The 72,089-nt window shown below is 45.1% G+C and overlaps 1 protein-coding gene across 1 annotated transcript; it reads left to right on the forward strand.

The window, feature by feature from the left end:
- Nucleotides 1–17,537: 17,537 nt before the first annotated feature.
- Nucleotides 17,538–40,046, forward strand: CDC42EP3 (CDC42 effector protein 3). Its single transcript, XM_042933229.1, has 2 exons — nucleotides 17,538–17,811; nucleotides 38,034–40,046. Exon 2 carries the CDS (start codon nucleotides 38,267–38,269, stop codon nucleotides 39,029–39,031), a length of 765 nt encoding a protein of 254 aa, XP_042789163.1. The 5' UTR covers nucleotides 17,538–17,811; nucleotides 38,034–38,266; the 3' UTR covers nucleotides 39,032–40,046.
- Nucleotides 40,047–72,089: the final 32,043 nt, after the last annotated feature.

Here is a 72,089-nt window from a genome sequence, read left to right on the forward strand (position 1 = left end):
CTTTCCCAGGCTTTTCCCTTTGTAAACCAACCAACCAACCAACCAACCAACCAACCAACCAAGGAGCCCATGACAGCATCTTTGAGAATAACAGGACCATCAACTTAATCGCTACTCCATAGATTTTCTTTACCTTGGACCAAACCCTATTCTAGTCAAGATTTCCTCTCATGCTGGTGTTGGAAATAGGGCAAAGACTAACACAGAGGCGTGTAGTCCACCAAAGCCATCTGCTTTCTATCTACAGGACTGCTTTTTCCTATTTTACTGGTATGGAGTTAACATTTAGCTTCTCTGCAAGGCTCTTTGCCATCAGTCCTCAGACGTCATGTCGTTCCTGGGTTGTACCCAGTCCCCCGTCAGTGACAACTCATGGCTAATCTGGCAGCCCACTAATGATGCCTAGTTAGAGTTAAGTTACATGAGCTTTGTCAGTATAGCTTCTTCTTTAAAACATTTCTCTAAAATTGAGCTTTGTGTTAACCAAAGCCATTCAAAACCATCTTCAGCCCGAGCACCTTCTGTTTCTCACATAAATCCCTAACCTTCTAAATCCACATTCTGAGTCCTTTTATTTGTTCCCATTTCTGGGTCAGATTTTACTTCTCATCCTCACATAACTCTGATTTCTTCCAGCTCCTCTGCTCACATCTTTTTTTTTTTTTCCAGAATTTCTCTTTTCCTGCCCTTTCTCTCTTCCACATCTGCACATTTTTTTCAAGCTGCCTGACCGCTCTAGAATACCTTCTCACTTCTCACCAGCTCTCTCAGCTATTAAAATTCAGGAAATTTCCCGACCATGCCAGAGCCAATAGTGACAGAATCACTCCTGCTGTCAGTAGATAGCTCTACAGGGCTCAAAATAAACATGACTTGATTAATCCGGGCTTTGTTGATCATGTTGCAATGGCATAATATATGCATTACTTCAGCTACCTTATGAACTAGAAATGTACCCCAGCTGCATTACTAATGAAACAGCCTTTGTGGGATAACCCAAGAATCTAACCACCATTTATAATATTATCTGTTTGGGGAAATGAGGCCTCCATTCTAAATAACCACAAATGAATTTTTGGAATGTGACTGGTCCGCACCTGACATCTGTAAACATTGTGGCAATTTCCCTTCCACATGCAAGCTTCATCTGATCCAGAGAGCAGCACCTTTTCTGTTTTAAAGACCTAGATAGGCCAAGAAACAAATGCATTGGTGCAACCAGAGGACGCCCACTTGCTGAGAATAACAATAAAACATTTATTTCGGTATATTTTCACCTTCTTATCACATCTAATTTCCACAACAACTCATAAGATTTTAAGAGCAAATGGCATAGACTTGAGCAAAGAGGAAACTATTTAGAGATGGGGATTACGTTAAGGTCTGACCCTACTATGTATTAGACATCTCGTTGGCCAAGTCACTTAATCTGTGTGAGCCTCAGTTTCCCTAACAACAAAGCAATAGTAGGAACAACAATATCCCGCCTAACAAGTTTCCTGGTTCCTCAGAAGGCATGGGGACTCGGGCAACCACTGAAATTCCAACAAGCAGGTAGGACACGGCAGCCAAGGGAATTAAGCGATGTCCAGACGTGATGTAGGCAGACATAAATAGCAGGATGTCCTCACTGGTGATCAAAGCCTGGTGAGCAAAATTGAGTGTGTGGTATTCACCATCCCAGTATTTCATGGAGGTCTTTACCAAAGCCAGGTTAAATCCCTGGGGAAGAGCACTCAGGATTCAAAATTATAGGAGGAGAGACTAGAAACCCAGAATGAGAATCCAAAGGAAACCCAGTTCTATGAAATGCAGGGGACAGAGGACACTTGGAAACAGGTGGCAGAGGATCGTGACACCCTCAAGTGGCTTAACCATGATTCAAGACAAATAAGGAATTCTTGTGATCATGTCTGAGACCCCCAGGCCCAGCAACAAAAACCTTGGCACATGGCATGGGAGCTCACACATTATCAGGGCAAGGTAGAGGTTATAGGAATGTACATTGAGTTGGCAGAGGAAAAAACATTTTCCAGTAGAATTAAGGTTGACCGATCAGGTAGCTCAGTCAATTGAGGTTCTGTGTGCTCAGCTGGGCACTCAGTCCCCGAGCAGGTGGATCCACCTTAGTGGATTCTTGTGGCCACAGGCCTCTTCTCTGCTCCTGTCAGTTCTACCCTATAAACGCCGAGTTCCAGGACACCATGGTAGTGAGGTAGATTGGCACCACAGCAGATGCTCCACAGGTTTCAGGTGAGCGCATGGACAGAGGCTTGAAGACTGAATACAAGTTAAAGTCATGCACGACAAGTGGGGATTCAGACGCAGTAGCTTTTTGTGCAAAGAATAGCCTGTACTTCTTCTCTCATGCAAAGGAGTTTTAAGGACGGTGTCTCGTCCCTCGTAATTAAGCCTACAGAATCCTTAGTCCTCTGCTTTCAGAACTTTGGAAGAGAGAAGGCAGCCCTCTGACGGCATTTTAAGAGCTGTGTAGAAAAAGACAAGCAAGCATCAAAGACCTCACCAAAAGACGAGAAGTAAATTGTCAACAAATCTCAGAGTTTCTATTCGAGGCCAGTCAGAAGTAAGAAAGAAACAAACAAAAAATTTGTTAGGCAGAGAGAGTTAATCACTGAGTTAATACTTTAATGTCCATTTGAAAGTGACTGATTTATCAGGCCTGATAGATCTCCTCTGCAATGCATTCAAGGAGGAGTGCAATATAGGATAGAATCCAAGGTGTCATGGTCTCAGCTTAGTGGCGATTATGTGAGGAATGTGGATGTCTGGTGAGGTCTGCCCTTGAGCCCTGTAGGATCAGAACCTGTGTGTGAGCCTCCAGGAGCCCCGTCTTGGGGAGAGGCGTGTGGACCTGTGCTTCCCCGGCACTCATCCCCAGCAAAGAGACCTTCGCATTTCCTAATTAGGTTATATTCAGTGTTCATAGGCTGGTGATGGATGAGATACTGAAGTGTAATCACAACTGATATTATTCATGTCCCAGGAATGTGCAGCCGAGGCTGCTCTGGTAGCTCCAGCAGAAAACAATGCTACAGTCGACAAGTAGCCTTTTTTATAGTCCAGAGTCTGGTTTGGATGTGTTCCTCTGTTGGGTCATGATTGCAGAACAGGTATCGACAGAAGGCACACAAACATGTTGTAAGTTCCATTCCCAGGTTGTTTGAGCCTCATTAAGTCACATAAAGACTGGCATAGCCTGCCTTTAGAATGTCCAGAAATGGGGCCACTGGGGCAGCCTCTGCATCTGCCTTGAGACACTTGGTTGCCTAGAGGTCCAAGTAAGCACAGAAAGGGTAATTAACTTCATCAGTAGGTGTTGTGCCGGGCATTGTGCTAAAGTAAAAGAGGAAGATAAGCTGCCTGCTCTGAAATGGTTAGCAGTCAGGTGGAAAAGCCAGACATAACATGCCAGTAACTCCAGGAGCCCCACTCCCCCGTCCACAGTTTCACTTTCCGGTCTTAGTTACTCTCGGTTAACCCCACATCAGATATTGGGATGCGTGTGGCTCAAGGTAGAAACAAGCTGACTTATCAGTGAAAGATGCTGATGGCACTCAAATCAAAGCCACATGCTTACAAATATTCAGCAGGCTTATACCAATCCACTCAAATGCACTCTTATAACTAACACTGCTTTGCTAATTACAACTGATCCATTCATTAATTCACAAATACACATTGAGCCTTACTATGTGCCAGGTACTGTTCTTGCACATTCAATGCAACTCAGTAATATCAGAGAGGGATAAATCCTGAATGGCTCCCGGAAGCAGAGGAAGATTAATTATCACTAAAGGGAGGAGGGATACCAAAGACGAGTTTTGAAGAATGAGTAAGTGTATATGGGGAGAGGAGGAATCGTTCAAGAGATAAGAAACGAGACAGAGCCACAGGCAAGGAGCTATAATAACAGAGTCCAGCCAATAGGACCAGAAAGCATTTGACAGAGGCAGGGAGCCTTGAAGCTATGGTGTCGATAGTCAGATGGAGGGTAGAGGGAAGGGTGTTCCCGAAAGAAACAGCAGCACTGCCCAGAGAGATGAAGGTCCATAGTGATTTTGAATACGAGTAACTCAGTGTGTTTAGAACCTGGGGATGGTTTAGAAGATGGGGTTGGAGAAGAAGGCAAGGACCAGGGCACGACGGAAGGGTTTTTTTAGCCATCTAAGTACTCTGTATTTTATCTTTATGGCTACTAGAAGCCACCTGAAGTGGTTCAATCTATTTGACTTGGTGACTAATTGGATGTGGAGAGAAGGTACAGATGAAAGATCCAGGTTAAACATGAATAAACCAGAAATATAACTTGAAACAGAAATAAAGAGCCTTACGTGATCCCACAGGTTTAACTAGGCAGGGGGAAAAAATGGAATAATTCTCCTCTCTATTCAGTAATACTGTTTTCCAGTGATCAGTGTCTACCTTGTTTCATTATTTATGCAAATGTTATCTCCTCTCTTGGATTATCTGTTCCTTCGGGGAAGACCAGAGAGATTCATGTCTAACTCACCTTGGTGTTATTCACACTTTCTGGCATGGGCCTTACACATACTAACCATTCTCTAAATGTGTGTCGAATGAACAGAAGACTCAGAATTTGTGTCTGGGAAGGGCGGGGGAGAGGCGGTACCAGGGTTAGTACTTAAAGAAGAGAAAGTCCTTCAACTACCTGCTGTGCAGAGAGGTTAATTTCTCTCATTCTGCACTTCTTTCAGACAGTTATGGCCACTGGAGACCTTCAAAGACTTCAGTGTCCCAGCTGCCCATCTTAGAAATGATGCGCACTAGAGTCTCTCGAGTCTATATAATTTCTAGAAGATTCCAAAGACTGCCAAACATACACTTGCCAGTGCAAGGCAAAAGTGAGCAGGAGTTTCGTGTCAAAATGTTAAGATATATGTAGGGGCACCTGGGTGGCTCAGTCAGTTAAACATCCGACCCTTGATTTCGGCTCAGGTCATGATCTCACAGGTTGTGAGATGGATCCCTGCCATCAGGCTCCATGCTGATTGTGGAGCTTGCTTGCGATTCTGTCTCTCCCTCTCTCCCTCCCTCTCTCTCTCTCTCTCTCTCTCTCTCTCAATATAAATAAACATTTAAAAAAAATTTTTTTAAAGATAGCCATTCACCTATTTATTGATACCTAAGTGTTCATGTTCACCAGGATTCTCTAAAGACATTCATTTCTAAGCCGTGTTTCAAAGCCAGCAGTATCTCGTATACTAAAGGTATATAGAGTATATAATATAGAGTATAGCTAAATGTGAAGTTTACTTTTGTCATGGAACTTTTATATTTTCATTTCAGTAATGCAAATCAATCGTGCGATGATCAACTCTTATCAACAGTAAGGAAAATATAGAGTTCTATAAATCCCTGTTTTTCGGTGATCACTATCCACCTGGTTTCATTATTTATGCAAATGTTATCTCCTCTATTGGATTATCTGTACCTTGAGGAAAGAGCAATTTTTTTCTGATTTCTTCCAATTTTCTGAAAGACTTTTGGCTCTTTATAATGAGTTAAAATTTATTTATTTTATTATTTCAAAAGTTAAATTTCCAAACTCGAAATTAAAGAACAATGAGCTAGAAATGGAAACCAGCTTTAAGCAAAATGATTAAGCCCAGATCCTCCTCCTAGATCTTTTTAAAAAATAAACCTTTTAATTTTTTTTAAAGTTTTTAATGTTTATTTTTGAGACAGAGAGAGACAGAGCATGACTGGGGGAGGGTCAGAGAGAGGGAGACACAGAATCCGAAGCAGGCTCCAGGCTCAGAGCTGTCAGCACAGAGCCCGACATGGGGCTCGAACTCATGGAGTGTGAGATCATGACCTGAGCCAAAGTCGGACGCTTAACCGACTGAGCCACCCAGGTTAAAAATAGCTGTAGACTTACAGAGAAATTGCAAATACAGAGAATTCCCATATACCATTTCCCTGTTAATGTCATATAAATATGGTACATTTGGGACAGTTAATGAACCAATATTGATATGTTATATTTAACTTAAGTCTGAATAATACACTTTATTCAGGTTTCTTTACTTTTTACCAATTTTTGTTTGTTTGTTTGTTTGTTCTAGGATGCCATCCCACAGAACATTGCATTTAGTTGTTGTGTCTCCTTAAGCTCTTCTTACAATTGCTAAGTCTTTCCTTGCTTTTGACTTTGACATTTTTGAGGAATACTTACTGGTCAGGTATTTTGTAGAATATCCTTCAGTTAGGAATCGTCTGATGTTTTTCTCATAATTTGACTCTGGCTATGATTTTTGGGGAGGAAGACCACAGAGGAAAAGCACCCTCCTCATCCTGTAATGTCAAGGTTGCATACCATCAACATGATATACGACTGTTGATGTTAACTTTGATCTCCCGGCTGACGCAGTGTTTTGTCAGATTTCTACGTTGTAAAGCCATTTCCCCCACCCCCAAACACACACCCTGGCGTACTGTATTCTTTGAAAGGAAGTCACTATATACAGTCCACAATTAAGGAGTGGGGAATTACATTCTACCTCATTGACCGAAAAATATTTACAGAAATTATTTGGAATTCTTCTGCAGGGGAAATCTGTCTATTACCCCCCATTTATTTATCTATTCAATAATTCATTCATTTATTTTTTTAATAATTTTTTTAATGTTTACTTATTTTTGAGAGAGAGACAGAGACAGAGACAGAGAGACAGAGCGCCAACAGGGGAGGGGCAGAGAAAGAGGGAGACACAGAATCCGAAGCAGGCTCCAGGTTCCAAGCTGTCAGCACAGAGCCCAACGCGGAGCTCAAACCCACGAGCCATGAGATCATGACCTGAGCCGAAGTTGATGCTTAACCAACTGAGCCACCCAGGTGCCCCTTCAATCATTTATTTCTATCAGTATGGATTCCTGGATATTTATTTGACTCTTTGGGCTAAAACCCAATACTACTTTATTTTATTGCCCAAATTGGCTTTGGCCGTTGAGATGAGAGCTCTTTCAGTTGGCTCCTGTGTCCCTTAAAACACTTAAGTCATTGTGGGTTCCACAGTATACTGCCTTACTTTCTAGAACTACTAGATGCCCCAGGCTTATCTTGTATGTTTCCTGCTTCTGTCCTAGAATCAGGCACGTCTCCAAGAAGCCCTGGTTCTTTCATTGGAGAATGGTGTTGGAGATCATGATCTGGGTGTGCTGGAAGCTACTGGGGCATTGTTGCTTCTAGACCCTCTTAGCTGACAGAATATGTGCGTGTGTGTGTTTAACACATGTATATACACATAACCTATAAGTATTTCTATAGGTAACTCTCTGTGCCCATATTAAGCTAAATAATGGTCACACTGATATCTCCAACTGTAACTCAGTACCACATGGATCATTCTAGCCTTCTTCCCTTGCTCATCTACATCCTTTCCTACAATGAGAAACTTGGTTCCTACCATCAGCTATCCATCACCTAACTGCTCAATTCCAGTGTACTGTATTTACATCATTGCTAGCCCATAACTTCATAGGAAATAATTTTATAAACTAGAGTGTTTATGTACAATCCCTTTTGTCTTTTTTTACAAACCCCATTTATTTCCAAATTTACTTAGGTCAGCACTTTCCCCACACCCTCTTCAGTGATTGTTCATGCATTTATAACACAGTTACATTCTTTTGTCATATTTTACATTCCATCCTGGGATCCTATAACCTCCTAAATGATTTTTAAATTTGCATAATTAAGGTTCACCCTGTGTGCTGAAAAGTCTTGACATGAATAAAAAGGCATGCTTAATACACTCCATCTTGCGGTGTCTTTATTGTTGGTTCTATTTTCACCCGCATTGCCTGAGACTCTCCTCCCCCTCGACCTCCCTGGTTCCTGAGGACTGAGCAGTGTAAGCCTCTCCGGATGCTTGGGGCAACGTTTCCCTCTTCAAATCCTGGTAGATGAGGCTGCTTCTGGCATTGACGATCCCTGCACACCTGTTTTGTACTTCATGCTTTGCAAGGCATGTCAAGTGCACCTGTTGTGTGGTTCCATGTGACCCTGGAGGTGGGGGATTCCTCTTTCCCTTTCACTGTCATTTAACACTTCTCAAATCTTTCCATTTGCTCGAGAATCTAAACATTTACAGATCTCCCTTATCCATATGTTATCTTCTATGTCCCTCTTTCTTTTCCCAGATTTATGTGCTATTGTTTATCCTAGGCCACTCCCGGTGCTTTATTCACTCGACACATGGTTGTTGCACACAGACTTGGCGACAGGAATTGTGCCAGATCCCACGGATACAGGACAATCTTCCTACCCGTGGGGTAGGAAGAACAGATCCGAACGTATTTTTTTGAGGTTTGAGAATGTGCCAGTCACATTCACGAGAGCTGTTTCACTTAATCTTCATACCCACTCTCAAGATGTATTCTAGGATAACCTCCCCGCCCACCCACCCTTCTTACATAAAGAACTAAGGCTTAGAGAGCATAAGCCTTGGCCCCAAGGTCACACAGCTAGCTAATGGACAGCTGGGGTCAGCACCCAGGTGTCTGACTCCAGAGCATACACTTTTTACCTCGATGCCATGGCCCTCCCAGAGACATAATTTAGAGCCCATTCTAATTTGTGCAGGGATGAGCCTCTGTCTTCAAACAGAAGCAAAATTATTTAGAAACAACAAAACAAACGAACAAAAAACTTTTCTAAACTAGGAGTCTCTGCCAGTAACTGGACAACCTTGAGAAAATCACTCACTTTCTCTCAGCTTCCATTTCCTCTGCTGTAAAATGGGAGGGCAGGACTAGCGACTGTATAAGGTCCCATTACGCTCCGCTGTTCTTTTAATCGACTAGATGCGTCTACAGCACCATTTTGGAGAGCCGTTTGCTTTGGGGTTGAAACAAACCAGAGAAGGAAAGCCAGGTAAGACAAAATGCTCACCCGGTGATAAGAAACATCTCAAAATCTTCTTGGCTGGTGTTTCTGTCCCAGTGTGTCTTTCAGTGTTGCTGACTCTGTATTGAAACCATGGTGTGCTGGCCCCGGGAGTAAACAGAAGGAAGCCATTGCATTTGTCCTCACCCATAGAATGAGTGTACAACACCAGGATGAACCCTAATCTGACCTATGAGCTTTCAGTGATAGTGATGTGTCAATGTAGGCTCATTGATTGTAACAAACATAGCACTCTGATGCAGGATGTTGATAGTGGGGGAGGCTGTATCTGCGTGGAGGCAGAGCTATATGGAAACTCTCTGTGCTTTCTGCTCAATTTCACTGTGCCACTAAGACTGCTCTAGAAAATAAAGGAAATAACTCAACAAATATATATATTTGTATTTAAAAAATTTTTTTTAATGTTTATTTATTTTTGAGAGAGAGAGAGAGACAGAGCATGAGCAAGGGTGGGACAGAGACAGAGGGAGACACAGAATCTGAAGCGGGCTCCACGCTCTGAGCTGTCCACGCAAAGCCCGAGGCGGTGCTCGAACCCACAAGCTGTGAGATCATGACCTGAGCTGAAGTCAGACACTTGACCGACTGAGCCACCCAGGCGCCCCTCAACAAATATATTTTTTAATTAAATTGAATTTTCTGTACAACCCTCACACATTTGTAAATCTGTGTCTTCCAAGTCTGCCCTCCTTGGAAGAAAGCACAACACTCTCTAAGGATGGCAGTGCTCATCCATTGTTGCAGTGACCTGGGCATGAGCTTCTGGGGCCCATTGCTACAGGAATAAGTGTTAGAATCCACTGTAAGTGCTGCTGCTGGGAGAGGACAAATGTCCAGAGGAGCTGAGGCTCTAGGCCTCAGTCCCTTGTAGTTGGTTAGAAGGAAGGATGATAAGGAATGAGGAAGAGAGGGTCAGAGGAGGCCAGAGATAAACCTCAGATCCTTCACCATCATGGAACTCACAAACCAAGTTTGGATCCTCAACTGACATCCTCTGTGGAGGCCATTTACTGGGTCATAAAGATCTGGGCCCGGTACAGGTGCATTCGGACCACATGAAAAGCCCAATGATCACCCTATACGCCTGTTTCAGATGCTCTCTCCTCCATCAGGCCATCCTAATCGCCCTAACCAGAAGCAATCTCTTCACTGACTGATCATCTCGCCATGGTTTCACCTGTGTTTCTGGGAGCCCAGAAGAGTCAGGAGGAAGTTTCAAGAAACTCCTTGGGGCCCCCAGATGGCTTGGTCGGTTAAGTGTCCTACTTGGGCTCAGGTCATGATCTCACAGCTTATGAGTTTGAGCCCTGCATCGGGCTCTGTGCTGACAGCTCAGAGCCTGGAGCCTGGTTCAGATTCTGTGTCTCCCTCTCTCTCTGCCCCTCTCCCACTCATGCTCTGTCTCTCTCAAAAATAAATAAACATTAAAAAAAATTAAAAAAGAAATAAAAAAAAGAAAGAAAGAAAAGGAACTCCTTGATGAGCGTGTGGAAGGCCCAGAGGGGAAGGGCTTCAGAACAGCTGCATTTTCGTCTATCACAGACATCGGGGCCCTGCTTACAATGTCATTTTAAAAGTCCACAGATGTATAGTGAAATACCAATATTATATCAAATATCAAAACCACAAGTGTATAGTGGTTTATACAAGTGATTGATATTACACAAGTGATATAGAAATATCAATATTACTGGGCCATCCATCCCAGATAACCCAGATGATCTCAACTGAGATGCATGTTGTCCTTGTCGGAGAACACATCAGGGTACGTGTCCTCACTTAGCATTTGGAGAATATCATGGGGTTGATGACATTTATCATATACTGCCTATATTAGAGTTACTTGTGCACTTGTCTTATCACCTCTATAAATTTTAAGCTGCTTAAGTGTAGGAAGCATATTCTCCTTTGCATCCTTTAGACTACCTGTCCCAGTGCCTTACCCTCTGGCGGTCGACAAATATAAGTTGAATGAGAATAAGAATGTCAGATCACATTCACTGGCAAGCCGATTTATGGGATGAATGTGCTAAATTCTTATCTTTGCTTTCTAGACAGACACACGGACAGAAGCAACTTGAAGATAGGACTTGACAAACCAAAAAGGAAGTCTTAGACCCCTGTAGGAGAACAGAGATTTTAATATTGTGCCACAAAGGAGACACCTACCTTAGAGGAAGCTCAGCACTTGGTATTCGTTTGTGTGAATCTCAGTGTTTCTGGGCTAAGGGACAAAGCATGGCCTGGGGTCACCGAGTATTGACTCTTACATGGGTGCCTAATTTGCATCACATGTCCTTCCACTCAGACAAGTCACCTGACCACAGTCAGGGGCACCGAGATGACCCCGGAGGATTGAGATGAAGGCCTTTGGAATACAGTTTCCACATTCAGTCAAGCAGGTTTGAAAGATGAGAGAAATATAGGTCAGCCCGAGAGGAACGCCAGCATTACTGGCCTGATTCCTTGGCACAGAGCGGGTGCCTAATAAGTATGTGTTGAATGTGTGAAATGGCCCCCCTCCCCTCCTGCTCCAACCTGTTCAGTCAGTAGACAGCTCAAAGCACTCTCAGGGCCACACACGTGCCTATCTCTTATCCTTCTTAAGGAAAATACCACAACCATTGTTTCTGGAGACTTGATGACACAAGCTAAGGAGGGCATCCCCTGAGGAGAGGGGAGAGGTGTCCTGGGAGTCTGGTACGCCAGCAGGGTGAGCTGCAGCACAAGACCTCGGTCCTGAGCCCAAGTGACCTTGGGGTCCTAAGAATAGGAGGCTATTGGCAGATCTGGTTTTCAAACAGCCCTGTGGAACATTCTCTGTGAAGCAAATGTAAGGACAGTTCCAGCGGTCCCCCCACTGCGCATTTCCTGGGCTTCTTTGTGAGAGTCCAAATTCAATGACCTGTAGCCAACCCCTCGAAAGATGGTCTGTCCTTTGTGCACAGGGACTTCTAACCCCGGGCAACACAAGACAGGCAGAGGCTGAAGACGACATGTTCCTGTCAGGTAGGAGCGTGTTTTGTGCGTGTGTGGGGAAGAGTGCATGTCATTCCATGTGTGTGTGGGGATCGCGTCGGGGAGCAGGAGAAATGGGGGGGTGCGATTGTGAACCTCTCTCCTCCCCTGTCTCTTTTCATCTTGTCTCTCACTAACCCAGAACATCAACTGAAATGATCAATTTCATTTCCTGCTCATCTTACAATCACTGAAATAAATAGCCCTGTAGTGTTCACTTTGGCAGGTAGAAATCGGACGAACAAAGAAACTTTGACAATACAGTAGTCTGGACTTGCCGGCAGATATACAAACGAAGAAGCTGCAGAGAAAGAATTAGTAGGGATTGAAATCTTTATGAATCCAGTTATCACTATCTGCATGACCTTGCATGAATCACAGACGTTCCTCTAACTCACTCATGAAGGTAGTGTTTTATTCAACAAATAGTCATTGAGTGCCATGTATCTGTATTAAGCACTGAGGAATCATTCATTCATTCATTCATTCACTCAACAAATACCTAGTAAGTGCCTACTAGGAGCCAAGCACTAATCAGGTTGTTGGGATGCAGCAGTGAATAAAATAGGCAAACTTTCTCCTCTCTCGGAGGGGACGTTAGAGTGATTGATGCAGGGTGGAGGAGATAATCAACAAATAAATACACAATATGTTGAGTGATAAGCGCCAGGAAGAATAAAGGCAGTAAAGACATAAAAGGGCCACGAGTGATGTTTTATATAGAGGGTCCCAGAAGGACTCTGGGGAGCTACATTTGAGCAGAGGCCTGAAAAAAGCTAAGGTGGGAGACGTACAGGTAGGTATCTGGAGAAAGACAACATTACAAAGAGCACAACAGGAATGACTCATTACACACAAAAGACTTTTAAATTGCCCTAAATCCCTTCTGGAAGGAGAGGCAAAGTGTAAATCAATCATCAGGGCTTTACCTACCCAACATGGACCAACAACCTAAGAGGAGAAAGAAATGAAACGAATGCAAAGGGTTCTGCAAAGCAAAGAAGGCTATCTAAATATAAGGTAAGGCCATTTACTAGTCCCTGGTTTCCAGGCAACAATCAAATATGCATCTATACTTGAAGGCCTTATCCACAAATAAAACTGGTGCTGCCTGAGTTCAAAAACTAATTCAAATGCTAAGAGAGTCCCAGGATTTGGCAGTGTCTGTGACTGACTGTCTAACCTGCCCAGAACTACATGCTAGGCCTGCAGTCTACATGAACTTGCAGTCTCACAGTACACCAGTTCCTGCTGCCTTCGATTAGGTGACATAGATGTGACCTGCAGGTCTTCATTTACAAGGAAATCACTGGCTCCAAAATTCCTTAGCTTTCGCCAATTGTTCGACCAAATTCATTAGCATGGGTTAGCTCTATTTCCAGGACTGCTGAAATTCTAATTGAGAAGCAAGGAGGGGAATCCGCCAGCTACAAGGGCATTCGCGTTCAGAATGTTCTAACCTTCCAGCTTCTCTTACATTTTGCCTTACATCTAACGTAGGGGGATAATCGGGAACATACATGCACAAATTCAATCTGAATGTGGCATTTTGGAGGAAAACCCCAGTTGGGGACACGAGAGTGTGTTTCGGCTTCGCTAGAAGAGAAGTAGTTATGCATTATACATGGGCTATAAAGACATTTTTTTGTAAGCCTCACTTTTAAATGTTTGAATTTTAGAACTTAAAATGTTCCATGTGTTTAGTAGTTCTTGTTCAGCTACACTAAAGAAAAGTGGTCAAAAATTCAGTCTCAGCATATGTGTGGTGTTATTTCAGGAATGTTTAATATATTATTATTTCTGGAGCTATGGAGTTTGTGAACACGGCTTTTACGTTCATTACTGGCTGTAGCCAAGGGGTCATTTATTGAGTACCTACTGTGCACTAGCTCCCGTTTTACGTAGGAAAGATACAAGAGCAAATAAAGCCCACGCATCAGAGGAAACAGGCCACAGATGAATCTATAAATAAATATGATGTAATGTCAGGTAATGAAGAAATCCTTCTTGCTTTAAGCCCAGGATGGAGATGTGGGTGGGGCTACTGTTTTCGAGAAAACGCCTCTCCCCTGAAGTCCCATTTGAATAAAGACCTTAATGGATCATTTGGTTATCTAGGGAAGAAGTGTCCAAGCAGATGGAGTGCCCCAGGCACTGCTGGAGTTCCTGGAAAAGCCTGAAGGCCATGTGCAGTGAGAAGGATAGCTAGTAATCGGAAATGAGGTCTTACAGGAAACCATATGTCATAGGGTTCCTGGTGTCCCCAAAGTGAAAGGGCCATCGAGCCCAGTTTCATTTTCTGGAGGTTCAAACAATGAGAATGCATTGCAACGGAGAGCCTGCTACCAAACTACAATCTCATTAAGTTTCACTTTACTCCAGATAAAAATGGGATATTTGGTGTTTTATCTCCTGGGCCCATTCACCTAGGCATTTCTCCTCCCTGAAATGTCCTTCTTGACTCCTCTCCCTATGTAATTTCTCCCATGTTCCAAAGCGTAATTTAAGCTCTGCCTTCCATTAAGGATGTCCCCCTAACTGGGGATGCTCTGGCTGACCCAGAGTGGCTCTTCTGGCTCTGCGACTGGAGGCTTTTCCAGGACTTCCTCACCACCTGCAGACTGGCGTTCGGGGAACTCTGGAGTGGCAAGTTGAAGCGCTGGTGTGGACAGTTCTGTGTGTCTTTCAGGCAAGGGTATTCCTAAGTACCATGAGATTGTGGAATGAACCCCTGACTTAAAAAGGTTGAGAACCACTGCCCTTGACCAGTGCTTCTCCAACATCGTATGTGCACACGAAGCATCTACATTGCATTGAAATGAAGATGACAGTTCAGTAGCCCTGGAGTGAGGCTTGGTGCTGTTGGTCCCACGGCCACGCTTGGCGGCACGATGCTAGAATAGTCCCCGCCAGCGCTGGCGTGCACACACTGGCATGTTGCTCTGCCCCTTAAGTACACTGCAGGTTTCTGGACAGCAAGGGTGCTGCTGACACTTCTTGGCTCCTTTCCTACAGTTGGGGCTCATAGAAGAATATGCACTGTCAGGCCTGCCAGATGCTTGCTCTACAGACATTAGTGTGTTCATTGAACCCGAAAGAATATCTTCTCTATGTCCACTTCCTTCGTGTCACTTAGGCTTCCAAGGTTACCACTAGGTTTTCAAGGCTCAACTTTTCCGTAATACGGAGCAGAATCCCAGAACCCCTAAAATCCTCCTCGGACAAACCTTTTCTTCCCCCATAAATGAAATAAAGATCCAACAAACCCCAAAGCCTTCAGAGTTAGTACATGAAATGTTCTCACTTGTAAGGATAATTCACTGTATATATATATATATACATATATACACATATACATGTACATATACATGTACACACACACACACACACACACACACACACAAGGGCATTCTCCCTGAGGACCTTCAGTATCAAGAAGATGGCCAGTACAGATAAATAATGTGGAGCATCAAAGAGACCATCAAATCAGCACCACTGGCTCTTGAAGGGGCAGGTTCTGGATAAACTGTTTAGAGCCCAGAAGGGAAGTCTCACAAAGGGCAGAAAGGTAACATTTCTAGAAGGTGAGGAATGGTGTAGGAAAACAAAAATGGGGTTTTGGGATAAAATAGCTACCCCAAACAACCTGCCACCCTCCATTTGCACAAGCTGTAAAAGAAGTTATTTACTTAGTCATGTGGACAAAGTGTTTTTAACAGCAGCTAACTACAGAGCAAATGAAAAAAAAATTTTTTTTACACGTAAGACATGTGTGAAGAATGTCTTCGTGTGTGCAAAAGAAATTTTTCATGTGGTATTTAATAAATATATACACATACTATTTGTACTTATAAAAATACCACATGCAATGAAAGCTATGCATAAATATTTGTAAAAATCCCTTTATCTAAGTAGGCCAGTAACATTTAACATTTTTCAATAAATCCATACATAAAATATATACATTAGTGCCAAATGGAACATATATTTTGAAATATGAACCCCGAGTAAAAAGTCTTAGGAATCTGGAGTAAAATCCAGGTATCTGCCAAAGGAAACTTTGGAGGAGTTGTCAATTGAAGAAAAGAAACAACGCAGGGTCCCTTATCTCCCTGGACTGTTTTGCTGGTCAGATTTCTAACATCACTTCAGCTGAGCTTTGTATTTGACTTCCAGCCTCACGGCCATTTGACCTGTCAACTATTATTTTCTTTGAGGGTTTTACCACTCCACCCAAGACCTTTGCTTTCCAGAGCAGTTGCGTCCGTTTCCTTTTCACTTCACCTTAACGTCAGCCCTGGTTTACCACGCCGGCTTAAAGTGCATCCTCTAAGGTTTCAGACCCGGGGGCTTCGCCGTGAGGACCTGAAGCTGACAGCGCTCTGGAAAGTCAAGGTCCTCTGCAGGGTATCTGCTTTGTGCCAGGATTTCCGTCCAACCTGAGCGTCCCAGGGCCCCGGCCAGGCCCGGATCGCCCGATACGCCCCCCCTGCCCCGGGCTCCAGCCGCCTCCCCGGGCCGACCGTGCGGGCTGGGACCTCACAGCCGGAAAACGCCGCCCTTTCCTGTCGCCTACTCATTAACCCAGGCGGAGGACTCAAGAAGGAAGAGACGGAGACGGATTAAGAAAATTAATTAACCCGGTCCAAGCTGGGCCTCCGGACGGAGGGGCGGGGCGTGCCGCGGCGGTCGCCGGAATGACCGGCGGGCGCAGGTGCCTCCAAGGGCGGAATTTTAGGCTCCCGGGCCGGCAGCTGCGCCACTTGCGCCTCGTCGCGCGTCGGGGGCAGCCGCCACCCGCCTGTTCCAGCCTCAGGCAAGTCTCTTTAGGGACCCCGCAGGAGAGGAAACACCTCCCCCTGGACTGGAAAAACCTGCAGCGTCGGCTGTTCGCGTGCCCACTTGCTCAGCCCGCAGCCCCGGGCGTCTCCAGTGCGCCAAATCCACTCTCCGGGTTTTGGCAGCAGCTCCAAAGGGAGCGAGCTGGAAACTGACAAAACAAGACCTTTCCCCCGAGCCAGGGCTACGAGTGGCTGGGGGACCCGCGGCCGGGGAGGGTCGGCGCGGTCAGGTGGCCCCGCTTTCCCGAGAGTCACCCGCCCGCTGCACCCTAGCTTCGCCGGGCTAGATCGGCTTGTTGGGACGAGGAGAGGTGGGCGCAAGAGGTTTAGTGCAGGTGTCCAGGGTGCGGGCGGAGTCCCTTTGTCCTCGGGCACCCAGGCGCTAGCAGCCGGGGGGGGGGGGGGGGGGGTCCCTCTTTGAGGGAGGTCGCGCTAGCTTCCCAAGACCTCTCTTTGTGCCGAGGGAGCCCTACGCAGCTCCTCGTAGGGACGCCGCATCCCTAAGGGTGGCGCCCGGGTGGTAACAATGGGCGCCCATTGTACTCCCGGGGCCCGCAGGCGCTGCCGCTGCTGACCCCCTCCCGCTCCTCCGGGCCCCGGCGCAGGTACAGCGGCGGCGTCGGTCTTTCGGGGCCGCGCGCACCCTCCGCCCCGCCCCGGCCCGCCCCCTGCGCCGCCGGCCCCGCCCCGTGCGGCCCCGCCCTTCACAGGTTCAAGCTCAGCGTCCGGCAGCCGCGGGCTTAGTCCGGCTCGCATCTTCCTACACCGCTGCGGCCGGAGTCTGCCGGGAGCGCAGCGGCGGGGCGGGAGCGGGGGCCGAGCCTGGAGACCCGCGGCCTTGGGCGCCTTTACGCCCACTCGGAGTGGATAGTGCTGTGAGGTGCCTCGCGGGCCGCCTCGGCTGGATCTGCGGGTAACGGGCTGGGACTGCGTGTGCCCTCGGGAGGCGTCTGTGCGGGGCGTCCCGCCCAGCGTCAGCGGCTGGGATCGTCTGGGTTGCCGGTGAGTTGCTGCCTGCCCAGGGCTCCTTCCTCTCTGCCTGTGAGTCTGTGGGACCCGCGGTCGTGGCCGCTTCCGGCGTGCGCGGGGTGCTAGGCTTGGAAACGCACAGGGAGCGGGGATACGGAGAGCATCGCCTTACCAGCTGGGGTCCAAGGGACCAAAGGGGACGTAAAGCAGACGGGGAGGGGTTCGGGTGGCAAGATCGAGACGCAGAGCTCTACCATTTGTGCCCACCACTTTTCAGGGTGGGGCTGCACGGCTGCACTGCACCCTCCGAGCTATTTTGACAGCCATTCTGGGCGCGTATTCCATTTTTCCATCTCAGAACAAGCTGCACATGGCTACCGCCCCCCTCCCATCGTGGAATGGCACCAGGGCCGCACATGGGTGCCCCGTGCAGATCTTCGATGGCACTATCCGCCGGGTACCCTCTCACTTGACAGGGGGCATTGTGGTTGGAGCTCCAACCTGCAGATCTGGCAGTTTAATTATTATTATTGTTATTATTATTATTATCATCATTATTTGACGGTGGTTCTGAATGGCTGAAGCGTTTTCAAGATTTTTTTTCCACCTTGGAACTGTCTTGACACAGACAAGTATCAGACACGTGAGGACGAATGGATCTGGCCAGTAATTTTTTTGTTATGAATTATTGTACTCCATCCCCCTCTCGACTTCGAGAGGCATGTGTTTCATCTTATAAATAGAAAGTAGCATATTTTTTGGCAGGACCTCCTTTATACTGTACAGTCTAGGAGAGGTCAGTTTAAAAATAAATATGCACTTGAATGTTGAATTGCCGAGAGCCAAGCTGTGGCTGGGACAAGCTGCGTGGACAGCAGCATCAAAGCCCGGAGCGCAGCTGTGTTGAAAAGAGTAAAAGCCCCAGAGCGCAGCCCAGGCTGACAGTCAAGTAATTACATTTTGTTTAAAAAAAAAAAAAAAAAAAAAAGTGAGTGAATTAAAATGAGGGCGGGAATAGGAATGTCAGGAGAGTACTGCAACATGAATCTTTGCAGCCCTGATGTATTTGGGGGAGTCGCTGCTTATGTGTGCTGAGGGTGTAGGGGGTTCTGGAGAGGGAGGTGCTTGGAAGGGGGAGGGAATTGATGAATGTGTTAGGGAGACAAAGATTTCCTCCCCACCCCCAACTTTTAGGCCTCACAATATTCCAGAGTTTCTTAGGGGTGCTGCTTTTTAAACAGAACAAGAAATTTGGAGTGCAGCAGATGTCCGTGTTTGAATAGCAAAGCCAGTCTTGCAGACTTCCCCTTAAGATCACAAGGAGACAAAAGGCTTACCATGAAGTCTGATGATGGGGTATCCCTAAGGCTATCTAAAAGGCTCCTATAACATTCTAACTTAGAAAAGATCGTTTTTGTATCTAAAAACCAAGAAATGCAACGTCTCTTCTTTTCTGGACAGTTCTAGAGGTCTTCTCTCTGATACCACCTGTAATTTGCACGAGCCCTTCTGGGCAGTTAAATAAGCTAGACAGTATGTGTGTGCCACAAACCCTTTTCAGAATAGATTTAAACACTCAAGAGATACGTCAGGGCAGGTTTGAAATGCCTCGCATGGTCACACCTGGCATAAATAACCGACTATTTGGATAGTCAAGGGATGGTTGAAAGTTCTTCATTAAGTCTCCCAAAGAATGTAGATTTCCCAATCATACTCACTGAATACAACGCTGAATACCAGCCTCTGGGCCCGAAGATAAGAACTTTACAGAAATTTGGAAGTGTTTCTGGATCCATGGCAGTTTCTGTTTTCCAGTGGTATCATCTGCAAGAGATTTACATTATGAATTCCATGATTGGAACGTGATGCTGTGACAGCAGCTACAGACATGAAATAAGATGAGCCCCCCCCTTCCTTCCAAATCTGAGCAGTGAAATTCTGTTCTCAGTCTGAATGTAACATGTAAAGACCGCTAAAGTAAGGAGCGTTGCACTTTTTTTTAATTGTAAATTTAAATGTGCAAGAGGAATAAATACAAAGGCATGGGCTCACATGAGCTGGTTTGTCTCTCTCCAGCTTTTCCTTTAATGTGGTGTTTTGTTTTTTATGTCCAACATGTTCACAAACGCTGCCCTTTTTCTCTTCTAACGTTCATGGTATTCAACAGCAATGGGGATAAGGTAGTTTTAACCTATATCACCCACAGATTCTTACCAGCCTATACGTTTTTCACAAGCTCTGTGCCCAGTAGCCATTGCATGCATCCAGTGGGTGAAGTGCAATACCTAACCTGAAGAAACCCTCCAGAAAGACTGTTTTGATGTTTTCTTTTTAATTATTAAAATTCTTATTTGCAGTCTAATTTCGTTTAGGCCTGGCCTAATTTGTTTCTAACCAGACTCTTGTAGACCCGACTATTCATTGAATAAGAACCTCAATCTATTTTTAAATACAGTATGTTTGCCAGAGAACAAGGATAGTCATTTGAAACTAGTAGATTGAGCCAGCTACAAAATCTCCTTTACCAAGTGCTGGAGCCCAAGAATTCTGCTAAAACATCATGCTGTTCAGGACTTTGGATGATAAAGCCACTTCCTACATGGAGCCTGTCCGAAATGCCAAGCAGTCTTCTCAGCCCTTCACCCTGGTTAACTCATTTATTTCTAGTAATCATTCTATGAAGGAGGAACTGTTAATATCCCCATTTTATGGGTGTGGAAGCTGGGGACAGACCTGTTCTATACGTGCCCAAAATTACACCAAAAGGAACATACCTAAATATGCATATACAGTTTAACAACCCAGTATGTGCATGTAGGAGTGGCTAATCTTGCTTACATGTCAGCACCTCTTAAGGGCAAGGAGATGGGGGGGAAACCCTGAGGTTAAGAAACCTCTCTGAGTCAGGCTGCCTGAGCTCATAGCCTAGCTCTGGCTCTTAATACTTGTGTAATTGGGCAAATTACTTAGCCTGTGTGCTTCAGCTTACCAATTATACAATGGGGATAATAATATTACTCAGAGGATGAAATGAATTTAAAAAAGAAAAAAAACAGTAATTCACTCAGAACAGTGCCTGATCCAGAGTAAGTACAATAAAAGGTTGATGCTTCCTTGTTGCTTTTATTTTTTTCCCAGGTGCTTAATAAATACTCTCTTATTTAATATTCATAACTACTCTTTAACATAGAGAGTATTGTTTCAAGATGAGAACACGGCCTCAGAAAGGTTTAGTAACTTGGCCAAGGCCACACAGCTAAGTAGCTGAATCAGGTCTGGATTCAAGTCTATTTGACCTTGTACTAAATACCACACCCCCACCACCTGGGAGGAGTGGCAGTAAGGCTATTAAATCTGACTCTTCTGAGGGGTTTTGGCCTCCAGCAGAGAATTCATTTCATAGTACTCTATATTCAAAGGAAAATGGTAGTAATTGCCAGCCTTGGGGGATACCGGGTGAATTATTTCATTTTTGAAGATAGTTTAATCTCACAGGTATGGCCATAGTCTTCTCCTGCAGGGGATCCAGAATCAAACCGCTAGAGTTAACGTGAGCATTTAATTTACACCATAAATGAAGAGATTTGCTATTGCTATGTGAAAATGTAGGACTCAGGAAGGAGGAAAAAAAAAAAAGGCCCTGCAACATCTAGGTGCCAGGAACTTCTGGGACCAAGGATGGAGTGGAGCTTAGAGAGGACCACAACCCTGCGTTGATGTTCAGGAGAACCAGGGGCTGCAGTGTTCCGTAAGCAGTCTGGATGGTCCCGTTCTTCAGGCCAGTGTCCACACCCAATGGTGCGTGGCCCTTCAGTCCCTGGCACCCAATGGACATTTAATACCTATTTCATAATGACACTGCTTCAGGAGGAGCTAAGCAAGAGGCAGGAGCCGCCAATAAACTGGGCAGGAAGGTTCTGTCCTTGGTGGAAGGCGGGCCTCCTTATAGTTCTGCACCTGCCCCCGGACCCTGCCAGATAAGCTTCTGGTGGGACAGAGTAAGGAAGCCTTTGAAACCTAAGAGAGGTACCCTGGATCAGCCTGACTGGCCTCTACTGCCTTGGACTTGTGGGATTGTGATTAGGGGGGGACCCAGACCGAAGTAGGGGTTCTGGAAAGCATGGCCCAAAGTAACTTACATTGCCTCAAAACCAAGAGCAATAGCCTTCAAGCTGTCGGCTTCCATTTGGAATCTTCCCTTCTCCTGCCCCCACCCTTTAATGGTTACAAAACAAAACAGCACCCCACAAACCAAAATAATATAAGTAGCCAAATAGTTATGTAGCAATAGTAGGGTATTTTTCTTTCCTAAAAAAAAAAAAAAAAAAAGCCTTGTTTGGCCTTGATATATTTCCTCAGTGCCAAGTTCACCAGTGTCTCATGATGAGGGGCCGAGTTCGACAGTACCTCTTGTTTCATTTTTAAAATGAAAACCCATAGTTTTAAAATATGAATCATGATACTGATATTTTCAAAGTTTACTGTTTCTGAATAGCCAGGCGAACTGAGGCATTTGAAAGCTGGTAAATTCCAAATTAGTAGTATTTGATTAATCCTTATTGCTGGCTAAAGTCATGAATGAATAGTAGAAGCCTTGAATCTCAAATATGAACCTGAAAGAACCTGATTTTCAGGGGTTTGGCTTTTGTTTGCATGTTTGAAAAAGTCACTATTCGTCTTCTAGCCTTTGATTCTTTGTTAAGCCATGTTGCATTGATAACACATCTGCAGTTAGCTAGCATAACACCACCTAACTTGCACCCTGAGATATGAATGGCACCAGAAAAGGATTCTTTGGGAAACTGGCTTGACTAAGGTCCCTTTCTGCAGGACTTCTCAGAGCATTTAATATGCCACTGTGTTCGTTGAGTCTCCACGGGGAGACAGTGTCCAGAGTCTCAAATCATTAGCCCGCAGAGCAACCGGCAGGAGTGGTCTGGCAGGCAACCCACTCTGGGAAGCAGCAAGCCAGAGGCTGAAGCCATCCACTGCAGTCTGCCCTACAGAGCTGAAGGATCCCAAGGACATTTTAGAGAGTCAAAGGATTAGAGCCACAAGAACGCACCGGGAGATGTGAGCACACCTGTCATTCTGCTGTTTGATAAAATTAATACAAAACTAATGGAAACAGTCACAGAGGTGCTGGAGTCGAGAAAACAGATTCTGGTCTTGGCTCTGATCCAGGCATAAACTGACTTCAGGGTCTCTGTCTCATAGATGAGGCGTTTGGTGCTAGGTGGTTTCAGATAACCTCTAGCCGTAGAACCCAGTGAGCTGGAATCAGTGACACCTATCAGCCTACCAGTCTTACTACTAATAATGTGAAAACCCTGGGTTGAAAAACAGACCAGTGCAGCTCTGTAGCAAAGCAGTCTGAGCCACCGTGGAAGGCAGAGAACTTCAAAGTCAGGCCTCTATTTAGACAGCTTCCACATTTGGGAATCTGTCATGTTCTGGTGACAACTTGAAGGTCATATCTGTGGACACATCATTGCCAATGATAAATCACTGTGTGTTTAGTTGAAAAAGACCGGTTCTGTTCCAATTCATTATAGGCCGCACCCATTTCCTAAACAAGGCATTTTTGGTTTAATGTGGCTTTGCCATTTCAGAATGCATTTGATTTCTTTCCTTTTGTTTCTTTTTTATTTATTTATTTATTTATTTATTTATTTATTTATTTATTTATTTATTTTGCCAAGGGTCAGTTCAGACGTATAACATTGATTTTAACACAGCTGGAGACGAGGCTGTAAGCCCTTGGCTGGCCAGCTGTGTCACAAGGCAAACCCCTGCGCTTCTCTGGGTAGACTCTGCCCCCTTGTCTGTGAAGCAGTGGAAGGGGAGGGATGGGGGCACGGAAGAAGCAGACGTTTTCCAGGCTCTCTTCTGCCTGTAGACTGCTGTCATTCTATCACTCTTCCCTCGCTTGTACCCGAGGCATTTCCACAGTGTCTTGTACTTGGTGTTGTAACACTTACTGTTTGAATGATCATCTTTTGACCCTTGCGGCTACCTAGTTAGACTGCCGGCTCCTTGAAAGTAGGGACTGAACCTAGCTTAGGTCAGCTTTCGTCTCTTTTACAAACAGGACCTAATGGGAAAGCAGACGGTCTAGTCCTAGCCTGTTCTATGGTTCTGCCTGTGGCACAGTCTTCTCCCAGTGTTGTCAAGCCAGAAGTCATTTGCACTTAACAGCTTATGCAAATCCTGCGGTAGTAGGGGTGGCTGGGTGGCTCAGCCTGCTTCGGATTCTCTCTCTCTCTCTGCCCCTCCCCACTTGTGCACGCTCGTTCTCTTTCTCTCCTTCTCAAAAATAAATAAACATTAAAAAAAAAAAAAAAAAAAGAAATCGAATCCTGCGATAGTAAAGTTACTCCTTCCCAGGCTACAGAACCTTCACATTCAAAGGGAGGCGCCATATCATCCTTCGATTCTGATGGTCATGATCACCCAGGGTTCTCTGAGAAGGAAGCCACCACCAGAACCTCCTCTGAGTCTCCTCTGGGGAGTTGCAGCCTGTTCTGAAGCTTCCTCCTGCCCGGGTGCCACTGCGGGGGCTCAGTGCCACCCGGGCAGTGCCCGTGTCAGCGCCACGTGTCAGCCTGGTACTGGGCAGAGTAAGGGTCGTTGTGCTTCCTCCTGCTTGCCTGCATCTCTCCGGCCGTGACCGTGTGAACCGTGGACTTCCTGATCCTGGTGGACGTATTGATCATTGGCTTCTGTCTTGTTCCTTATCCAGCTCTAGTTTCTTGGAATATTTAATAACAATTGCCTCTTCTACTGATTTGTCAGCTCATTGCCTAACAGAACTCGGTCAAGCACGTTACACGTGTGTTGTCTCCTCCTAAGAAACGCTATTCCTATCTCCACTCCGCAGAGGAGCAAAGTGAGGCACCCAGAGAAAATTACTGGCCTGCTTTGTACCCTCAATTTGGTACCAGGAAGGATGGGAAAAGATGATGAACATTTAATAGGCTGGTAACAAGTATTTTGATTCTATTAACTTCATTAAAAAGTGTCGTTTTTTTCTCCTTAAAAATTCCCTGGAAACTAGATGTTTCTGCAGATGTAGAATCACAGACCCTAACATTTCACAGATGGAAGGGTCCTTAATTTCGGCCCTGCTCTCATTCTGACAGGATAAAACCAAGGCCCTAAGAGTTGAGTGACAGAAAGCATGAGACCTCTTTCGGACTTTTTTTTTTTTTCCTAGCTAAAGCAAAGAAAGAAAATCTTAATGTAAACCCAGTATCTTAAATAATAGATTTTGGAATCTTTTGGTTAAAGAGGAGGAAGGAAATGGGTAGGGACGTTGGCCCTACTCTTCTGTCTCCCTTCCCTTCACCAGTGACCCGCAGGTGCCTCCCTTGAACTCTGGGAGTTCCAGGGAACACAGTGTGAGGAATCTCTATCGTAAAATGCTTTGTCTGTAATACCAAGGATAAATCTTACAACTCTGTGGTGATATCATCTCTGTGCAGCTCACAGGCACCTGCCACAGACTGCTACTTTAAGTTAGCGTCGCCTAGAGGAGATCTACCCTAACTCCCTCCCTTCCCTGCTGGAATCCCGACAGCATCTCAGACTCAGCAGGAAAGCCTCTCCTCTTCTTCGGACTGATTAATTCAAGTTGTTCTAGACTTCTTCCTCAGACCCAGCCCCACCTGGCCTCACCATGAACTCTAATCACATGCCTCCTTCTTTCCTTGGGACTCTACAGATGCCCTCTCACCTGACAGCTTGCCAAATACTTAAAGAAAATAACTGGAGGCCCTGAAATTTTTCTTCATCTGACCAACAACGGTTGACGATAATTTTCCCAGCTCATTGAAGTCTCATTTGTCCTCAAGCCTGGGAGAATCGCACCTGGAGAGAAAGGGGGCCTGTACATTTGTAGGAGAAGCTAGCCCCGTGCCAGAGGAAGGAATTATCCTGAGTCAGCTGGAGGTGGCAATTCCTTCCACTCGTGGAGACTGTTCACAGGGTGGACACGAACCATTTTTTTGATGACAACTACAGACAACATTTAAGGAGAAAATGAAAGTGGTTATTTTGGCAGTTAGAGTGGTTCCCCTCCTTCATGTTGAGTTTCAGTAGACGTTCTGGTTTTTCATTTGGGGTCAAGATGATACTTTGCGTTTGCATAGCACTCAGCTCTTATAATCACCTTTAAGAGAAGCGGGTTGGGGGTAATTATCTCCATTTACATAGAAGGTAACTGGCACATATGTGTGTGTCTGGAGTTCTCCAAGGAGCCTGCAAGCCCGGTTCAAAGTTTTAGCTTCTCCCCTAAGGCCTAGAACCTCAGTGAGGGCTCTATTGTTTTGTTTGCCAAAGTGTTCATTCATTTGATACGCGTTTTTCTTAAGTACCTGCTCTGTGCTAGTCCCACATTGATATTCAAAACAACCCTTTTCTGTAGAATGTCCATTATAGTTTCTTGAGGTTTCTTTGTACCTCTTGGGCCAAATAATCCAAATTTCCCCCTTAACTCACTTCCTTTTGAAAGGAAAGGTCAGGAGAGCGAGCTCATTGTTTCTCCCAGGGCCTCATTCTTTAAGATTGACTTAAATATAACTAGTGGGTCTGCATTCAGGGGAATGTATTGTCAATTTATTCTTGAGTCTTGCCTGTCTCTCTGAGATGCTATTTGCACATTGCAGTCAAGGATTGACATCCTTTCCCTTTCAAATAGCACGATAACAAATATTCTCTGCCTTAATCCCAAAGATCTGTAAGAGCCTATAGAATTACTGTGGCTTGCATTGATAGGCTGTAAAATTCTTACCCAGCATGGATAGAGAAAGGTTAAAATGCCTTACAGATGGAAAAATGAAAGAAAGGTTTTGCCACAAGAGGCCACAGCTCCTTTGTTAAAAGATTTCATTTATTTTTTCCTGTAGGAGTCATAGAAAGACTCTATCTTGGATTTTCAGCAAGGAGGGCAGGGTTGAAGGGGAAGCAAGACAAGGCAGTCTCTTTCAGACTTTCTCATTTGTTCCTTCATTCAACAAACATTTATTCAGTGCCAGCTGTGAATTAAATATAGTTGTCTCTCCCCAAAAGAAGGCAACCTAGTGGGAGACACAAGCAGTGACGGCAGCATAGTGTGATAATTGGTGGCTTTGAAGTATAAACAAGGTACAATAGGGGCGCCTGGGTGGCTCAGTTGGTTAAGCATCTGACTCTTGATTTCAGCTCAGGTCATGATCCTACAGTTGGTGAGTTCAAGCCCCATGTCAGGCTCTCCGCTGACAGCACAGAGCCTGCTTGGTATTCTCTGTCTCCCTCTCTCTCTCTGCCCTCCCCTGCTCCTGCTCTCTGGCTCTCTCAAAATAAACATTTAGAAAAAAAATAAACAAGGTACAGACGAGGCTCAGTTTAGGAGGCTTTGGGGGAGCTGGTGGGAACTATTAGCCACAGGGGTAGGCAGGACCCAAATGGCTTATTCTGTGTCCAGGTTACAAGGGTGGGCGTGCTATCGAAGACCGAGAGTGACCAGGTTACTCAGGCATTGTCGCCGGCTCACTCAAGATGAGGTTGGAGGCAGGGAGACCAATGGGGGGCAAATGTGCTTGTGCAGGAGAGAGATCTTGAGGGATTAAAAAAAAAAAAAAAAGGCTGAGGCAGTGGTGTTGATGAGAGGAGACAGCTCTGGGCCTTGTTATGGAGAATGAGGCAGGGAGACTTTGTGGGGGACTTCCTGCCATTTACCAAGAGAGGAAAGTACAGAAGGCCTGTGCCAGGTCAGGGAAGGGGGAAAGAAAGATGGCACGTTTGTGTGGGGCGAGTTGAACAGGAAGTCCCTGGGGGAAGCCAAGTGAAGTCTCAAAGACTGGGGGAGAAAAGACCAATGCTGTCTGTGAAGGAGCAGTGTTTTTTTAGTGTGTTATTTGTTTTAATTTCCAATCCGTTGTATACTGATACTAGAGTGCAAAGTGAGTACCTCGGGCCCACACCCAGCTCCCATGCAAGCCAAACGACACAAACTTGTCAATGGCCTGTCCAAGAAGAAGAAGCCACTCATCGTGGGCTTGATTGTTATGGCAATGTCAAAAGGTTTCTAGTAGCTTCCTTTTGCTTTTTTCACTTCTCTTGTCACTAGAGGAGACAGTTGAGGCCACGTGTGGGGGTGTGATTGCAGGGGGATTGTGAAAGGTTGGGGGAGGGACAATAACCATCCAACCCTGTGGAAATGCCATATCTAAGGCAGGGGCTCAAACTTTTTCTGTAAAGGGTCAGTTAGTATTTTAGACCGAGAGGCCCACATAGTCTGTCACAACTACTCAACTCTGACCTTGTCATGTGAAAGCATCTCTCCCAGGGTTTCCCAATGCCAACACTACTGAGAATTGGAGCCAGATAATTCATTGTTGTGGGGGCTATCCTGTGCATTGCAGAATGTTCAGCATCATCCATGGCCCCTCTCACTAAATGCCAGTGACACCACCATCCCCAGTCCTGAGAATCAAAAACATCTACAGGCATTGCCAAATGTGGGGGTGTGAAGTCACCCTCAGTTAAGAACTACTGAGTTGTAGACAACATGTAAGTGAATGGGCATAGATGTGCTCTAATAAAACTTTATTTACACAAACAGGCCAAGGTCTGGATCTGGCCCACTGACTATAATTTATCAATAATAGCTCTTACTCATAGCACCTTTGCCCACCTTATTTTTATGGAGCTTACCACCTATCTGGAGATATCAGGCATAACATCACAAAACAGAAAAATAACAAATGCAGGCTCTTCAGGAGTCCTAAGAAAGCCTCTGCCAATGCAGTACTGAGCCTGGATTATGTGAGGTGAGTTGGAGAATTTCTCTGGGAAGGAAGTGACTAAAGCAGGTCTTGGAGGATGTTATGAGTAAGGGTCGATGGTAAGCAGGTGGGAGGACAGTCCATGTAAGGAACACAGGGTTCTTCATTTCAGAAAGTTAGGGGGGAAGTGAAGTGTCACTAGTGAGGGAAGGGAGCCATTGTCCCCGGTGAAAGCTGTGTGGTTGTTGTCAATGGCCCCATGCACGTGCTTCCTCTGGGAAAGAATTAACAACAGTGAACACTCTTTTCTAAGAACAGGATGTTTGTTTTTCTCCTTGAGACTCAGGGGGCTTTCTTACGGCAAAATTTTCATCTTTAGGCTTTTCTTTCACATAAAGTCAAATTCCTTTTGAGATCCTCTTTGAGAAAATTCTTTTGGTTGGTGTCTAGGACCATTTTATTCATTCTTGCTTCCCAGCAAGGTTATGATCTCTGCCTCTCATTGATGTTGAGACCATAGTGTATCACTTCTTCGTGCTGTCACAACTCAAGGCAGGTAGCCTGCAGAGGACATTCCATTCTGAACTCACTTACATGCAAGTCCTCACGTTAGCCAACCAGCAGCAATTAAAGAGCCCAGACTGTGGAGTCGAGCTGTGGCAGAAATCGCTCCTCCGTATTTTGGCTGGTTGACCTAAGAGTTGGGCTTAATCTAAGATCACTTCCTGAGAGGTGTTTTCTAACACCTACCTGGCCCGCAGCAAACACTCAGATGTTTGCCATTAATATAAGTGTGAATTCCTTAGAGAAGCAGGCATTTCAAACTTGCCGCTTCCTTGAGGAGCCCCTGCAGACTTGGACTGGGGGGTGGAACCTGGGAGCAAACCAGTTCCTCTCTCATGATGGAAGGTGTAGCAGGGGTTATGGATTTAAACACTTCTTAACTTGATGTTCACTGTGTGCCACATGTAGTGGGAGGCAAACAGGACCCAGTGCATGTCCCTAGAAGAGCTCTCGGCCCAGTCTGAGGGGACATTCATTCATTCACTGGATAAATATTTGTGTACAGATATTTACATACAAATGACACGGGAGAGCCTGCCTTGGAAGTGGGTGGAGAATGGGATGGCCACTGCCAGCTTCCACATATACCCAGTGCTGGTATGATTGGAGATGTCATGATTCAGCCCATCCAGTGAGAATGAATGGTTATCGAGGACCCCAGCAGGTTGGGAGAATAACATGGAAGGCCCCCTATCTGTCTTTTCACCCCATTAGGGAAATAGAGCATTCAAGGGGCCTAACCTTTGGGGTCAAGTTCTCTTTCTATATTGATACTGTCCCCGCAACTTTGCAGATCAGGTGGGGATCCATTAGTTATGGAAGCATGCAAGCAGTTCACATATCCACCAAACTCTAGAGTGCCTGCCTTGGTCCTCCTGACTAGCCCTGAGTCTGTGCCCCATGTAAAACTAGTCATGATAGGGGCGCCTGGGTGGCTCAGGCGGTTGGGCGTCCGACTTCGGCTCAGGTCATGATCTCACAGGTCATGAGTTCGAGCCCCGCATGGGGCTTTGTGCTGATGGCTCAGTCTGGAGCCGGCTTCGGATTCTGTGTCTCCCTCTCTCTCTGCCCCTCCCCCACTCACGCTCTGTCTCTCTCTGCCTCTCAAAAATAAACATAAAAAAATTAAAAAAAAAAAAAAACTAGTCATGATAAATGAGTCGGCATTTCAAGAGAACCTGTCCTCATCCTCCTCCTGCCTTGCTACAGCTGCTGGGGATCGATGTCCCTATTGAGTCCTCCCCAGTAACTGATTTTAACAGGGAGAACAGGTGTGGCTTCAAAAGTGCAGACTCTCGAGGTGGATGTGCTGTCTTCCAGTTTTGCTTCTAAAAAATCTTTCAACTAGTACAATTAGAGCCCGTAAATGTGAGGTGTGTACACAAATGAGCAGTGAGTCCCCCATATGGTATTTGTGGGTTGCTACAAAGCAGGTCGTAAAAGAAAAATAAATACAAGCTGTAGCTGAGTCATAAACGAGAAGTCCATTTATAGGTAAGTGAAGGTGAGATGTATCAGCCTTTCTGAGTGGGTCCATAAAATGCAGTCTGTTCAGTCTGGCTGTAAGTTCATGTGCATGAAAGCTAGGCAGCTGGGGGCTGAGCGAATGGAGTTTCGCTGTCTTGTCACATATAGCTATGTCCTCGGTTTGGATGATGTAGGAGAGGGTAAGAATCTAAAAATAGAAAAGGCATCTTATCTTTTTAGGGGTAGAGTAAATAGACCAAAAATATGAAAAGCATCTCTTCAGGATGCTGTTTATCGGGTGTTCTCTGGTTACATTTTTTTTCCCTCTTGGATTTTGATTGAAGTTCAGTGTGGAATTTCAAATACTATGATTTTTTTTTCCTGTGAATTTCAAATTCTTTGGAATTTGAGTAAAAACACAACCATCTTCAAATGGAAAGTCTTCTAGGTAAAGTCTGTGAGTGTTTTCATAGGCGAATGTGACAGGAGGCCATGGGGAAATTGACAGCGATCATACTCCCCAGTAGGAGACTCAGAAGGAGCAGAGACAAAACACCACACATCATGCACCACTGAGGAGGCTTGGGACCAGGGCTGCTCCCTGTGACATCCTCAGACCTTGATCGCCGTCCCCATCCCACAGCCACCCTTTCCATCTTTGAGACACCCGGGGTCTCCCTTGGAGACCTTCTCCCTTGGAGAAGCCAGTGTCCCTGTACCTGCTTCTCAGCTTCTCTAGGGCCTCAGAGAATCAGTTAATCCCTTTTCTATTAAAGTTTAAATGACTCCTTGAGATTCCTAAAGATTTGTTTTCCCTTGCTCTGAGTTTTCTTTCAGTCGCTCCCCTCCTTCAGCTTCTCACATGTCACGACCAAGTTCTTTGTCTCCCAGTTGGGACTCCTCAGAACATGTAGGAACATGTTCCAGGTAGCCTTTATCCCTTCCAAAGTGTGGAGTCCAGGATCAAATACAGTTTTTCAGGGCTTATCGCTGTGGAGAGAAATACCCCGAAGATGGTTGGGGGGTGGAGAGGTTCTTGACTGAGTCAACATCCTCCTTCCCTGGGACTGATGGTTCAGATTTGAAGGAGGAACATGTCACATTTTTGCTTGGGGCCCAGGTGGTGCGGCAGTGCTGTGTCTGGATGTTAGGAAAAAGGGAGGCAAAGTGAAAAGTGATGAGAAGGTAGGATGTCCTTGGAGGATGTGACAACCAAGCAAGAAAGGGGAAGTCTGGTACATGCTCACTTCCCGAAAGTAGAAGAAAGGAAAAGCCTGGAGGTCCCTCAGGATGATGTCCCCACCCCCCACCTGCCCCTGTCTTTATACATGTGTGTTTTAAATTAACGTCGCAACCTATTTTGCAGGATGCAAGCACGTGTTTGCTCTCTTTCTCCACTAAGAATTACTCTAAAAATAATTAGTAGACCAACCAAACATTCCTTTCTTAAAATAAATGGAATTTAAAGAATCTAAACCTCTTTGTTCTTTTCGGATGAATTGCCAGTCCTGTCAGCTCTTAAGTGATTCAAGAACTGATTTTTTTGTGTGTCACTTCTTAAGAACCCCCTGTTTCTCCCCGCCCCCCCCCCCCCCCCCCCCCCCCCCCCCCCCCCCACCGACTGGCCACTGCCTTGCTTTGGTCTTTTTGGCATCATTCTGTTCACCAAAAGGATGGTAAGGAAATGAATCAAAGGGCTGCTTTAGTTTTTTCTTCATTGAATTATTATCGTAGCAGTGATGATTTCTCTTATTAACACTGTCACTCATGCTTCATTCAGTCACCAGAAAATGGAATTGGCCAGCTTGGTGCAGGAAGGATGGCCCCGATACTCTGCCATTCTTATCAAAACCATGACTTTAACTTCTCCTTGAGTCCTTCTGTGTCCTGGAACGCTTGAGCTTCTCCCAGATTCCTGTAAGTGGGGGCCTATGCATTTGCAGCTGGACCCATGTCCCCGCATCTGCCAGACATTCTCTCTCACCTTGATAGAGGGTGACAAGCAGCTGACTGGGATGTTGACCCCCTTTGTTGGCAAATCTAACCTCTCCTCAGTGCCCCAGGACTGGGACCTTTGTTTTCTAAGGGATCTAATTTCCCAGATGAATATGCTCTCCAGTGTCCTCGAAGGGGGGAAAGAGCAGCAAACAGTGATCCAAGAAGGGAGAGAAAAGGATTAGCCCTCATGGAGAGTTCAGATTTCAGGGTCAAGAGGAGGGTTTCTGAGAAAAAGCCTATACATGGGAAGATTTCTGTCTGTCTTCCTCTCTTTTTCTTGTCTTCCTGCCTTCTTACTCTCTGACTTTCTGTCTTTGGATTTGAGGAAGATAGAACAGAGGAATCATGGCAACACAAGAAAGCAGGAAGGCCAGGAGAGCCCCCAAGTGTGGGTGGGCAGCATCCTTTGGGTGGTTCAGTACTAAGTGTTTATGATGGATGGTAGAGTCTTGACTGATAGTAAAAGGCTAACAATTCTCTTCATTTGACCTGTAGAACACCCAGAGGGCTGCTCACCGATTCTGGTTGTGTAGCTCATATCTGGACCGGTTGTGTAGCTCATATCCTCTCCCCACTCCATCCTACGGCAAGTAATCCCACTTCCTTCTGGGCAGAGGGCAAAGCCTCTTGGGTGTTGCCTGATTCAGGCTCTCCCACTGGGATTCATCCTCCCTCTGCCTCCTGCCTCATCTGTCAGCTGCCAGCAGCCTCTTGGAGCCCAGGTCTCCTTTTCTGCAAGCAGTGAGCCAGGGACAGGATTTCGTGTTGAGTGTTAGGGACCATCCTGTTCTAGAGCATGGCCCGTGTCACTAGCCACTGCCTGAACAGGAGCTGCACGCCCAAGCCCCAGTGCCTCCTCTTGTCTGTGCTTCCCTCCACGTGGACACTTATGCCTCTTGCCTTTTCTCATGTCTTTGTGACTAAAAACCCTTCTCTTAGGAGATCTTTTCCATTCTGCAAAGTAACACCTGTGCTACCTCTTCCGTGAATGCCTAGTCCCTGCAGGAAGAGGCGATCTGTCCCTTGGCCATGCTCCAGCGAGACAAGGTCAGCCCTCTTCTGAGGTCTTCATATACCCACAGGCCACCACCTTACATTTTGGCTTTTGAACACAACCGCCACAGACGTGTTTACATTATGATCCGGTAACAGGTTGAGTAGACTTTTCAGGACCTTTGTATAAAATTCGCTCCGAGGTGCAGCCTGAAGCTTAAGCAGCCCTTTTTTTTTTTTTTTTTTTTAAATAGCTAATGGCTAATTCATTCAGGTGGTTCGAAAACCCAAAATCATACAAGGATATACAGTGAGAAGTTTCTCTCCCACCTTTGCCCTATCCTGTCCATCCCTCCCTGTGGGCAGTCACCATGATTAGTTTCTTGTGTGTGCTCCCAGAGATATTTTACAGACACACAAGCCAATGCAAGTGTATCTATATACTTCTGCACCTATCTTTTTTTCCCTGTAAAGATAGATATCTTTGAGCTCTTTCTGTATCAGCGAAGAACTGTTGAATCCTTCGTAAGACCTGTATGATATTCATTTGTAATTGATGATACCTTAATTTATTTAACCGGTCCTTTATCGGTGGACAGTTAGGTTGTTTCCAACTCCAGACTGTCGTATCCTCCTGGATTTGATAATCTTGTACATGTATTATTTCCCCTGTGTGCAAGTTGGGTAAATCTCTGTAAGTGGAATTCTGGTGCCAAAGGCAACCAGCTTCCAATGAGGTGGGATCTGTTTTGTGCTTTCACCATCGGTATATGCAGGGCCTGACCCCACCCTTATCAGCCCAGTGTGTTATCACATATTTGTATCTTAAAGAGACTTTGGGATGCACCTCCTTCATAATTTGGGAGCTGACTGAATTTCCAGCGAGTGTGATTATTAAGAGACAGGACCTTAAACTCTGGAGCCTGGCGACTTGGCTTAGTGCCTTCATAGCCACGTAGCCTTGGCAGAGGGGACTCAAGACTCATTGTCTGGACCTCAGTGCATCATTTATAAAATGGGGATATTAACAGTAGCAGCCTCATGGGTTCTTGTGGGTGAGCTGGTACATATCCAAGGTCGGCACAGTGCCCAGAACATAGAGATGCTCTCAGTAATATTTAGTGTTGATGGTTCCCGGGAGCATGCACATACCCTCCCCGGGACCAGCTCTTTTGTTAACAGCTAAGAAACTGTGCCCATTAGATTTCTGCATTAGCAATGACAGAGAAGGTGCGGAAAGAATAGTCAGGCCAGGAAGGGAAAGGGACATTGATGTATGTTGGCTGATAAGCCAGGGAGCCCAGGATATCCAAAAAGGAGGGGAGGAAGCAGCCAGTGTAAGAAATCCTCATTATTAGCTCAAGCATGGTTGCCCCTGAGCTGAAAAAGAAAGATAAGATAAAGGGATGGGATTAGAGCTCTGGTTCTCTAACACTACATTGCAAATAGCAGCTCACCTAAAGTTAAAAAGACATTTTTGTCCAAAATTCCTTAAAAAAAAAAAAAAAAACAACTTCCAATGTATGGGAGCTCAGAGCACTGGTACATAGTAGACATTCAATACAAATTGTTTGCAAAGCTCTAGAAGCCTACATCCCTGTCACACAATAAACACTATGTAAATATTTATAGAAAGAAAAATGTATCTTCTCTTCCACTCCAGGCTCACTGCCTGCAGCTTATCTAACCTTCACTCACCAAGCCTTTTCTTCCTTTTTTTCTATTTTTTGTCCCTTCCTTCCCACCTTTGTGTCTGTGACCCTGATGTAAAACCCAGCTTCTACCAGTCTGAGCTGGCCTCTGGCGAAGGGCCTGCAGTGCCTGTGGCCGTGGCTGTGGCCGTGGCCTGCAGGGACTGAGGGCAGAGCGTTCTTCCCCTGAGCCTTCCGGGTGCAAATGTTTCCTCTCCCTTCTCTCCCCAGCGCAGCCAGGCACTGTTCAAGTGAAGGGCGATTGTGAGTGATCCGGTCAGCAGGGCAGGGAACTGTTCTCTGGCTGCATCCTCGTGGCATTTTTCCTTTTCTGCATGATTTGAAGTGCCTTGCCCCGGTTTCTGGCCTCGCGTAACCCTGGCTCCACCAGCTGACCACGGGCAGCCCTCACTTGCCCCTGAGTTGGCGGTGGACATGCTGTATCTTTCCCTGGCAGCTGTGCTCCTGGCCGTGTGTGCCGTGGACACCGCTCCGGTGGGCAGCTGTCCCTCGGGGCTGCCTCCCACCTCCTGGGGGCCCGGTGCCCTGGCGGCTCCTGCAGGCCACCATCTGCCACGCTGTGCCCAGAGGTGCGGGAAGGCAACGCCAGCTTCCCCCCGAGTGGCAGGGGCCCCAGGCTGTCGTGCACTTACAGACGGAGGAAGTCCTGCCATTGGGATCCAAGGCTTTGGAGTTGTGACATTTGCTACTGCCCCCAGACCCAAATTAGCGTCAAAGCCGAGAGAATATCCGGACCCACCAGCCTGGCTTCTTAGGCACATCTCCATTAGTAACAGTGTTTCCACGCGATCCTAACCTCAAGTGGGAAGCAGAACCAGGGGGTGCCTCTGTGTGGCCACAGCAGCAGCACTTTGGGGAGGTTTGAACCAGGTCCTTACTTGGGACCAAACGGAGAGATGCTGAGTGTGAGGTCCTAGGTGGCAGCTTCAAGGTCGGCTCACTCGAGGTGCAAACCCACTTGTGCTGCGTGGACCACCTTCCCACGCACGAAGCCAGGGCGGGGTGGGCCTGTCCAGCTCATCATCGGTCCCTGCCTTGTCCAGTCTGGGTGCAAGCCACTTCCCAAACGGAGCCTGTTGGTGCCTTGCCACTGGGTGCCAGAGCACGGTTCTTTCCACCTGCCACGGGGAAATGAACTCGAAATTTTTATGCGTACAGCCTCCAGCTGCTACAAAGCAAATGTGGCTGGCTCTCTTCAAGCCACCATCCAACTCAGCTCTTGGATATTTATTTATTTATTTGCTCCTCTGCCAGTGAGGAGGAGAGCCCGATGGGAGAGGTCTCAGCAGAGCATTTCAGGAATTCCCTCAGTGGGAAAGGTTTTTAACTTCTTCACGTCAGCTGATGGGACCAAAGAGTCAGAGGATTTATTTTTAAGAGATGAAGAGTTTCTCATCTGTAAGATGAGAACCCAGAGCCCCACACCTCCTGGCTTAGCACTTCTCATTGTGTTAAGTTGCATGTGCAGGGAGGGTGTGTGCATTTTCTATGCTGGTAACACACTACCAGAAACTTAGTGGCTTACAACACCACCTAAGTTATTGTCCCACAGTTTCTGTCAGTTGGGAGCCCAGGCAGGGCTTAGCTCCAGGATCTCATCAGGCTAGGAGACAGATGCCAGGGGGCTTTGCTCTCATCAGAGGCTCAACTGGGGTGGGGGGGATCTACTTCCGGTTCCCTCAGGTTGTTGGCAGAATTCATCTCCACGGGCCCTCCCTCAGCACAGCGGCTTACTTTTTCAAAGCCAGTGAAAGGCACCTTTCTCCAGTCTGCTAAGATGGACTCTTTTACCATGTCACCTAACCACGGGTGACATCCCATCACCTTTGCCACATTCTGCAGTTTAGAAGCAAGTCCCAGGTTGTGCCCACACAGGTGTTAACACCAGGAGGCACATCATGGGGGTTACCTTGGGGTGCCACCTACCACAGGGAGAGGACACAAACTTTATCAGGAAGTGTTCCAAAAGTATTTCTAAGACCCAGCCAGTTGTAGATGATCACACTGGTTTTTGTTTGAAAAGAATCAGTTTTGTTCTTTTCCTTCTATCTCAGAATGTCTCCAAGACCTGAAAGGCTTGACAGCCCAGTTTTCTGTGCCACAACTCGATCCCAGCTCGGGCTCTGTCATGAACTGACTGTATGTTCTTGACAAAGGGTGATTTATTTTGTGACTCCTGAATCCCTATTTTCTCATTTGTGCGACTGGATTTTGCTAAGATTTTGTTGGCCACTGGCACATAATAGCCGCTGTCACTTAGTAAATGGTATTTCTAACCCCTTTCCTTATAGGACTATTTGCTGCATTGCATTAGTTTTATTTAGATACAGAACTCAGCAACAAAATATTATCAAACAAAAGGGAAAACATTTTAAAGCAAATCTACTTTGTATCTAAGGAGCTGAAATCACTCTGGTCATGTGCTGACAGCAATTCTTATAATAGAGAAAAATCTAAAAATCTTAGGCATGTGCAGAAAATTGTGTCCATGGCCATGTTTAGAAAGTACTGATGTCATAGGTATGAGTTTTTTTCCATCTCTTTGTTTCCCCCAGAAATAAGACCAAGATTAGTAGACCCTTAGTAAAAGACCCTAAGATTAAAGTTCTTATCCTACTTGATGGAGGGAAAAAAATAGAGTTTGGCTTTAGATGGGAACTGGTCCTGCCTTTATTCACAGGCTCTTGAGAAAGAGGCAGGCCCAGTGAACCCTAAAGGGTCAGCTGAATATAACCTGCTTTGGTTTCCTTTCCAGGTTTCTCCCCGCCGTGGGATGGGTTGGATGATGTAACTGGCTCTCCAGGACGCCCCACTTGGCTGTGACTTCAGGAAGGCCTTTTCAACCCAGTCTCATTTCAGAGCCACTTCTAGAAGCTCCTTGAGAAAAATGATGTGACAGATCCTATCAGAAAGGATATTCGGAGCTTAACATCAGCGAAGAAAGTGGCCCTTTTCCCTTTTGCAAAGTAGACCTCCTCCAACTCCAAAATGCCAGCCAAGACCCCAATTTACCTGAAAGCTGCCAATAACAAGAAAGGAAAGAAATTTAAACTGAGGGACATCCTGTCCCCCGACATGATTAGTCCTCCTCTGGGAGACTTTCGCCACACCATTCACATCGGCAAAGAGGGCCAGCACGACGTCTTTGGAGATATTTCTTTCCTCCAGGGGAACTACGAGCTTTTGCCTGGAAACCAGGAGAAGGCCCGCATGGGCCAGCTGCCCGGGCACGGCGAGTTCTTCCGGGCCAACAGCACGTCCGACTCCATGTTCACAGAAACGCCCTCCCCGGTGCTCAAAAACGCCATCTCCCTCCCGACCATCGGAGGCTCCCAGGCGCTCATGCTGCCCTTACTGTCACCGGTGACGTTTAATTCCAAGCAGGAGTCCTTCGGGCCGGCCAAGCTGCCCCGGCTTAGCTGTGAGCCCGTCGTGGAGGAAAAGGCCCCGGAGAAGAGCAGTCTGTTGGAGAACGGGACAGGCCACCAGGGAGACGTGTCGTGGGGCTCCAGCGGGTCCGCGTCGCAGTCCAGCCAGGGCAGGGACAGCCACTCCTCCAGCCTCTCCGAACAGTACCCCGACTGGCCGGCCGAGGACATGTATGACCAGCCTGCCCCGTGCGAGCTCGTCAAAGACAAGACTAAATCAGAGGAGTCCCTCTCCGATCTCACGGGGTCCCTCCTCTCCCTGCAGCTCGATCTGGGGCCCTCGTTTTTGGATGAGGTGCTGAATGTCATGGATAAAAATAAGTAACAGACACCACCAGCTCTTGTCCTCGGGGGTAAAAGGTATCATCAAAAAATAAGAACTAAACCAACCACAGTCGGAGAGAAGAGCTTCACTGGCTATGTTTGCCACTGTGTGATAGGTTTTCTAAAATAATGTTCCTACAAAGTATTTTTTGTACCTGTTGTGCCCTGTTTGCAAAAACAAAACAATAACAACAAAAACTGTCCTGGCGAAAAGGAAGTGAGTCGGTCAGAACCCATTTTTTTTCGGTGGGTATTGCTGACGTTCAGCTCACGTTTTTTTGCTTCCAGACACGTTAAGAAATCTGGCCCGGCCAAGATTGGCACTAGCTCGAAGGGCTGCACAAGTCACATTAAAGAACTTCACAGTACTCTAGCATTTCCTGGGCAAGAAGAAGTCAAAGTTTATTTAACACCTAAGCCTTTTTTCTAGACTCTTTTCTATATTACATCATTTGGGCTCGCCATAGCAAATTCTTCAGTGTTAACACTATTCTCTGTTTTCACATTTGAACAACTTTATGGGTTTGGGGGATTTTCTTGTAGCTCTTATATATCCCTATATATTATATCTATATCGCGAAATTTTGACTGTCCGCTACATGTTGGTAAGACACAAGCAAAGTATTACTGTAACTAAGTTATTTTTAAAGTTAAAATATATTTTTATGTGCCTTTGGCTTTTTATTGCAGAGTCTACATTTTATAGGTATCACATCAAATGTTGTCATTTGACTTGTTTCCATTTGGGGTCCCATTGTAAGCTGCGTATGTATATGTTTGGAAAAGTGTATTCATATTTAGCTTTATCTCTTTTTCTTCATCTGTTAATCATACTTTTCACAGCAACCAACAATGGATTGTAAAGTATAAAGGCACAGGTTACTCAAGATGCTTCTGCAGAGACTGTGGGCTACACCATATAATGTTATTTGGAAATATAGATATTTTAGTACAGTACATACTTGCATTACATAGGTACTTCATGCAACACAATAAAGAGTAAATGTTAAAATGAAGTTGCTTGTTTATAGTAATAAGTAAAAACATAAGAGAATAATAATATTTTCCTTAAGTCCAGGACCAGAAAAATTGCTTCTCTGAAGTATGTGTGAGCCTTTAAAATAAGGTATGAGGTGATTTCCATCCACTCTGCAATTCTGATTATTTCCCAAAGCTTTGAGATTCCAGAAACAGCACCCCTCAATTTTAGGAGAAATGAGCGAGATCAGAATTTTTTTAAATATTTTGGGGACAGTGTAAGTCGGGGAGGAGCAGAGAGAGTGGGACAGAGGATCCAAGGCAGGCTCTGCACTGACAGGCTGACAGCAGCAGGTCTCGCGGGGGGCTCGAACTCACAAACCACGAGATCATGACCTGAGCTGAAGTCAGACGCTCAACCCACGGAGCCACCCAGGGGTCCCTCAGTACTTTTTAGGTCAATCGATGCCATCTTCTCAAAATTCATTTCTGTGCATCTCTTACTTTAACACACTATGGCAAACTCTTGTAACCCCAATCCCATCCTTGTTGGACAGATGTTTCCTTGCTGCAGGTGCCATATAAACAAGATTAAGGAGGCTAAAAAGAGGGCAGTAGAGAACACTCCTCTCTCTCCCCCCACCCCCACACCAAGGAGGAGAGATGCCTGAGGATGTCAGTTAAGGAACGGGAACAGGAAATGTACACAGCGATTCCTGCCCTGCTGTCAGCACCCTCCTCCCCCTTCAAAGTCAAACACTTGCATATCATAACTTTCATTTCTCCTTGAACTGTATCCTGAAATGACTTCCTCTCTCAGACATTTCAATGATTGTCCCACCTGGTTTGGAGCTGTTGCAGTTCTATCATCCGATCATCTAAAATAACCTCTGACCTTCAGGTGAAACACGGGACAACTAACCACATAGAAGAGGAAACCAGTTTCCTTGGAGCACCGAGTCCCTGCCCTAATTTCCCAGCTGTATTTCTATCCCACGATTGTCCAGTGTTCTTCGGTTCAACCAGACCCTTTTAACGCTTTCCCTGTCTTAATTATTGGTCACATTTATTCTCATGTTACTCTTCATCTGCAGCATGACCTCAAGGAAAAGGTTAAACTACTGGATAAAATGATAATGTTTGTGCATTCCCTCTGCTACAGTATTGTTTGTGAGAATCTAAGCAATGATGCGTCCTTGCAGGTATTTAACTATTATACTTTCTCTGGGTCTTTTCCCATACAGTCTCCCAGTAGATTAGGTGTAATTGAGACGGTACAAATATGCCTCTACGGGAGAGGAAACAGCTACATCTGCCTTATGGTTTGGTTAAGGCATTTCTCCCTTGGTAGCCCTTCTGATACCTGGTTCCTTCTCCAGGGAGCAGGTACAGAGCTGCTGGGGGCTTTCTGCACAAAGGCACTTTCCACTTGCTGAGAGCCGAATTGATGTTCTCGGTCTATGAACATTCTCCTGCTTTTAACCTTATTTATCAAGATGCACTTTATTTGCAGACTCAGAATGGCAAGCAACCTGTGACCCAACAACCAGGAAAGAGACCATGTAGCTTGTCTAAGTTGAGACCCTTCGTGTGGAGGCAAGGTTCTCGTAGGTAATCTTTTCCCTGGGCGATGAGACCTAACAAAGGACATGGATATATTACTTCTGCCTCAAATTATTTGCTTAAAAAAAAAAATGGAAACATCAGGGTACTTAGCTCTTTGCAAATATAAACAGACAAAAGGAAAAGTATACATTACATGATGGCTATTCTCCTCCTAGTATGAAGCCTGGTGAGACTGAATCATTTTACTGTGAAACCTAAAACAAGTCAACATGATGGTTTCTCTCCAATAAGAATTTCTCCTTTGGAAATCGTTACCAACCTAGTCCCTGATTTAGCAATTCTAATAAATAAAATCTTCAGACTTTAGAATTCGCTTACCAGACTAATATGAATGACTGACTAAAGTTTTTTTGGACAAGTCAATAAGCCATATGCATAACTAGGTTATTGGCTGCAACCCTGTGTCTCCACCCATACTTTTGGGCTAGATCCAGCAAGATAAAAGAAATTTCCAGATGCTAAATGATAAACTAGGATTGACTCAGATGGGTAACCTGGTTTATTTAGCTGTATGGTACACTTGGGAATGTCACAATACTCAAAACTATGTTCACACATTAACTTATGTGTGGTTAAGCAATACAATTATTTTCTTTTTTTTTTTTTTCAAAAAAATTTTTAATGTTTTTATTTATTTTTGAGACAGAGAGAGACAGAGCATGAGCAGAGGAGGGGCAGAGAGAGAGGGAGACACAGAATCCGAAGCAGGCTCCAGGCTCTGAGCCGTCAGCACAGAGCCTGATGCGGGGCTCGAGCTCACAGACTGTGAAATCATGACCTGAGCTGAAGTCGGATGCTCAACTGACTGAGCCACCCAGGCGCCCCTACAATACAATTATTTTCTAAAGAAGAAGATGATCTCCCTGCTTGCTTGATTGATCGACATGTTTGTTTCATCTGATGATATCTGGAAAGTTGCATGCTTCATTGGGATAACACACCATTTCATCCAGCCAGTCTTCCATCTGAGAATGTTTAATTCTTAACCTTATTCTTAGAGCAAGTGATTATTCAGAAGTAGGCCTAACCATTTCTTACTTGAGTTTCCAGGGAGTCATCATTCTGTGGTAAAATGCTGCAAAGAAAGTCATGTGGAAGAACCCTGCTTGTTCTGTGAAGAGATGTATAGCACAATGAAGTCTATTTTACTACAGTTAGTCCTCCTTATCTGTGGTTTTGCTCTCCAAAGTTTCAGTTACCCATGGCCATTGGGTCTGGAAGCAGATTATCCTCCTAATGACCAATCACCAGAAGGTCAATAGTAGCCTAATGCTTTGTCACGATGTCTACTCACTTTACGTCATCTTACTATGCAGGCATTTCATCAACTCTCACAGGAAGGGGGAGTACAGTACAATAAGCTATTTTGAGAAACCATTTACATAATTTATTACAGTATATTATTATAATGGTTCTATTTTATTATTGTTAATCTTGCTGTGTCTAATTTAGAAACAAAACTTTAGGGACGTATGGGAAAACAGTATATATAGTGTTTGGTACTATCTGTGGTTTTAGACATCCACTGGGGGGACTGAAACATATCCCCTGTAGATAAGAAGGGACTATTGTACCATGCTGCCTTTAATTGTCTTTCATTTTTACTTAAAAAAAAAAAAATATCTGATAGTGAATTCACTTCCATTGGCTTCCACGGGAGGTCAATAATCTTTGTCCTTTGAAGGTCAGCCAAATTTCCCTCATGGAAAGCAGATTGACATTAGTGATAGATACATAAAAACATCTGCCCAAATCAAAGCCACTTTGCCAAATACATTTAATATTCCAGAGTGTTCTTGTGCAGACAGAGATGCCTGCCATATATCAAAGTCAGGAAGGCTGAATAGGTGAAGTGGGTATTATGCTTACCATAAAACAATTATCCAAGTAAGTCATAAGACATATGTGTGATTCATTGCCAAAAGATGGTTGGGAAAAATGAGCTCTGAGTTCTGGGGAGGGAAAGATGTGGATGGTTTTATGAGAGAGGAGGAGAACCCAAATGGACTTTTTTCAGGAGAGGGGGAATTCTCAGGAGGAAGATCATAAGCAAACAAAAGGATGCACTATAAGCTATAAGGGTTTCTCTTCAAAACAGTCCAGGAACAGGGATTGAACTAGAAAATCCTCGGTTCCAGGCCTGAGAGATTTGGGCCCATGCCTGAGAAGGTTCTCCCAGGGGAGTAAGAAGACTTCGGAATCTGGGTTGCTGAACAGGTGGCTCCCAGGGTTAGAAATGTATATACAATAAGCCACCATCTTGAGAAAGCTCATGTCCAGTTAACGGTTCCTGTGCTATAACCTGAAAGCCAGACTGGGGACACTTCAACTGTGGGATCATTGGGTGTTCAGGGAAAGTCATTTATGCTGATGGAAGAAGCAAGAGGGGCTAAGTATCTCCTGAAACAGCACCAGATGAAACAAGTTCTTATTACAGTCCCTGGACTAAAATTACTTGGGCAGCTGTCCCACCACAGAACCTCCAGGTTGCTTCTTCAAGCCCCCTCTCAACCATCTTTTCCTGGCTGGGTTACAATTTCTGATTGAACATCCCCAAGATTAAGGGATAAACCTCCTCAGGAAATGGAGAGAGAAGTCCAAGTGTCATTAAAGAATCTTGGCTGGGAGGAAAAGCAGCTCAATGGAGGAGAAGCAAACAGCCCCTGACGTTCTCTCAAATTCCTTGAAGTCCAAACTCACAAAAGTGAGACTCAGAAAGAGGCAGAAATTCTGGACTTCCATCCAGCCAGACTCAGGACCTGCCTGAGGACTTGCCTCTTCCCACAGGTGACTTCTGGGCTGCCCACCCCTCAGGGAAGACCAAATTCACTCATTGGATTAGCCCTTACCCTTGCAAGGTACATTAGGAAAACAGTCATGTCAGCACAGCACAAAGTCCCCAACGTTTACACCACAAATAACCACCAGTGAGAAGTGGGAAGATCCTTGCATGAGGTTTGGGTCTTGAACAAAGACGCCCTTGAGGTACTGTTTCCATGGAAAATTCCATCTTTAATTTGAGTCACAAGAAATGTGAATTAAAACCCCCAAAGGATGTTGTCCCCATACCCATGCCCAGAGTTGTTTGTAAATGGAATTGGCAGAAGTTGAGTGACCTCAGAAAGACAACCCTGCTCAAAACAATTTCTCCTTTATATAGCTGTCCCCAGGGCCAGAAAATCTGCCATTGGAAATGGGTTCTTTTGGATACGGCATTATGCTAGGCATGGAGTTCCCTTAGAATACTCCTGGAGTATCAGCATCTTAAAGCCATCAACAAGGGGATGTGGACTAGCTTATCAGATGTCTACTCTAGAAACACAAGCCTCTAGCAAATGGACTAGGGTATGGGAGATACAGAGAGTCAGAGAAACTGGGAGAAGCATAAAAGAGTGAGTTCGCTTAATGTAGAATTTTGCCTGGAACCCAAAAAAGAAGGGGTGGGGAGACAGACTTTTCCACGATCCTGTCACCAAATGTGGCCTTCACCAGAAGAGATCAGAAAGGTTGGTTGGCTGGTTTCCCTGGTCCCAGAGGAGTAAATGCAAGCATTGCAAGTCAATCTAATTTTGAATCAACACAAATTAGGTAGTACAGGAAGAATTTAAAGGAAAGCTTTCAGTGATTAACATGGTTCATTAATGCCTTGATACCAAATGGTGATATTTCTGAATCACTGTCTGATCTTCCCTTCTCTCCCCGAGACAAGGCATCTTAGTGACATGGCTTCCTTAAGGAGAGTATGACTTTCTCCTAAAGTCTCCTTTGTAACTTTATAATAGTTTTTCTGCATTCTGAGGTAAACCATTAGCAGTGCTCCACAAACACATGAAACTTTGAAAAGCCTGAAACAACATTAAAATTACATATTGAATTTTTCGGAGTAAGCAGTAATGTTTAAACTTATCTTTGTAAAGCAAGCAGAGGCATTGTTAAAAACAGGATAAGAAAATCGCTAATTATCTTCTAACCCCTACTCTCACTGCATGAAAATGAAATTGCGATGGGACTGGACACAAGAAAGAAAACATTTACAGTGTCCTGGCCTCAGATTTTTTTTTACCATAAATGGCCAGAAGGAAGAGCAGACAAACACAAGCTTAGATATTAGATTAGCATCCAATAAAGTTCTCCCGTCCTCATAGCGGACCATGGGTCCTGTGACCAAATAAAGCACTGTTTGTGAAGATTCACTCTGCAGTAACCCCCTTCTTGGGGAAAAAAAAAAAAGCGGTGGCTTCACTATTGATTAAAATTGCTAATTTTCAACACAGTTGGCTCTCTGGACTTCATAAGCACATTGAAAATTGATCTGGTGTTTTAAGTAATTGAGAGGGAAAATTGTGTCATGATGGAAAAAGAGAGAGGAGGGGCAGACCCTGTGGTCTAAGTTTGGGGGGGAAGCAGGGTCTCCCTCCTGAAGACCCCAGGCTCAGAGATGGCTCGAACCAGAGGTAACCAAAGTAATAACAAGTTAAATAGCCCACCCTTCTAACTAGCCATGAAATAAGAATGCAGAGAAGGCTCCTACCTTCCGACCCCTGATCATGTAAGCATTTCCTCTCCCAGGAGAACCCCCAGCCCCCAGCTCTCAGCCCTCCCTTCAGATCCTATGAGAAGCCATGAGAGAGGACAGAGCCACCTGTCTGGAAGGTGATTTGCAGAGTGTGATCTCACCTGGAAATGCCCAAGAAAGACATGTTTGGGGCTCTTGCCCTTCCAACAAGGGCTCCTCTCATAGATTGACTCCCCTATTAAAACACCAAATGATAGCATATGAACAATACACCTATGGTGGGCTGAATAATGGCCAATGAAGATATCAGGTCCTAAACCCTGGAACCTGAAAATGTTACCTTATTTGGAAAAAGGATCTTTACAGCCATGATTAAATCAAGGGTCTTGAGATGGGGAGTTCTCCTGGATGGTGAACTATCCAGGTGGTCCCTAACTGCAATCACAATTGTCCTCATAAGAAAGAGATGAAAATTTGACATGCAGAAGAGGAGAAAACAATGTAACTACAGAGACAGAGATTGGAGTGATGTGGCCACAAGTAAGAGAATGCTGTAGGCACCAAAATCTGGAAGAAGCAAGGAATAGATTTTCCCTCAGAGCTTGGAGCTTCTGGAGGGAGTGTGATCCTGCTGACAGCTTGATTTCAGCCCAAAGATACTAATTTCTGACTTCTGGCCTCTCGAACTGTGAGAGAATAAATTTCTGTTCTTTACGCCACCAAGTTTGTAGTAATTTGTTAAGGCAGCAGAGGAAACTGATGTAATACTCAAGCACTGGAGACAATGAAGAAAAATGGAGTAATGTTAAGGTCAAAGAATGCTATGGACTGAATTGTGTTCCGCTTAAATTCGTATGTTGAAGCCTTAACCCCTGTGTGACTATATTTGGATATAGGAGGTAATTAAGGTTAAATGAGGCCATAAGGGTGAACTCTAACCTGCTAGGATTGGTGGATTTAGAAGAGGATGAGAGAAAGATCTCCCCACCCGCATTACACCCCTGTCTCCACACACATACCCAGGGCAAAGGCCATGTGAAGACACAGCGAGAAAGTGCCATGTGCAGACCAGAGAGAGGCCTCAGGACAAAATAGCCCCACAGGCGCCCTGATCTTGGACTTCCAGCCTCCAGAATGGTGAGAAGATTAATTTCTGTTGTTTGCAGCACCCAGTCTGTGGCATTTTGTTATGGCGGTCCAAGCAAGCCAATACAGAGAGTCAACAAAGAAGACCCCTTTTAAGAGCGTTCTTTAAGGAGACAAGGCCAGGGTGGCCCCATCTCCTTGGGCCTCAGTGTCTACTGTAAGATGGGGGATAAGAGCACTCTGCGGTGCTCTGGCTGGTGGCGAGCAAGGGGAGAATATTCCAGGCAGGAGATCAGCAGGAGTAAAGTCTAGCCCTGCATTACCATTTCCAGAAAGCATCCCCCTACAAGTGCACGAGAGAAAGCTGCTTTCATGTGCCACATGTTCAGACAGGGTAGCACAGTGTCTAATCAGACGCAGGTGTGATGCCAAGTTGGCTACCTTCAGGAGGGTCACTGTCACTCACAATTCATTGTTGCTGTGTAATATAAGTCAAGCGTGTGCTTGGTGGGCAGATTTGGGGGAGATGGAGAGAAATAAAGGATTTAAAACACGTTTTGAGGCTTGTTTCCAGCCCCAGACAGGATCTGATGTGGGCAGGGGTCAGATTATTCCTGTCATCCAGATAACAGCAAAAGGGAAGCAGAGAAGACCTCAGAGGGGTGCTAGGTTGTTGATAGGAACATACTCCTCAGTAGCTCTTTGCCTAAGAAGTGTTCCCACACAGATGCAGGCAAACTTAAATAGGCCTTCCAAGTCTGCAGAGATCAAATCTAGGAAGAAGCCAGAGAGCTCACTGAAACCCAGGCGTGATGTGAGGGGATCGCAAATACCCTCCAGGAAGCTGACTGGCAAAGCCATAGCCGGTGTGCTGGAGGTGGAGGAAATGGAGGCGTTTGAAGGATGCCCTGGGGAAATGAAAGAGCTGTTACAGCCGAGGCAAGCCCCGCCTACCACCACAGGTGCTGTGGGTTCAATGCCTCAGCACCCTGGTAACGCATGGGCACCCCACAGTGGCACTGATGTTTGCCAATGACCAGAACATTACAACTGCCAGAGCTGAAAAACCGATAGCAACTGAATGCCTAGAAGACCACACCCTACACGTCCCCTTGTCTGTCCATGGTCATGAGTTGAGCACTTACCCCAGACCATGAGCTCTCTGCCTGCTCGACTGCACATACCCCCCTGAACCTCTCCTGTAAAACTCTAGTGACCATCTTGTAGGTGGAGAGGTTGGTGGTTAAAGATTGCACCTGCCACCTCCTGGGGTTGCCAGTACCTAAAATTAATCTCTCCCTTTCTCTCTTCCAAACCCTCATCTCTTGAGTTATTGTCTTCTCTTGTGACAGAGTTTATCCAAGTTTGTTAGGCAACAGTGTTGGCGAGCCCAGACGGGAGCTGAGCTTCCTCTGTGTCCAGCCCTCTCAGAATTCCCTGGGAGGAGCAGGTGGCCCCGGCAGTCAGGGCTCACACGTTTGTTTCCTGAGTTAGTGTCTGGGATAGATCGGTCGTAACACTGTCACTACTGTGCACCCAGGGGTCATCCTCGTCCTTCTCTGTGTCCCTCTGCTTGTGGCAAAGCTTCAACTACCAGCTACTTATTGATGACTCCAGCTCTGTATTTCCTGCCCAGGCTCAACTCTTGGGCTTCATACCTGAGCACCCAGCTGAACACTGCAAAGCTCTGCTTGTTTGTCCTGCAGGAACCCTGAGTTTACCGTATTCCAAACTGAGCTCACCATCACCAACAATATGCTTCCCTCCCCTTTCCCCATCCTAGTGAATGACAATCACCAGCCCACCAGCTGCTCAAGACAAAAATGTGGGAGTTGACTCCTCCTTCCCTACAACCTTCTCCTTCACCCCCTTGATATTTCTTACATCCAACCTCTTTTCTCCATTCCCGCCAGCACTAACTTTGATCAATTCCTCATCATCCCTTGCTTCTATTACAGCAACAACTTCCTAACTATTACCCTATCTTCACAATGACCCCTGCCCATGTTTTTGTATTATTTTGCTGGTGGCAAGTTTTCAATATTTCAATATTTAAAAGTTATTTTAGGGGCGACTGGGTGGCTCATTTGGTTGAATGTCCCGACTTTGGCTCAGGTCTTGATCTTACAGTTTGTAAGTTTAAGCCCCACATCGGGCTGTCTGCTGTCAGTGCAGGGTCTGCTTTGGATCCTCTGTCCCCCCTCTCTCTGTCCCTCCCCCTGCTCATGCTCTCTCTCTCTCAAAAATAAATATTAAAAAAAAAGATTAAAAATATTTTAGTTTTCTCCAAATATCTAATCCTATAAAGTTCCAAGTTAACAACCTTCAGAGATTCCCTCTTACCGTAAAAGCCTAAACTCCTAAGCAGGCATGTAAGGCCCTCCATGAACTCACTGTGTTAGTGGCAGAACCTGGACATAAAACCCAAATTTCATGAATCACGTCTAACGCTTACCCCCCTTCCCAACACCCTAGTCCATATCCAAGGAGGTAAAAATTGGATCTACACTGTTCAGGGTTACGTTTAGAAGGTAAACATCCTTGCTTCTGGGTGGGTACTTCATTTAGAACTTCTTCCTTTAAAGTTCAACTTTCTTAAAATTTAGATCATGTCTCTCTCCTCCCTTCCTAGCTGCTGGTGGGATAAATGGGTCTAGGGTCTCCTTATGACTATAGAGCATCATTGTATTTCTTCCCTCTCTTAAAAAGCCATGCAGGAACTAGGTCAAGTCCAGGAGAAAGGAGTCAGGTATGTCCTCTCACCTGCTTCTGGTCTTGAGCTTAGAGGAGGCAGGGGGTCCTTACATGTCACCCAAGGCTTATCCCAGGGGCGGGGGGCCAGGATAGGCACCCACATAAAGTGTGAGGGCTAAAACACTAGCTGGTAACAGCATGTCCCTTCCCTGGGGACTGGTAACAAGGAATAGGACAGGATTTGAGGTTTTAGGGCCTTGCCTACTTCTCTTTGTAGGTATGACTAACGAACCTCGTTTACACGCCTGGCTTCCGTCACAAGGACTATTGCTGACCTCCCCACATACCCAACTTTTCAGCCTCTATGTCTTGGCAAGCACTCCTCTTCCATTCCCAACCCACTGACACCTTCTCTGGGATGCCCGCATGAGAAACTGATGGTCAGCTGCTCTCTCCTTTTTGGCCCATCACGCTTTGCTCAAGCCTCTCTTCTGTGGGTCTTCCACGGCGTTACGGCGAGGTCAATCCTCATGATGAGATGACACCATTGTCAGACCTGACCCCAGCCAGGCACAGGAGCTGTTGTTCAATGAAGGAAACATTGAGGAAAAGAACGACTAAATGGATAAAAAGTAGACCCGGAAATTAATGCTCGCCAAAGAATTTTTTTTTATTAGTCCACAATATATACAGTCCACCAGAAGTTAAGACTCCTCAGGAGCCTTAACTACATGAGAGCCATGTCATAAATGCTGAAAAATAATTTTTGAGAAAAACAAAACCAGGTATGAGGCATGTCTCTAATGTATTCAAAGGAGAATCTGACTAATAGGACTGAAATTTTTAAATATATATATATATGTATATATATATGTGTGTGTGTGTATATATATATATATATATATATATATATATACTTAAAAATGTTTCCATGGATCTGGTTGGTTTTTCTATATTTATACATTATTGTTATCTACCTTATAAAAGAATATAGCCCTATAGAAATTTATTATTGCTTGCTATAATAAGAGAGAGCCATTACAGCAAGCTGTTAAAATGTTGTTGGTTTAAAGAAGGACAAGAATGTGATTCGGAGCCTGTGGGCACTTACAATCCTGAGCAAGCCTAAACAAACATTTTTAATCAGTGCTAGTGCTTTATGAAATTTTTAATCTGCCACTTAAGAGACACTAATGTGCAAGTTGGCAAAAAAGAAAAAAAAAGCTGTCACCTTTCTCATACATTATCTAAATGTGCTAAAGCAAATGCATTTCAAGTGCCCTTCCCTGCTGATGCATGAACACATAATAGGACAGAAAGTCAGCAGCAACTGATTTTATGTCCTAATTGGTGGCATCGGCTGTTTCTAGGACAGCCAGACAGTGCCAGGAATAAAGACGTATAAATTATCTGTAATAACAAAGAGGAACAGCATGTAAAAATGGATTGTATTATCTCCTGGTAGAAAGCACGATTTGGATCTTAGGCTATCCAAATATTTTTAAATGCCATAAAATGTGATTTTAGTTCAATAGCTTTCTCTAGTGAAAATGTAGACGCACAGCCATGAATTACACAGAGCATCCCTTATCTCATCCAACACTGCAGCTGTCACAAGTCGCAGGACACTTGATCCACAGGCAAGTAAAGATTTAAAGAGCCAAGTTCTAACCACAGACTGGAGCTCACAACAGGCCATCTAAAAGAATTCCCACTTGTGTGCCATCCTGGCATCTTGGCATTCTTCACATGCTATGTAAGACCTCACTGTCCTGATGCTAGATCTGAGAATGAGGGGGAGCAACCCTGGACTCTCTGACTGTACCAAATGCAAGCCCCTTGAATTCATGAGTCTCATAGTTCCTAAAGCAAGAACAAATCCCACGGAAATGTGCTGCCTACACATCAAAGCATTATGTTCATTAGTTGTGTGCGTGCCTGCGTGATGTGGCGTGTGTGGGTAGGGTGTGTGTGTGTGCGTGCGCGGGTGTGGGACAGAGAGAAAGAAAATGGCTGACAGATGATCAAAGAGACAGAGAGAAAGGGTGGCAAATTGTCTGCTTGAAAAGAAGTCAAGGGGTACACAGTATTACAAAGCCTAGGTTGATTTTTGCAAAGGAGACAAGAAAGAGCAACATAAATGAGCAGGAAACATGTGGGAAAGCACAAACCTGAAAAGATACAGGAGAAGCCACCAATGAAATCTAGAGTGACTCATTTGGAAACAAAAGGTCACCCCAAGCAGGATGGTCCCTAGAGTACATGCTCTAGGCAAATATTTTTTTTTGCAGGACCCCTGTCTATACAAACAATTTGATTTTTTTTTTAATGTTTATTTATTTATTTTGAGAGAAAGAGAGCATGTGCATGTAAGCAGGGGAGGCACAGAGAGAGAGAGAGAGGGAGAGAGAGAATCCCAACTGGGGGCTCGATTACACAAAGAGCCATGAGATCATGACCTCAGCAGAAATCAAGAGTCGGATGACTGAGCCACCCAGGCACCCCTGATTTTTAAAATGTTTTACAAATTGGTGGACCTATGTGAGGTATAAGGATTTATCGATGGAGATTTAGAATCATGGGTAGATTAATATTGATATTTGTTTCTTATCCAGTCAGCATATGTGAAGATTATTCATATTGCCTTCCCTTCCTGTGCAGGTGCCAGAATCATCTATTTGTGTTTTTTTATCGTTAGATGTGCTAATTTCACCTTTCCTACTGGGAGGAAAGGGTAATGACATTGTTATCATTCACGCTATGGTTCTTCAGAATACGTTTATATTGAAGCTACATAGATCTTCTTGCCTCTGCATTTCCCTAATACCCTTTATTTCATGCTGATTTGTCATCATTCAGGATGCCACATCCATCCTGACACTCATAAATCCCAGTTTCCAGTGACTCTCAAAGGCTCTTACTGGCTTTGCGAATGATGACCACAAAGGCAGTCTTACCCAGAGTGTGGCGGTAAATGGGAATGCTAATTACTTTCTCAGCATGTGAAATTCACTGTTTGAAATTTTACAGAGTAAGCATGGAATGGCACATTTTTCTAACCTTATCTTCTCTTGAACTCCTCTGAGTAATCGCTGAACTCCGAGAATGTGATTTCTTTCAATGCTAACAACACTTCTGCCTTCTACCTCCAGTTGTGGTGGGGGGGGGGGGGGGGGGCTATGAGTAGTCAAAGAAAAGTGGTCCCATTTGTGCAAAGAATGTCTGTCTCTCTCCAAAATGGCTTAAACTGGATGTCAGAGTCAACAGATTGATTGGTGCCTCGAGAGGGCATCAGTCACAAGGGTCTCCTGGCTTGAAAGCTGTTGGAAGAGGATGACATAGCCACCTCTGGAGGACCGCTCAGGGTGGGGACTTGACAATCCTGGCATCTATGATGAGAGATGAGCAGGATGAAGGATGCATGATGCCACAGTTAGTGTCCTGGAGTGCTACAGACCACAGGCTGCTCTATCTTGGAACATGGAGGGGTAAGAGCTGACACATGGACCCAAAGTGTGCCAGCCCAAATGTTGGCAGTGTGCCATGGGTACCCAGATTCCTGAACTTGTGTCTCCTACCCGAGAGTCATCAAAATCAGTATGTCTACACTTGTACGGTAGCTCAAGTTCATGAAGTCTCATCAAAGAGAGACGGGGGTGGGGCGCCTGGGTGGCTCAGTCAGTTGAGCGTCTGACTTCAGCTCAGGTTATGATCTCATGGTTCGTGGGTTCGAACCCCGTGTCAGGCTCTGTGCTGACAGCTCAGAGCCTGCAGCCTGCTTCAGATTCTGTGTCTCCCTCTCTCTCTGCCCCCCCGCTCAAGTAAATAAACATTAAAAAAAAATTAAAAAGAGAGAGAGAGAGACTAGGCTATCCTGGGAACAATCACTTGTCAGACCACCCTCCTGGAATCAGGGCTAGGCCAGGAGGCCCCAGAATGATCCCATATATATGAATCCTGAAGCACTTTGGGGGCATCTGGTTGATTCCACATGGTGAATGGGGAATAGAGATCAAAGAATACCCCAAAGGGGAGAAATGGGGACCAGAATCCACAAAGATATTGATCCTAAGGTCCTGCCCAGATAACACAGCCATCCTAGTTGTTCCCAGGTACCTGAGGCGAACTTTGAAAATGTTGAGGAAGGCATCCAAAGCACGGAGGTCCTGAGGTACAGGGCCTAGGACAGACATGTTGGGGTCCAAGGGCTATGCCGCTATCAAAGATGACCAGCGACATCTGTTAACAATTGGAAGAGTTCTGGAGAAATCTAAGATACAGGGCGGTTAAGCAAAATGTCCAGTATGCAGCTTCTAAGTGGTGGAGTCTCAGTGGAACCCAGTCTGTCTCTAGGATCTGTGTTCTCTGCTACAGAAATATCTAAAAAGATTATAGACTTGATATTCAGACATACTTGGTTTTGACTCACTACGCTGACAATGCCAGTGTGTGACTTTGGGGTCAAGTGGGGATAATGGTATTTACTGCATAGGATTGTGTTGCAAGGATCAGCTAACTTGTTCTATAAAGAACAAGATTATAAATTCCTTAGGCAGTCCATACACTCTCTGCTGAAACTGCTTGTTCTCTAGCACGAAAGTAGCCAGAGACAATGCGTAAGTGAATGGCATTGCTCTGTCTCAGTAAAACTCCATACAAACAGACAGTGGGCTGGACTTAGCCCACAGGGCTTAGTCTGCCAACGACTTGCTCTGAGTATTAATTCAGATACTGCCAATAAAAGTTTTATAAAAGTTATCCACACTTAATAAACATTCAATAAATATTAACTGTTATTATTATACCAACAAAATGTCTACGTTCGAAACTTGTTAGTGTAAGATTCTAGTTATGTCTGCCACCTTTTTTTTGGCTCATTATTTTACAGTTACATTATATATACTTGAGGGAAAATAATAGGTGATTTTATATTTAATTATCTGAATTCTTCCTCTACGATTATTTTTTAAAAGTTTTCAGACTTCTTTCACTCCTGAAAACTGTCATTGTCTTTGAAATGTGTGAGTCAAAATGTGTGAGTCAAATGTGATTTCATTTATATGTGGAATCTAAAAAACAAAATAAACAAACAAACAAATTGAAAAACCAGACTTTTAAATGCAGAGAACAAATTGTTGGTTGCCAGAGGTGGGGGAGTTGGGTGAAATAGGTAAAGTGGATTAAAAGGCACAAAATTCCAGTTATAAAATAAATGTCACAGAGATGAAAAGTACAACACAGGAAATATAGTCCATAATACTGTAATAACATTGCATGGTGACAGATGGTGACTACACCTACCATGTAAACACTGACTAATGTATAGAGTTGTCAAATTACTCTGTTGTATACATGAAACTAATATAACATTGTGTCCTAACTATACTCGACAATTATAAACAATGAGCTGGAATCTCTTGAGTGTGGCTTGATTACGTATTTAAAATAAAAATTTGTCATCCATTCATATTTTGATTTCAGTATATAAAATAATGAAAATTTTAGATGCCACAAATCAAATTTTCCCTTGAAACCTACAATTCACAAACACATGTAATGTATCAAGAAAACAAAATGACAACCTACTAAGTGGAAGAAGATATTTGCACATGATATGTCAGATAAGGGGCTAATATCCAAAATATATAAAGAACTTCCACAACCGAACACCAAAAAACCCGCAAAGAATCCAATTAAAAAATAGGCAGAGGACCTGAGTAGACATTTCTTCAAAGACCTACAGTTGGCCAACAGATGCATGAAAAGATGCTCAACATCAAGAACCAGAGAAACGCAAATCAAAACCACAATGAGACAACACACTACACCTGTTAGAATGGCTAAAATCAAAAAGAGAAGAAATAACAAGTGTTGGAAAGGATGTGGAGAAAATTGAATCCCTGTGCACTGTTGTTGGAAATGTAAATTGGTCCAGCCACTGTGGAAAACAGTATAGAGGGTCCTCAAATAATTAAAAATAGAAATACCATGTGATCCAATAATGGTACTTTCTATCGGGTACTTACCCAAAGAAAACAAAACACTAATTCAAAAAGATATAGGCACTCCTATGTTACTGCAGCATTATGTACAGTAGCCAAGATATGGAAACAAACTAAGTGTCCATTGATAGACAAATGGATGAGGAAGATGCGGTATACACACACACACACACACACACACACACACACACACACAGGAATATTATGCAGCCATTAAAAAGGGATGAGATCACGCCTTTCAGACAGCATGGAGAGACATAGAGGGTATTATGCCTAACTAAAATAAGTCAGATGGAGAAAGACAAATACTGTATAATTTCACTCACAAGTGCAATCTAAACACCACCACCAAGAACAACAAATGTATGAACAGAAAGCAGAATCTGACTTATAAACTGTTGCCAGGGTGGGGGGTGGGGTGGGCAAAATGGGTGAAGGGGAGTGAGAGATACAGGCTTCTAGTTATTGAATGAATAAGTCACAGGAATAAAAACACAGCATAGGGAATATGGTCAATAATATTGTAATAGTGTTATATGCTGACAGATGGTAGCTACATCAGGGTAAACATAGCATACTGTATAAACTCATTGAATGTTATGTTGTCCATTGAAAACTAACATAACTAATGTAACATTGTATGTCTATTATACTCAAATAATAATAAATTTCTTGTATATTTTATCTTTGTCCACAGTTCCTGGTTTCCAGCTCCTACACCCCTTAGAATTTCTTAAGGGGTGGGAGCAATAAAGATATCTGTTATTATGTTAATGAAGTTATTTGGGGAACCACACCTAAGGATGGAGGCTGGCAGTCTGAGAAACAACAATTGACTAGAGGGTTGGAAATTTCAGCCCCACCCAGATCTCGAGGGAGAGGACAGGGGCTGGAGGGGAGATTGAGTTCAATCATTAATGGTCAGTGAGAGAGAGGAAGGAAGGAAGGAAGGAAGGAAGGAAGGAAGGAAGGAAGGAAGATTGGAGGAAGGAAGATTGAAGGGGGGAGGAAGGAAGGGAAGAAGGGAGGGAGGGAGGGAGGGAAGGAGAAAAAGAAGGAAGGAAGAGGGAGGAAGGAGGGAAAGAAGAAAGGGCAGGAGGAAGGGCACATGTAATGCATACATAATCTGCTTTATTATCATTTATTTGTGATTTCCATGGCCATTTATAGGGTCATCTATTTGGAATCTACATAGCCCCCTCCTGCACAGGATTTTTAACTTTGGGGGATGATCTCTTCCTCCATTCTATTCATGTGGTTTGAAACAGCTACCATCAATGCCAGCTGGTTTTGGAGGTGAGCCCTGGATCCAAGCAGTGAGCAGCTTCTGCTGGTCTTATTTCCAGCTGCCAGGAGGACATTTGTCAGAAAGAATGGAATCACTGAGTAGCAAACAGCAGGGGGGCTGGGTTGGGAGGGTGGAGGCTTACAATGGTCGAGTGTTCACCCAATCACCCCAAAGCCTTGCCACAATCCTGTCCTCTCCCGATTTGGTTATGAGAGACAACAAATCCCCCTTTGCCTAAGCAAGTTTCAGCTGATCTTGGACTGTGATGACATCACCCTTGGGTGATGTGAATCACCCCCATTTGGCTCATCCCAAGGGAAATTCCCATCTGCCGTTCACCAGATGTGTGGCTTTGGCATCACTGAAAGTAACTTCCAAAGAATAAAGCCTTCATTCGAAGGCACTACTTTCATCTAAAGGACCAGATGGAACCAACTAGGTCAAGAAGAGAATGACTTTAAATGACCAGACACGGTTTTTGCCTTTAGTTTTTACAACTAATACAATTGGGAATATTGTGCCCAATCAGGGAAAACTTTTCTGAAGGAAAACTCCAAGCTGGTATCACTGGGCTAAGAGAAATTATGGATAATTTTATAGCAAGTGACCTGTACTCAGGGTTTTATAGCAAAACACAACTTTAAAAAAACCTAGTAAAGAAGAATTCTCAGGCTTTTTTAGTTTTTGTTTTTGTTTTTGTTTTGTTTTGTTTTTTGTTTTCTTCATAGTTCTTGCCTGGTTTCTTGGGCTTCGTCATGTGGACATTTGAGAAACAGCAGATAGGGGTACATGGCTACATGTTGGCACAGTGGTCCCCATGCCCTCTGGGTTCTCCTTTTTTGTCAGTTTGGGTTGCCTTAACAAAATACCATCGACTGGGTAACTTGAACAGCAGAAATTTATTTTTCCGTAGTTCTGGAGGCTGGAAATCTGAGATCAGCGTGCCAGCAGCATTGGGTTCTGATGAGACTCTCTTCCTGGCTTGCCTTCTCACTGTGCCTTCAGACGGCAGGGAGAGAGAAAGGGAGCAAGCTCTCAGATGGCTCTTCCTAAAAGGGCACTAATCCTGCCATGAGCACCCCATCCTCACTACCTCCTCTAAAACTGGTTTTCTCCCAAAGGCCCCACCTCTAAGCACCAACAAGTTGGAGGTTAGGGCTTTAACATATGAATCTGAGGGGCGATTCAGCCCATTGCACCCCCCTTAGACTGCTTACCTTTAGAGATTAATCTATTAGTCATCCTGAAATTTAAGAAGAATTAACTATCAAAATATATTTTCATCTGTTGTTCAGGCAGCAGAGTGTGAAGGAAGGAACAAGGCTCCTCTTGGAGCCAGAGATCTGGGTTCAAGCCTTGCCTAGATTATTTATTTAAGTAGGTGGAGTTTTTTGAGCTTCAGTATCCCCTTCTGTAAAATTGAGATAGTAAGATTATCTGCTCTACAGGGGTGAACAAGATATATATGTGAAAGGATAGATAGGAAATATTCTTAACCACTTGGCTTTAAAAGATCTCTTATAGTGTGGGGGAGGGCTGAGTGGCTCAGTCAGTTAAGCGTCCAACTTCAGCTCAGGTCATGATCTTACAGTTCATGAGTTCGAGCCCCACATTGGGCTCTCTGCTGTCAGCACAGAGCCCATTTCGGATCACCTCCTCCTCTCTCTCTGCCCCTACCCCACTCATATTTCTCTCTCTCTCTCTCTCAAAAAAAAAAAAAAAACAAACAAACAAACAGATCTTCTATAAGTGAATAAACACCTTAATTTTCCAGCCCCCCAGAGCATCATCAATCATTCACACCTTAGTGTGAATTAATCAATCTGATTGCTTCTTCTGGGATCAGCCCCTAGGAAATGGACATTCTGAAGAGGTGGGGCTAAGGATCATTTTGAAATGGGGGTACATACAGTAAAAGAAAAGACTTTGATGGTGTTGCAAAAGAAGATTAAACTGGACATTTGGGGAGTAGGGCAAAGGTATCTGTCAACGGCGTGGATGGGCTGGTATGGAGGAAAGGGTCCCAGAAGAATACAGGAGAAATAGAAGTAGGAGGTCTTCAAAAGTCAGCTTTATGGTTTTCTAAAAATCAGGGACTGCTGTCACATCTTCTTTTTTTTTTAATTTTTTTTTTTTAACATTTATTTATTTTTGAGACAGGGAGAGACAGAGCATGAACAGGGGAGGGTCAGAGAGAAGGAGACACAGAATCTGAAACGGGCTCCAGGCTCTGAGCGGTCAGCACAGAGCCCGACGCGGGGCTCGAACTCACGGACCGCGAGATCATGCCCTGAGCCGAAGTCGGCCGCTTAACCGACTGAGCCACCCAGGCGCCCCTCCTGTCACATCTTCTAATAATTGGTGCATCTGGGGCAGGAGACGGGGAGCAGAGGTTGGAGGTCCTATTCAGCTGATGCCTATCGCCACCAGAGCAGCTCCTGACCCAGAAAATACGCAAGCCATGGTCAGGGCCAGCTGTAGTCTGCTGAGCTCCCTAGCGGATGCCGCCAGCCAGGGTTTTTCTGTGAGACGCCTTTGTAACGCTATGCCAGGAAGTGCCTCTGGAAGGCAAAGAAACAGAGACCAGACACCTAACTTCATAAAAACTAACAAGTGTCTAATCCTCCCAGAGGCTTGCTTATACAGCTGTACCCGTTGCTTGAGACATCTCCTTCACCCACACGCTCGCCAACCGAAACACTCAAGGAGAATGCTCTTTCACAAAGGGTCAGAGGAAACCAAATACCACCAGGGATTCTTTCCAAAAGTGATTGGAGGGTGTCCTTCCTCTCTGGATTACTTGATCCAACTAATATTCGTCTTGCTAATATTCCTCTGTCAGACACTGTGAATTTCAAACGACAAAACTCTATTTTCTGGAATCTTCCACATTGTAACTGCCTATTAATTACCTCCCCTCGTCAGCTGGCCCCACACACAGGGCTTAAATGTTTAGTCTGCATTTTGTATAATCATTCCCCTGCTTCATAATTACTTTCCAGAATTACTTAACACTGAAGGCATCACCACAAAGTCTATGCTTTTCATTGTCTTACAATAATGCATTATCAGCTCTGTGTTCATAAGCCTCCCTCAAAAATTGCCCTGAATCTTTATGCGATACCTGTCCTTCGAGCAAATTCCCAATTTTACACCTACTTCTCAGGATCTTGGGTCAGGGACCAGGTGAGTGGGTTCTGGGGCCAGTGAGTAGGAGAAGCCCTCTCTGTCTCCACTGTGCACACAGGAGTTTCCACACGATGCTGAGGCAAGAGGCCTTCACCGCTCCGTTTTCTAAACCAGGTCTGTTCAAGTTGGAATACTAATGAGTTTTCAGGAGCTCTCACATGGCCTTGTACACTCCCCTGCCATGCCTAGACTTGTGTCAGAATTGGACCATGGGAATGGACTCTTGACGTCAAGGGAAAAGCAGAAAGGGAAAGAAGGCCCTGAAGGCCTGAAGGAAAAGTGGATTCCAGACATGGTTACTATTTGTTTTTTGTTGTTTTTTTTTTTTAATGTTCATTTATTTATTTTGAGAGAGAGAGAGCGAGAGAAAGCACGGGAGGGGCAGCAAGAGAGGGAGACAGAGAATCCCAAGCAGGCTCTGCACTGTCAGCCCATAATCCGACGTGCGACTCGAACTCACGAACCATGAGGTCATGACCTGAGCCGAAATCAAGAGTCGGACACTTAACCGGCTGGGCCACCCAAGCGCCCCCAGAGGTGGTTACTATTTCAGAGCAAGGCTTTCATGGTGCACAGTGGGTCTCCTACCCTAAAGGTCAAGGCCCTCTCTAGTCTAATACACAGGCTACTTCCAGTGCTATCTCTAATTATCCATCATCTGAAACTCCATTTCAGTCAGACTGCTTATGTGTCATGCTCTTGTGGACCCAGGTCTTTCCCCGCCTCTGTGATTTCTCCTTATACCATCTGCGGCCTGGAACATCCCTTTTCAGTACTCAGCTCAAATCTACTTCTTCCAGAGAGGTTTCCTTTCCTGCCAACACCAAATAATCTCTTGTGCCTCGGAGACAACCCTATACATTCCACGTATATAGGAATCACCTCCACCTGTCTTGTGTCGTTACCTTCAAGTGTCATTCACATCTTTCACGGTTGCCTAACTTCGCACTGTTGGTGTGCTTTCTTTACAAATATAATTTCCTTGGAGGTAAGGATCTCATCATATTGTCCTCACGTCTCTCCCACCATCAACAACAATCCTCAGTAAGCATCTTTACTGGACTTAGTTCATTGGCTGCAATACCTTCAGAGTTTACAGATTCTTTGCTTTCCTAGTGAAAGCCAAGTAAAGGTCAGTGGAGCGGTGACTCAGACCCTGTAGCAACGGTGTTCACTTAGGTCCTTCACTGATTGGTACTGTGGTGTCAAGTCTTTGTTCTCTGACTCCTGCATTCTGTGTGCCGGCTACCAGAATGTGAATAAGTTGTTTGGGGTGTATGTGTGTGTTTTGCAAGGCTGAGGGCCAACTTAGTCTCTCTACTCTCTGTGAGAAGAGGAATTAGTCACGGTTACTGAAAAGAGGAGAACACATTTAAAGTAGATATCAGTGCACAGGATTGCTTTTCACTAGGAATCTAAACACCCACATGAGCCTGAATTTGTAAATATTTACTGTAAGTTATGGTAAAAAATATTGGCTTCCCAAGCTCTATTGCTGCCAAAATATTTCTTTCGTGCATGCCTGCCCAGCGTTCTGGCCTGTGGCTGGCGACATACCCTCTGTCTTAGGTTAACCTCATAGCAATGGTAAAGCTATAAGTGTACTTTTGTGTATTGTGGAGGAATAAGAGAGACAGAGAATAAAAGGAAAGAAACTTGAAAAAGAATTAAACTGACAACATAACTAATGACAAAATTATCATTTCCATTGATGTCTGAAGTCTACCATATGAGTTAAGCAAAATATTTTACCTTCAAATGCAAAAATCTTATAAAGAGCATGAGCAAAGACGATTAATCACCAAAACTGATAGATTCACCTGGGCTTCACTCACTCATAAATTCAGAGAGTGCCCACTAGTCCCCTACCACCAAAATTCAAGTCCATATACACTCACTCTTGCCACCTCACCATGGCACAGCTGAAGTTCTCATTGAGGCCACGCCACCCAGAAGCCAGCTGCCCACTGTCTCTCTGTCTTCTGGTTCCTGAGCCCATGTGAACAGTATTTATTTTCATGTTGAATCAACGTGGCCCTTTTTTGGGGTTCCCCAAAGAGAGCCAGTAACCCAAAACCATAAGGAACAATGGCAGCTCTACTGAAAGATGTCATAAGAGTTGGAGAGAGCCTGAAGGCCCTTCCTTGGCCATTTGACCACTGAGAATTACCCTCTTTGTTCCTCTCCCAGCAAAGCCCACCTCCAGCACAAGGGTCACACCAGAGAAGGCACAGAAGAGGGGGTTCCTCATCCTACCCCTTAACCCTTCCAGGGTGATTGGTCTGCATTAACCTCAATGGTCTTGATCAGATGGGATTTTAGACCATGGGGAGACCTTTGGGACGTGATCTCTTTCTGCAAAAAATCAGACTGCCCAGATTGTTGTGCCCGTCACTCTACTAGGTAGCCTCAATAAGACTTAAAGCCAGCTGAGCTCAGCCTCAAGAATAAGGCAGAGGCCTGTGCCAGAGGGATCCATAATTTGCAGAGTCAGCCTAAGGGGAAAATGGGGGGCCCCTCGTTCAGAAATCATTAGCAATTTCAAGACAGCGACCTCAGAGCATTAAACCAAGCGCGGGCCTTCCTGGGCACGGGGTCCTATGGGACTGCACAAGTTGTACGCCCACAAAGCTGTTAAGAAAGTCACAGGAATTACAGCCATGTACACGAGACGCGTACCATTTGTGGTCAATTAGTGTGTGGCATAATAACAGTTGTGCATTTCATGATTATGTAAGCAAAAACATGTAGTCATTACATAAACACTGCTTTGTAATAATACAATGCCAGGTATTGTTTTTACCAGGTGCAGGATTTACTCTGTTGAATGGTATATTAATTAGAGAACCAAACCCTGTTCATACACAGGCAGTCTTCCGAGGAGGCTTGTGGCAATTCCTCCGCTCACAAATTTTACTTTGAAGAGGCTGTGGATGTTGGGGCTCAAAAAGGCATCGTCTTTTCCTAGGAGCAGTGGATATAGGAGATGAAAGTTAAGCCTCCTTCCTACCATTTCATGTGAGACACACTAGTTAATTGAAATTATACTAAGACTCAAGTCACATTAAGAGAGCTGGTTCCTACGCGTTTGGATTTTCTACACCAGTGAATGTTCCAAGAAATTCAGGAGATGGGCATAAAGTTGACACATTTTAATTTCGCCACATAAGGACAGCTAAAAATAACCACTAATTTATAGAAGAAAGGACATTTATAACAAATAACGTATACAAGAACATGATTTCCCAAAAAAGCCTGTTCTTGAAATTCAATGGACTTCGTGTTACAAGTACCTCACTCCATTGCCATTTTTCCTCACTTAGCCAGAGACAGGTGAAAACTTTGCCTCTATCACCAGCACAGTCAGAGGACTGACATTCATGGATTACGGGTCCAAGGGTCAGTGGCTACAGGAATGTGTATAAAGAGGATTGAAGTGTCATTTTGCTTTAACATGAATGATTCCTTACAACACTTCACGGCCAATTCTTTGCATTGGAGGAACAATTCACTTTGGTATTGTCATCTGGTCAATACCAGGTGACAGTTCTCCCCTCCCCCTGCACCCTATCCACCGCCCCCCACCCCCAACCAGCTCTATTCCTTAGGGATTTGGTTAAACCTGGCCCAGACCCTAAATCTATGTCTGGACCTTCAGAAGTCCTTTTCATGCTTCTAGTAGTCCCTATGCCTTGCTTTTCTCTTTGCTTCCCTGTTCTAGTATTCACACGTATTCATAGTATTACAGTATTCACAGTATTCAATGTCTCTGGTTCGAATCCATACATTGCTTCCATGAAAACAGAAACATTTCTTCAGTTCAGACTCTTCAGGATTTCGGCAACCTCGATGAGATTTGTTGGCATGTGGTCTTTAGCTGTTGTCCTCGATCTACCTCCCTGTTCCCCTTCGACATCACTTCCTCATCCCTAATTTCCCTGGGACTTGAGGTAAAACCCTTTCCTGGTGCAGACAGTCCTGCCCCCAAGCAGATCCTTAGCAGGGCTTCATGTCTAACACAGTCTTGCTCCCAAGCTAATGCTCTCCCTAAAGATATTCTGGTGGGCTTAATGTTTTCTCCACTTGTTTCATGTCATCAACTAATTCCGCACACTTACTGAAACTTTCCCTGTTTACCTTGACTTTCAATAATCTCCTGCTCATTTGAATTTATGCACTGCTAAGGGGCTGTAAATACCATAGCATATAATACATTGTCCAGCGTGTTTCCTCGTGTGTCTTGTCTATTTGTCTTGCCCCTCAGTTAGGCTGTAAGGTATCTGCGGGTCAGGGCAGTAACTTTTACATCTCTGATCGTTCATTCATTCAGCAAGCCTCTGGGTGTCTCCTATGTGCCAGGCACACTGCATACACACAGCAGCACCTGACCTTGAGGAGCTCATGGCTTAGGAAGGGGCAGAAGCAGATATATAACAGATGAATTACAATATGCTGCAGGAAGTGCTAAGTAGAGATGTGAACACGGTGTACGGGAACTCAGGAGAGGAAAAATTAACTCTACCCAGGAGAGCTGGAAAAGGGCCTCCGCAGGATGCGTAAGAGTTCCTAGAGGAAGGCATGCTAGACAGGAAGGCTGAAATTGTAAACACACAGAGAAACAAGTTATGTAAGAAAAACTAAAAAGCTCAATGTGACGAGGGCATGGAGCTCCTAGAATGGATGGGAAGGAAGTGAATCAGGAGCGGTTGTCAGGACAGACTATTAAAAAAGCCTTCTGAATTTCTCATAGCTCCTGGCCCATTGCTGGCTATCTAATCTGTGCTGGATAAATAACAGTAGTGTACCTTTACAGAGCACTTTACCATCTTCCAAGAACTTTTACATTCATGATCCTTGTTCTCATAATAACCCTGTAGATAAAGATCTCCCCCCAATTTACAGATGACAACATTGAGGCTTGGGAGAGTTTTAGCGATGTGCTTCACCTCACTCGGCTAAGTCCTACCTGGTAAGACTCTAATCTAGCTCTTAATTCTGGATCCAAACCTCCTTCCACCACCTAGATAGAAGGTGAGAGGGCCCATGGCTACTGTTGCTACAAAGCCTTGTAGAGTGAGATTCACAGCAATTAAAGAGAACAGAATGAGCTTTATGGCCATAATATCCTAATTCAAGTCCTGGCTCTATCACTTATCACCCATGTGACCTGAGGAAAGTGACAAAATCTCTTAGCCTCTGTTTTGTCATCTGTCAACAACATTACGTGAAAACCTTTCTTCACAGAACCACCGATGAGATCAAAGCAACCAATCCCTATACATCAATGCCACAAAACTATTTTTAAGCAATTATTCAATAGACAGAGGAAACTTTAACTGCAAATCATATTTAAAAAATATATAGACCTGGGGAGCCTGGGTGGCTCAGTCGGTTAAGCCTCCGACTTCAGCTCAGGTCACGATCTCACGGTCCGTGAGTTCAAGCCTCTCGTCGGGCTCTGGGCTGATGGCTCAGAGCCTGGAGCCTGCTTCCGATTCTGTGTCTCCCTCTCTCTTTGCCCCTCCCCCGTTCATGCTCTCTCTCTGTCTCAAAAATAAATAAACGTTAAAAAAATTTTTTTAAAAATATATAGACCTATTTTTTTAAGTTTATTTATTTATTTTGAGAAAGAGAAACCGCACATGAGAGGGCAGAGAGAAAATCCCAAGCAGACTCTGTGCTGTCCTCGTGAAGCCCGACGCGGGGCTTGAACCCATGAACCATGAGATCATGAACTGAGCCGAAATCAGGAGTTGGATGCTTAACTGACTGAACCACCCAGGCGCCCCCTACACCTATTTTAAGTTATACCAAGTATTTTATTTTGGCCAGAGTATCTGATGCACCCTTAAGGCTATTCATTCTTCCTTATTTTTCCTGGACTATACTTTATGGGCTCAGCTTTATTTCTAAAATGAATTATAAACTCACTTATGTATGAATCATTTGCTGTCCTCGTGTCACACCACAAGGTCTATTTTGGGGGACTGGATGGGGAGAGTTGATAGCGATTACAAGCTTCTGTAAGAATTTGTTATTTGCTCAGATAAAATGAGTCCTTTCTCCATGGGCTTCACTTTGAAAAAAAACGGTTAAGAAATGTTGTTTTCCAGGATTTTTGTACCATTAAACTACTCCACTAGGGTGCAGGGTGGGGGGAAGCGGACCAGGGAAATGCCATGCAAATGTCAGTCAGATGTGTGGACACCCGCCCCAGGGATTTGGCAGACCTTTAACCAGTTTTTCCTCCAAGTGTCAACATGCAGAAAAACCAAGCAATCTACTCAAAATTAAAAATTACCTCTCAGACCAAAACAATAGTGAAGTAATGAGCCATAGGGATGAAAATAAAAGACACCCCTTCCCCATGATATATCAAAAATCACACGGTCTAATTTTATCCCTTGCCCTCAGGGCACCCCACCTCCCTCCAAACAACCAAGCCCTTCAGTCAATTAGTGCCATCTAGCATGGAAAAGGCAAAAAATAAAAAAATTAAAAAAAAAAAAAATCAGAGGCGATATTTTCCACTGAGCCAGCCACCCGCTTTTTTTTCTTCCCTGAGGTTAATAGTGAAAGTTCTGTTTGTTTCACAATGTATTAATTCTTACTGCTTGCAAGAAATTATTTTTGGAGGTATCATATTTTAACGTAAGTTTCCATTAATCTTTCCACATGATTCCCTTGCTTTTAAGTAGTGCCCTTGCAACCAGGCTCACCCAACAATGCCCACGCTTCATACACACTCAGCCCTGAGACAGGCCAAACACTGTGTTCATCGCCTGGAACGCAGCCCCGGGTGCTGGTGGGGAAGGGGAGAACATTTGCAACCACACAGGAGTGTCACGGTGGTTTTCGGCTGGCAGAAGGAACCGAACATGAGTCGTTGCCCTTTTCATGCTCATGAAGGGATTTTCCAAAAATCTAAACTATGTTTTGAAATCTGCGTTATTACAGGGTATAGCTCCCTCCACCTCCCCATTCTTTCTCCAGCTCTCTGCTTCCCAAATTGTTGGGTGGGCAGGCGGGGGACGTTTGGAAAACACAGGCCAGCGGAAAGACTGGCCCTTTTTGCCAAGGTTGAAAACAAGAGGCTGATTAAAAGAAAAGTTACATTATATTCTTTCACATTTTGATTAGCCTAATTATACCCACTCCTGCTTACTGACTGTGTTCTCCATTCCAAATGCCAGAACTGGAAAGAATGACTGCAAATGTAAGAAAGGCAGTCTGGGGACAGGAAGGCCCCATACACAGGATAGCACCCAGCATGGAAGGCCACTGACAAGCACTCTTCTTTTTTCTTTCCAAATTCCAAGGCCTATTGTTACATTAAATTCACCCCCCTCCTTTTTTTTTTTTTTTTTTTTTTTCTCCATTTTCTACAGACCACCCATCTCTCTCTTGTGTTAGGACTTTAGAGATAGAATGACCAGTGTTTAAATTCATTCTTGTCATCTTGTCAGGTCACTTAGAGTTTCTGAGGCTCAGTTTCCTTTCCTGTTCCCTGGTGATAAACATACCAAGCTGAGAGGTTGTGTTACTATGGTGATGGGAAGAGCAATCACATTGGCTGGTGCATGGTAAGTGCTCAATAAGTAACAGAGTTCTACTATTACTATTATTACTGGTGTGGTAGAATGCGACATTGTGGCCTCCCCGGTAAAGGACACCTGGTGGTATTCATCCTCTTGTAAAGTCCCCTGCTACATAAAAAAAAAAAAGAAAGAAAGAAAAAGCTTAGCTTGATCATGTGACTTGATTTGGCCAATGGGGCCTTAGCAAGTGTGATAGGCGCAGAAGCGTGATCAGCACTTACAGGAGGAGTTCTGTGGGATCCCCGCGGCCAGGTCAGGAGGAGTCTGGGCTGTCCTGCTGGCGACAGCCACCTGGAGATGGCCCGGAGGGAGAGACACTGCATGCAGAGAAGGGCTGTACGCATGCAGAGAGGGACCCTATGGAAGAGAACTGATGTGCCCCAGCTGAGCACCCACTGAATGTGGCCAGTGCCACTGAGAGCAGAAGAACCCCCGGCGCCACCCCCCCCCCCCCCCGCCCGCCATAGAATTGTGAGAAGGGGCGCGTGGCTGGCTCAGTCGGCAAAGCGTTCGACTCTTGATCTCGGAGTTGTGAGTTCAAGCCTCACTTTGGGTGTAGAGATTATTTTTAAAAAAATTAAAAATCTTCAGAAAAAAAAATGTGAGAAATAATAAACTATTGTTGATAAATAACACCCAGGGAAGGAAAAAGAAACAAATTTAGGAGATGAGTTTTACTCAACTGACGAAGATGACACAGTGGCAAGGACTTTGGGGTCCGAACAGCCATAGATTGAATCAATTACAAACTACATGACTGTGGGCAAATTCACTCTGGCGAAGCCTTGGTTTCCTTATCTCTGTGTGAAAATAATAGTGGTTATTGCATAGGGCTATTGCAAGGACGGAACAAAATAATCCACATAAAATACTTAGTTCGGTGCAAGGGGGCACAGCTAGCATTTAGAAACATGTTAGCGATATCATGGCTGTTTTCCTTGAGGTAGAAATAAAAACAACAATGTTGTTTGAAGTACTGAGATGTCTTGTTAATAACCAGTTGGGCAAAGGGCACTACCCGACTCTGTGACCCTAGGCACACAGAGTGGCCGAAGAAGCCAGCCTCAGCTCTCCTGGGCATCTCGGCTAGGGCAACTGCGGCAAATGACCTGCGCCTGTGGACAAGCTTTTCCTTTAAAGAAAATATTGATGTGGAGTTTGCCACAGGTGCTTTCGATTTACTCACCGGGGCCTTTGCAACCACCTGTCCTTGCTTTTCTTGTACACAGGAAAGGGGAGGTAATACTAAGACCAGCAAACCTGATTTGGCTCCAGGAATCCAACCCAGGAGAGAAAGAACAGGCCTTGCCTTTTTATGAGAAATGAGGAGTTCACCAGAGTAAACACATCAACACCAGGCTCAGGGGGATTTCACTCCCCACGCACCACAAGGGCAGTCGGCCCAAACTCAGCGCCAACCAAAAGCCAGGACTTTACAAAAATCCAAGTGATCCTAGAGCCATCTTGCCAATGGGAAGGGGGCAGGGGGGTTGCTGAGTCTGTGTTAAAGAGAGAGAGAGAGGCCTCTAGCAAATGCGGCCAGTGCACATTAGAAGGCGCCTAAAAGATGTTATTATAAAAGAAATCAGGCTTGAACAGGGGCAGTCGTAAACCTCAAACATCTGTTCCACGGCCCATAACCCTGCACATTTTTAGAGGAAAACATGGTGTTACCTTTGCTGGCAGCACGAGCCTGCTGATAAGGAAAGATGGAATGTGTTTCAGGCGAGTACTATTTTTGAGCGATTTAGAAACTTCATAAGTGGCTGGTGGAAATGGGTCCCAGCACTGGGAGGGACTGTTGGGCTGATACCCACAGCACCGCTGTCTTGCTCAGAATCCTTTCATGCTTTAGAACTTAATAGTGGCCACGTCCTCCCTCTGTGTAATTCTGGCTCACCTTAAGGCAGCTGGGTAGTTGCTGGAGCCAGTGGACTCTTGGCCGGCCGACTGCATTTCTCTGGGGCACCTCGCCCCGCGCCCATCATCCACCATCGACTCCTATTGGCAGACCCCTTCTTATGTCCGCAGATCAGCTCAGATGCACTTCCTGAAGCCCCAGTCAACTTCCCCACATGCATAGATTGCCCGAGGAACCTCTGCTTAATTCATTTCATAGCTCTCAACATAGCAGGTGAAAGGCGAGGGGTGGAGTTGGACCAAAAAAAAAAAAAAAAGAAAATTACAAAAACAAGCCAGAAAGGCTGGTGTCACCAAGAAGCCAAGATTCTATGAGAAGGGAACAGATGATGTGACCCTACAAGGACAGGGCAAAGGACTAAAAAAAGGCAGAGGAAACAAGCGGCCAGCCAATGGGAGACGACCGGAGCAGGAAGCAGAGGCTGCTACAGGCTGAAAGAGGACAAGGTTTCTGCCCAGTGCCTCCTCCAAGGCCCTGACAACCAAGTCTCTGCCAGCCTCACCCCCTGCACCCACACCAGGGGCCACCAAGCCTCTGCCACGACCTGTAAGAGGATTAAATACTGGGCTGCCGGTATGGGATTCCCAGATGATGGGAATGTCCATTTGGATCATTTAAAAGACCATCTGACCCAGGAGAGCTTTCTGGAAGGGCCAGGGTGACCACAGTGGAAAAGGTTAGAAGCTGTCGTTAACAGGGACCCCACAGGAGAACATTCTGAGGAGTGTTGGCCAGAGGAGAGCAGAGGAGACCAGTGCCAGATCACAAGAGGACCACCAAGCAAGAACTTTCCCAATCTCTCCTCTTCCTCTTCCCCAGCATCCAAGGGAGTCCAGAGACTTGGAGAAGAATTATAGATGGGCTCTGCAAGAAACACAGAAGAAGGCAGACATGCCTCCCCTCCCCACCTCATGAACATTTCCAGGCTAAAGCCAAGCCGTGCAGAGAACGAAACAGCCTCCCCCTACCTGTGACTTATAAGTCCTGGACACATTTGTATTGCAAATAAGATATATTTTGGGGGGCCTGGGTGGCTCAGTCGGTTAATCGTCCGACTTCAGCTCAGGTCATGGTCTCACAGTCCGTGAGTTCGAGCCCTGTGTCGGGCTCTGTGCTGACAGCTCGGAGCCTGGAGCCTGCTTCGGATTCTGTGTCTCCCTCTCTCTCTGCCCCTCCCCTGTTCATGCTCTATCTCTCTCTGTTTCAAAAATAAATAAAAACATTAAAAAAATTTTTTTTAAAAGATATATTTTACGGTTTTTAATTTCTGTCTGAGAATAACCAAAAAGATGATGGCATCTACGTGAGATTTCACCCAAAGGTGGGAGGTAGGAGGAAGGACCTAATAGGTTTGCCAGAGCAGTCATGAAAAAATATCCCTTCATGATCATACCAGATCAAACTCCACGTGTTCGATATATTGGTTCGATGTCCATTGGTAGAGGCAGCCTTTGGTTAGTGTCTCTCAGAATCAGTCTGGTAGGCAGAGATGAATGGAAAGGCAGTTCAACCAGAAGACCAGGTTGGCAAGGTCCCACGACTTCTGTGGTTGTGGGGGGTGGGGTGACCAGTGCCCTACCTGTTTCACCTCTGTTCCTTCATTTCTCCACCATCAGCCAGTCCCATGGATCCCCACCCCAAACCCCCGCACGGCTAACCACCCACAGTGCCAGAGATCAGAAGGTTTCAAGCCTTTCTAAAGCCTTCCTTCAAAAGCTGTTATTGGAATTTTAGAGAATTAATACAAAGCATCCCTGTCTTTTCTGCTCATATAGAACCAATAGAAAGAGAAAAACACAAGAGGCAGGCAGATGGAGACTGAAACATCATTCTTTTACCGATCAAGCTGTTGGAGACCGTGGCTTAGAAGTGAATGCCGGCTCCACAGCCCCAACTTGAGCTGTCCACAGCAGCTCTGGGAGGCCTCCAAGGCTCCCATGAAGGACTTTGCCCTGGTAACACCTAGGGTACATGGTCTCTGAGGCAGACTGGTGAGGGGAATGGGGGCGGCCGAGCCCCTCATTCTCAGGAGTTGCTCCCAAGTTCCCTAATCAGATAGGTCACATCCTCACCCCCGGGGAGAAGAAATGGAGGGAGCAAAAGTGGTAGAACAGGGGCAGAGATAGAGGAGAGAGAGAACCCCAAGCAGGCTCCACACTGT

This window comes from Panthera leo, chromosome A3 (genome assembly GCF_018350215.1).
Source record: "Panthera leo isolate Ple1 chromosome A3, P.leo_Ple1_pat1.1, whole genome shotgun sequence".
NCBI lineage: Eukaryota > Metazoa > Chordata > Mammalia > Carnivora > Felidae > Panthera > Panthera leo.

Excerpts from the sequence above, each read along its gene's own strand:
- CDC42EP3 (XM_042933229.1), top strand. The coding sequence starts at position 38,267 with ATGCCAGCCAAGACCCCAATTTACCTGAAAGCTGCCAATAACAAGAAA.